Here is a 72,089-nt window from a genome sequence, read left to right on the forward strand (position 1 = left end):
AGCACATTTCTCTCTTCATTGTCATCACATTCAAAGCATTTTGGGCCTGTGTTTCAAACTTCTACCTGTTTCCTCTAAGCTTGCTGGGGGGGAACTGAATTTCGTATTGTATTTGATCGCATTCCTGAGAACTGTGTGCTCCTCTTTCCATCTCCTTCCATTTCTTACATTGCATGAGGGGGGGCGAATTGCCAGAGAAAAAGTGATTATCTTATCTGTTGCTAAAATCATATCAAGTATTTCTGTACTGCATTTTATTCCTCATTGCTTTTTCCTTGAAACCATAAAAAAGTATTTTCGCTGCCTTATCCATCCTATACCAACTCCTCATTGATTGTAAAGAAGTGTGCTATTGTCAGATTACCCATTGTTGATCAACATTATATTCATAAGTGTGATATCAATTATTAATTTATTATAAAAGTGTGATATATATCTTGTTAATTTTTCAAATAAACCTTTTAATTTGCAAAACAAACCTACTTCTTGGCTCAGTGGGGTCAGAGGGATTCTTAGAGAGGGGTGTGATATAAGGGTTGTCATCCAGAGTACTGAACTGGACATAAAAATACATCACTAAGGGTTTTCCTCAGCATCCCAGACTAGGCATTGACTTAGCTGTAGCGTTGATTGAATATCGCTTACACCCCACTGACTTACCTAAAACTGCTTTTACTGTATTTGCTAAAGAATATAACCAAGCAATCACGGCAGCCAAAGCAGAAGCTTACAACACTAGGATAGCCAAGGCAAACTCCAACTCTCCATACATTTTCAAAATTCTCAGAGAGTTAACGACTCCCTCCATGCCCCCTACCACCTTCAACAAAGACGAGACTTGATGTACTCACATACAGCATGCCATGCAATAAAAAAAAAGCTCTCTACCGCAGAAAATACAAAAGAATCTAGCCACAGTTAGCACCCTTAACCAAGCCTCCTCCACCACCAAAGTACACACTGCACCATCATTTCACTTTAGAGAAGTCTCGGAACTAGAAACAGCCAACATTCTTAAAAAAACTCAAACCATCAAGACATAAAGGGGACATATGCTGTGCCACAATCATCAACGATTGCTCTGAATCGCTAGTCCCATTTATTACGAAATTCATTAATGCCTCCTTCACCTCAAGGCTAGTCCCAGCCAGTTTAAAAGAGTCCTAGGTACTCCCACTACTGAAAAAAACCTGCTCGTCCCTCTATCTTCCAACAACTACTGCCCTATCACAACAGTACCTTTGTTGTTAAAGATTCTGGATAGGGCAGCCTACAACCAAATTCAATTATACCTCAAAACTAATCACATCCTAGGGATGCATCAATCTGATGTCCGGCCAGACCACAACACGGAAACCACATTACTAGATCTGAAGATCCAACTTGATTCATTCAGAGATGAGGGCATACCAGCAGTCCTTCTCCTTCTCGACTTATCGGCCGCCTTCGACGTACTAGACCACAAAACACTGTTCCACCACCTCACTACTTCCGCCAACTTCTCATATGAAGTGGGTGGATAGCCTCATTTCTGGAGGGTAGATCTATGAGAGTCTTATCATATACTGCAAATGCTCCCCCATACTCATCTTCTGTGGTGTCCCCCAAGACTCCTGCATCTCCCCCGCCCATTATAACATCTTTACTAAACCTTTGTATGACCTCCTGGATGACATCAGCATATTTGACACAAATTATGGAGATGACACCCAAATCCTCCTCCCCTTGTCAGGTTCATTTGATGAAGTCTCCCTCACCATCAACAACATCTATTCCACAATCCAGGCCGGGGTGGCCACTAACTAACTGATGACAATAAGACAGAGATCCTGTTGGTAGGCTCTCCTGCTATGTTGAAGAAACCCAGTCCCCAATACACTTCCTTCATGTTATATGGATCTCAGATCCCCATCCTAGCCTCAGTAAAAACTATGGGTGTCCACCTCGATACTTCCCTTTCCCTCATCAAACAAGTGGAGGCGATCACGTCCTCAGCAGCATATACTGCCAAGGTCATCAACGCAGCCAGACAATTCCTGATCCCAGACAGCTGCCTAACTATCGCCCAAGCAATCATTGGCATGATACTGGCCTACTGTAATGTCCTCTTTGGCAGGACCTCCACTCGAAACATCAAAAAACTACAAGTGATCCAAAACAATGCCCTCCTAGCAGCGCTGAACATTTGTAAAAGAGACCACATCTCATCTGCTATGAAAAAGGCCCATTGGCTGCCAATTCGGAAAGATTATTTTCAAAACCTTGTCAATCACACACAAATGCTTATCCAATACCGCCCCCCAATACCTGTGTCAGAAAATTGCGAGAACCAAGACTACCAGACCTGTGAGAACTATCCATGCTCATTGCCTGTCTCTACCAGAAGTGAAAAGAGCCAGAGGAGGTGGGGTCCGCTTCCCGACAGTGGCTGTGAACCACTGGAATGCCCTCCCCCCAGATCTAAGAGCAGAGGACTCTTATTGGTCCTTCCGAAAGGGCTTAAAAACTTGGCTATTTGCCTAAATGGGCCCGGGATGTTACTATACTCCTAACTCTCAGAACTTGTATCTGTGAATGCATCTTCTCCATGTCTGCATGTGTGAAGAAGTTTGTCCGTATAACTGGTGCGCAACAGCACCCTGACCTGTTGGCTTGGGCACTTTACAAATGTATAAATAAATAAATAAGTTAATAAACAAATAAATAAATAAATATGCATCTTTGATCTTGTGATTCACAAAAAGAAAAGGGCTTATTGTAGGGCAGTTGCCAGTATCAAAATAGCATGCCCATTGCCCCAAGCAGACAGGGATGGCCGTTCATTTCCCTCTCCAGTCAGTATAAGAATTGGCAGAAGAACCATAAATGTAGTATGAACTATGCAAATTGGAAATTTCTCTTTGCTTTGCTTAGGTGGAATGACAGTAAAATGTTCTGGTACAGCTATTGAAAATTCCTGTCAGGTAACAAAACAAAGGCGCTTAATCCGATACCTGAAACTGTTTAGGTTAGCTACATGACAGAACTTTATTTTGACCATAGCTTAGCTGTGGTCGGGCCATATCCCTATAATGAGGTTGACGATACTTTCTAAGGCTTTCAAGAGGCAGCTATACTAGAGGTCATTAAGAAGATAAAGACCTCTCGTGCCCCAGACCCGATAGTGTGGCAAGCGTTATGATAAAAGAGAACCTGAAATTCTGGGCATCTTTGTTGGGCCATTTATTTCACTGCATCATTATCCAACAAACTATTCCACTTCGTTGGCAGGAATCAATCCTAATTGCGGTGCACAAAAAGGATGAATAAGTGGATCCCATTAACTACACGATCCTAGTCATGCTGGATTCTAGTTATGTTATGCTATGTGGATTTGTACCGTGCACCGTTACCACCCAGGGGTGGTCTCCAAGTTCTCTCGTGGCTCTGCAAGAAAGACGATGTGGTTGATTAGTGAGGGTAGAGTGGTAAAATAGGTGCAGAACCAGGAGAAACTGGCGTCTGTGTGTGTTGGCTTGCAGATGGTTGACTTCATACACTGGCTTGTTATATCTGTGTTGGTAAATCCCAATGCCTGAGTTGTTTTTCTATGTAACTGTTTGTTATGTCGTGGGTGTGTCTGTGTGTTTTATTTGTGGATTGGCTGGTATTTAAGTTTGTGGTTGTGCACACAATCTTGTTGTATCCATATGGGTAAGGCCCAGTGTCTGGGATTGTTTGTTGTATGCAAGTGTTACTTATGTTGGGTGTATAGTTTGGCTAGCCCAGTTGGCATGTATATTAGTTGGGTGGAGTGTTGGAGGGCAGCAGGAGCGGGGTGGGTTAGTTCATTGGCTACCCTCTAAATTCTTCTAGGTGGCTAATCTACACAATTCTCTCTAATGTGACACATAACTAATCTTCACAATTCTATTTCTAGTAATATGCATCTAAACATTTCTATTAAAAAAATACTGAATTTTGTTAAATGTTTATGGGGATGGGGTGAGGGGTTAAAAAGGATGGGAAAGGTTTGGGGTGGGATTATAAACGAAGGGAAACAGGGTTTGGGGGGACCCCCCAAAATTTAAAAAATAAAATTCTGTATGTCTGTTGTTATAAATGTTTAGATATACATGTTGTTTGTTATTGTCTATTTGTTAAAACCACATGTAACCTCTTGGTTAATTTCACAATCTATCAAACTGTGAATCGTGGCTAATCTTCACAAATCTAAGTGTGACGGGTGGTTAATCTTTACAGGTCTATCTAAATGTGACGCATGGCTAGTCTTCACAATTCAATCTAAGTGTGACGTGTGGCTAGTTTTTGCAATTGCTAAATGCAGAATATTGCTACCTTACTCAATTAGGCCAAATGTAGAATATGGCTACCATACACAATTAGGCTACCTTACAGCATGAGGCTAAATGCAGAATATGTCTCCCATACACAATTAGGCTAAATGCAGAATATGGATACCTTACACCATAAGGCAAGATGCAGAGTATGGCTGCCTTACAGCATAAAGCAAAATGCAGTAAATGGCTACTTTACACATTTAGGCTAGATGCAGAATATGGCTACATTACAGAATTAGGCTAGATGCAGAATATGGCTACCATACACAATTACGATAGATGCAGAATATGGCTACCATACACAGTTAGGCTAAATGCAGATCATGGCTACCTCACACAATTAGGCTAAATGCAGAATATGGCTACCTTACTCCATAAGGCTAAATGCATAATATGGGTACCTTACACAATTAGGCTAAATGCAGAATATGGCAACCTTACACCATAGGGCTAAATGCAGAATATGGCTACCTTACACCATTAGACTAAATGCAGAACATGGCTACCTTACACAATTGGGCTAAATGCGGAATATTTCTACCTTACACAATTAGGCTTAATGCGGAATATGGCTACCTTACACAATTAGGCTACCTTACACAATTAGGCTAAATGCAGAATATGTCTACCTTACACCATAAGGCTGAATGCAGAAAATGGCAACCTTACACAATTAGGCTTAAGGCAGAATATTGCTACCTTACACAATTAGGCTAAATGCAGAATATGGCTACCTTACACCATAAGGCTAGATACATATTCTGGCTACCTTACACCATGCGGTTAATTGCAGAATATGGCTACTGCACACCATAAGGCTAAATGCAGAATATGGCTACCTTACACCATTAGACTAAATGCAAAACATGGCTACCTTACACCATTAGTCTAAATGCAGAACATGGCTACCTTACACAATTAGGCTAAATGCAGAATATGTTTACCTTACACAATTAGGCTAAATGCAGAATATGGCTACCTTACACAATTAGGCTAAATGCAGAATATGGCACCCTTACACAATTAGGCTAAATGCAGAATATGGCTACCTTGCGCAATTAGGCTACCTTACACCACAAGGCTAAATGTAAAATATGGCACCCTTATACAATTAGGCTAAATGCAGAATATGGCTACCTTACACAGTTAGGCTACCTTACACCATAAGGCTAAATGCAGAATATGGCACCCTTAAACAATTAGGCTAAATGAAAAATATGGCTACCTTACACTATAAGGCTAAATGCAGAATATGGCTACCCTACACCATAATGCAAAATGCATGTAGGTATATGATATTAGTTAATAAGAGTGGAGGGGTTTTACTGTAGTACAGTAATGGCTGTACTGCCCGCCCACACCACACTTACCTTATATGTCGATGTAGGTTGTCTACACCAGGCATCCCAGGTGAACACAGGCAAACACGGAGTGGAGCTGCTCAGTATGCCTCTGGCCCTTTGCCAAGGGATGCCCAGGCAATGCTGCCCTGGGGCGGTTCAAGATGAGGTGTACTTTGGGACATGTGACTCGATCACAGCCCAATCCAGAGGCTGCAGGCAAACCGGTGTGTGCAGGGGAAGGATCAGGCGCTGGGAAACAACCCAAAAATCCCAGGAAAAACAAGGGCAAAAACGGAAATGGAGGTATGGGCAACGGGAAGCAGGACATAACAGCAGGGGCACTCACCAGCGGTGTCTGGTAATGTTTCACAGGTGGAATGAAGTGGGTGAGGGGAGCACCGGCGGAGCAGTAGACTATCTGCCTGCGCTACCTGTTGGGACACGGCCCAATCCAGGGGCTGTAGGTGGATTGTGTTGTACACGGCAGAGGGCCAGGGAGGGGCTGGAAAATTACCAGAGAAAAAACAGAAAAAATTAGGAAAAAATGAAAATGGAGGCTGGGGCAACGGGAAGTGGGACAGAAGAGCATGTGCACTCACCAGCAGTGTCTGGTAGTGTTGCGCAGGTGGAATCAAGTAGGCAAGGGGAGCACCGGCGGAGCAGTAGACTATCTGCCTGCGCTACCTGTTGGGACACGGCCCAGTCCAGGGGCTGCAGGTGATTGTGTTGTACACGGTAGAGAGGCCAGGGAGGGGCCGGGAAATTACTAGAAAAAAACCCAGAAAAAATAGGACAAAATGAAAATGGAGGCTGGGGTAACAGGAAGTGGGACACAAGAGCAGGGGCACTCACCAGCAGTGTCTGGTAGTGTTGCACAGGTGTAATCAAGTGGGGAAGGGAAGCATCCACAGAGCAGTAGACTCCCTGCTCCTTGCTACCTGTTGGGACACGGACCAATCCAGGGACTGCAGGGGTACAGGTGTGTGCAGGGGGAAGGATTAGGAAGGGGTTGGGAAATGCCCTGAAAACCCCAGAAAAAACAAGCATAACACGAAAATGGAGGCTTGGTCAATGGGAAGTGGGACACAAGAGCAGAGACCCTCACCAGCAAAGTCTTGTAGTGTTGCACAGGTGGAATTAAGTAGGCGAGGGGAGCACCGGTGAAGCAGTAGACTCTCTGTGCTTCGCTACCTGTTGGGACACGGCCCAATCCAGGGGCTGTGGGTGGACTGGGTTGTGCATGGCAGAGGGTCCGGGAGGGGCTGGGAAATTACCAGAAAGAAAACCCAGAAAAAACGAGTATAAAATGAAAATGGAGGCAGGGGCAATGGGAATTGGGACACAAAAGCAGGGGCACTCACCAGCAGTGTCTGCTAGTGTTGTGCAGGTGACATCAAGTGGGTAAGGGGGGCATCCACAGAGCAGTAGACTCTCTGCTCCTCGCTACCTGTTGGGACACAGATCAATCCTGGGACTGCAGGCAGAGCAGGGTTTGCAGTGGTGGGGGGGAGCCAGGGAGGTGCTGGGAACGACCAACAAAACTGAAAAAACTAGGACAAAAACAAAATTGGAGTCAGGAGCAGTGGGAAGCAGGACACAAGAGCCCTCACCAGCAATGTTAATAAATATTATCTTCCTTAATTTTACATACATTAATTAAATAGCTGGAAGAGAATGGTTGGTTTCTTAAAAAGGTTTCAGACTGGGTTCAGGCGAGCCCATAGCACTTCTCATAACATCTGGGCCCTCCATTATGTGATGGCGGATGCTTTGGACCACCCAGACAGAAAACGGTTTCTTTGCTTTATAGATTATAATAAGGCTTTCTATTGTGTTTCGCGTCCTATACTGTGTAGCAAACTTGAACGTTGGGGGTTTAGCTCTTACTTGATTCATTTCATAAGGTTAATGTATTCTGACACAACTGTTACTGTTCGTGTCAGTCAGGACGGAATTATTACAAGTGCTATTCCCACAAATCGAGGCCTTAAACAGGGGTGCGTATTTGCTCCCCAGTTGTTTAATCTGTATGTCTCCGACATGGATGCTTCAATAAGGTCCAGCTGTAACTTCCTTCCATATATTGGGAAGGAGGCCAAACCGTGGTTGGCTCATGCTTATGACACGGTGCTACTCGCCTTCATCATACCATGGAAGTCTTGCTCACCTTTGATACCGAGAACAACATGAAAATGAATTCTTTCAAATCTAACATCATGGTCATAGAGAGCAGGTCCTGTAAAAAGTTTGCTTTTAATTGGAAATTGGCAAATACTACACTGGAAATAGTAGATAGTAATGTTTACTTGGGCTTTCCCCATTAAATCTTGCTCAGTGGTCTCCTTTAATGGAGATTGTATAATGCCTAAAGTATTTAAAACATAGCTGGTTATTAAGAGGGTTATTTCCAGAAAAGGGTGAATTAACATGGAAGTCCTCCTTACTATTTACAAAATGAGTGTGTTTCCTGATCTGTTAAATGGGCTTGAAGCGCTATCGACTCAATATGCCAAATGGTAAAATATTGGGTGTTCCTAGCACAATCCCAGTAGAGTCCCTGAGGTGTGAGCTGGGTCTCACATCTCTCAGGGTCCATTGGTTGATGCTTTAGGTCTGGTTGCTACTCATATCTATGATAGTGCCTCAACCCCACTTATATGATTGGCAAGTATCAGCATTTGCTCATTTAGCAAGTATTGGCATAACTGTAGCTCATGCCCTCTCTTTGCCTAATGTCTCTTTTGTACTGAAAAATAAAACTAGGTATTGGGACCGATTTGAAAACGTTGCCAAACTTAGTAGTAAAAAAGAGATATGTGGAATAAAGCACTCAAAGTGTTTCCCCTGGTGCCCCATCTACATATCTTAAGAAAATGTGTTCATCTAAATGTATTCACCTAAATTGAGAAGATTCATCATTTATCTTCATTTTAATATTCCGACCACTTGAGAGTAGACTGGTGGTCGGCGAATCATTTGATATTAAGAAAGACATTGCCGCCTCTTTCATCAAACGATAGAAACCAGGCGCCATGCCCTCACCTCTTGTAGCGCTTTAAGGGAGAAATATTGTAAGGGTTATTGTAATTTTATCAGTCAAGAGTAGAGTCTGCTTACAGATCAATTCTGCAGTCTCATTTATGCGGCAGAGTCATTGGTGATCAAATCTGCTGCTTTTTGTACACTTGAACTTTTTGATCCTGTATTTTAGAATTACTGCTATATTTGGTTTTATGTTGATATAATTGATCAAGGTTTTTCTGCATATTTTAATTATTGTTGGTATTTAGGACTTTATGGTTTTATGTTGCTAAAATATATATTATTAATTGCTGTAATAATGAATGTATTCCTAAGTGTAATATAATTGATTGAGGAGTGCAAAATTTTTTTTTATAACCACAAGCATTTAATTAAAAAAAGATATATCCTAATACCTTTTTCGTTTTGATATTAGTAATAAATGAATTACTTACCTTCATTATTTTCTGACCAAAATAGAAATAATAATTCTATCTCTTCTGTAGGTACATTTTTCACTTAAAAATAAAGATCATTCATCAAATGTAGTTCCTGCGGACATTAACTAACACAGAGTCTAACCTTAAGCCGACTGTACCTAATGTAATCAAATAGAAAACCCTCAATCCAAGGTGATTATGTTATATAGTATCCTTTCTCTCCTATTATTCCTATTTTAGTCACGTGTCTGCTGATTTTGACAGTTGACCAAAATATCTAAATACAAATGATACCACAGATGCAAACCAACCATCAAAAACACCTTATCATTTTGAATTGTTCGAAAGTGCTACATTTTCACACACAATATCCATACAAATGAAAATGAGATGACCATGGAGACAGGTGCACTTCATGGCAAGAGGAGAGCCTGCAATCCCTTGTTGAGATAGAAGCAAACATACACACACTCAGATGCCACTTAAACTGCCATCTTTTCTCACTCACCCAACCCACTCCAACCCAAGACCAAACCACCAAGTTTCGATTATGTTTAATCATTTAACACTTCTACAGAGGTTTTGCATATCCAACTGAGTATCTCAGTTTTAGCGACATTAAGCATGGACCATGTTCACCCATCCATTGGTGGATGTGTGGCAGGCAGAAAAACATTTTTGGGGGCGTCAATTGCTAGCATAAGGGGCAGCTGAGTACCATCAGCCTATTGTTAGTGTAGTAGTTGTGGTTATGTGGGTTGTGTTACTGGGGGCATGTAGGGACAGAGATGATCCTGGGTGGATCTCGTTAGAAGGATTTTTGAAGTTGGATCTTGGTGATCCAGTATTTACTTTTTACTGCGGTTTGTAAGCAAGCTATTGATCTATTCCAGGGTTCTTCTGCTTGATAAGGACATGGTGCTCAACTATATTGTATGTGGTAATGAATCAAGAAATATGAAGCCTGGTGGTTCGTCTTTTTCAAGGGAGATTGGGAGATATTCACGGATGTCCCCTTCCAAGCCTGTAACCGATTAGCAATTGATCAAGTTATTATGGACATCCAGTGTTCATGATAATCTTTAGTTGCCTTCTATTGCCATTATTTCTCTCAGAAAAAGATTTTGAAATTGAGGGATAGTTTTGTCTGAAGGTTAATTTCAGTTTTTCCATGGTGGTGTTAGAACTGTGTTCTGCAAAGGGTCTGCATTGCAACCCTGTGATAAAGGTGATTTCATCACCCTCACCAAATAGCTTTATTTTCCATCAAGTCATACAGTCTTTAACATCAATAATATAACATTCTGAATAAAAAATGAAAGCAAATAGCATTACTTGAGATACAAAGATATAAACAAAATGTTTAGAATACATTTGCATACTTATGTCTTCCTACCGCAACCTTACCAATGACATTTTCTACAGTAAAAGCAACATCAGGATTGCTTGTTGATTTACAAGGAGGTTCGGCAGCAGCCAAAGCTCTAACACCATGATTCGTCAATGTTCATATTCCTGTGTCTCAATTTCTTGTAAGCAAGGTATACAAAAAGAGAATGCTGCAATGTTTCTTTTGTTCCCTCATGGAATACTCGGTCAGGAGAGAATAAAGGATTCCATCTCTTCGCCACTGTAGCCAAAGACGGAATACCAAGGCACGTTTTTTAAAATAAAGGTTTCTCATTTATAAGTGACTCATGTTATCTTAGTGTGCATCATTGGAAACTGTCGTTTTGGTCTGGAAATATAACTGTGCCAAGGGGCAGTGCATTCATTTTCTACGGCAGACATCCTGGACCCTCTTTCTAGACGTCTTTCAAAATGAATGCACTGTCCTGCCCCAATGAGGCAGGATTAGCCAAAGAGTCGAAAAGGTATTCAGAGATGCCACTTCTTTCTTATGGATTTTTCAAAAAAGGTTGCAGGCGCCCGACTCCAGAATGGTATCTTTTTTGAAAAATATTTGCAAGGAACTTGGGATTGGTCACCCTGAGGTACCTGGGGGAACCCAGAGGTGGACTCCCTGCTCACTGTGCTCAGAGAGGCAGGCAGTGCTCCATCTCACTGATAAGGCCCAACAAGCCTGAAACACCTGTATGGTGTTGCTGTTGGTACTCTTGTTCAGAAAAGAATTGCCATAGCATTTTGTTGCTGGACTGCCCATGTGGGCGGGACAAAGACTAATGTGCAAATGGATATTTCCCATCTGTGAAAGGTACAGTGAGCAAAAAGCGATGGCTGCAAACCCTCAAATAGGGAAAAAAACACAGAACAGTTTATCATGCCGTGCTCTTTCTGGAGAGGGGCACCTGCTACCTTTTTTGAAACATTCTTTATTATGGAGTTCCTAATTAAATGAACTGACAGCCCTGTACCTTAACACATTTATGAGTTTTATCTAAAATGACTCAAGATTGTGTTAAAGACCCACACCACACTCAACCCACTGTTATTGACTGTAGAAGACCTGTAGGTGATGTTCAACACCCCGATGATACGATGCGGTGCTGTTTAAGGTGTATAGATGAACCAATGTTGTGAATTGTATGCTGTTTATGGTGCAGTCGTGCCGTTATTTTAATTGAAAATGAATACAAAATAAATACATTTTAAATAAATAAAAAAATATAAAAAAATAATGGGTTACTTTAAGGACGGTTCCGACAAAGAAGGAGCCTGATGTATAAGTAGTTAACTATGCTCAAATGGTTCATTTAAAATTAATACATTTTGAGTGCTGTTGGGTTGACCCAGTATTTTCTTTAAAATAGGATTCTCTGCAATACCAAACTTGGCCCCTTTTCATATCCCTTGATTTCAGCACCATTTAGGGCACAAGGAAGTGTCTGCCAAATATAAACCCGTAGTGACTAACGTATGGACCTATTTCCAACTGAATAAGTAAAACTAGCTGTAACGAAATAAGACCTTTTAAGTGGCCGCTGGCCTTTTCCCTTGTGCTGTTCCCAGTCCCTCATTCTGCAAAATCTAAAGCATAAGTAATCAAAATCGGTAACCCCTGTAATTTCCTCATTACCTATGAATAATGTAAGCTTCTGTCCCCTTTTATTTTTTAATCGACAGACCACCATTTTCATTTTATTGCTACTGGCCTCAAGACGTCTCTGTGTTCAAATTTCATTGAAATTCGTTAATTGCTACTTTTGGGCCTGCTGGGGTTTTCAAAATGTAAACCACATTGTCTACATAAAGTTAAATGCTTATATTATGGCTATTTGACTGAGGTGTATCAGGGTTGAGGCTCAAGATTACATCAATAATTTAATTTATATATAGACAATACAGCTCTTTTGAGCTTCTGTTTCTACAGCCAACTCGTGCTTTATCTTCCCCTCCTGGAATCCCATCCTATGCAGGCCATGTTCTCAGCATTCAAGTCCAAGCGAGCAACTGAAAGTTCTCACAAAACATTGCCCTAGGGATGCTGTCAAAAGCAGCTTTAAGATCCAAGAATAAGAAATATGAACGACTCTTTTGTACAAAAATCGATCTGTGAATTCATAGGTCTGAAAGCTTGATCCATAGTAGAAGTGTCTCTTTGCAAGCCCACTTGCTACAAACTTGGGATCTGAGTCTCCCTGACCCAGGATTCCAAGCTATCCATTAAGACAGTTTGTTAGATTTTGCCTTTACAATCTATCAATGATAAGGCTGTCCATGAATTAACTGAATTTCGCAAAAAACGAATAAAGAAATGACCGAATTAATTTGGTCGAAAAACCAAAATTCTTACTTGCTTTTGGCCCTTTTGACATTTTTAATAATGAGCGGGGCCTCCCATAGACCCCTTAACCTCCCTACCTTAACTAATTGTTATGCTTGAGCTAAAACATGGCGCTGGTGCGCAGTGCATTCTGGGAGCGCTCTGAGCCATGATGGATTTTTACTTCAGGCCGCAGTGAAAAGCTGCACTCACTTTGCTAAGAGCTAGATTCACGATGCTGAAGAAAACATGCTTTCCAAACCTGGTATGCAGTGAAGGACATTTCTGCTGGGAAAGCTAACTTTGTTATGTCTTGTTATGAGCTACGGGACTGTTTTCTGTGGTGCTTGTTTTTAAGAGGAGGGAGGCACTTTGCTCCTTGAGGTTACTGTCAGTTGACCCAGCTGGCAACCAACGGCGGCTCATCAATGCGCAAGTGCATTGCCAGAAGGTTCGAGAAATCGCCACCCCTTTTGAAGGGTGCATATATGCGGAACCCCTGAGCGATAGGGTGAGACTTCAGCCGGAGGGGGGACGCTTCCGTCCGGCATACCTGTGGGCTGTTGTGCTCTCGGCCTGGCTGTTATCAGGGTCTTCCAGCCGCTTCTGGTGAGATGAGGAATCCAGTTACGCTCACGGTGATGTATTTTCTTTTGAATTCTCTGTTTCTTCTGTGATTTATTTCTATGTTATCACTGGTTGCTTCTAAGCTTTGAATAAATAGCTGTATAAGTGCTCATTATTTTCTAAGAGTGTGTGGTTGCAAGTTATTGCGTCTTCCTGCATTCAAAGTATTGGCTCCGTAATTGCACTGGTGATTTTTGACTGTCCGTGCACTCTGGGAGAGCAATACATTTTGGCATCACGAACAGGATATTTGTGATGAAGTGTTCCAAATATTCAAGAATCTGTTTGAATGTAGATAGGCTTCGGTTACCTTGCAAGCGAAAGTAATTTGGCAGTGAGTGTTGAACTGTGTTAAACTGGTTTTTTTCTCCCTTTGCCGGTGTGTGCATGCTTGTGGGAGTGATTGCAGTGTGGAAAGAAAAAAATAGAGATATAAAGAGGTTTTGTTTTGTTTGCAATAATGAGTGGTTTGTTCAAGAAAAAGAGCGTTACCGCTGGCGGTGAATGTTCTGATGTTATCATTCCAGGCTGGACTAAGAGTCCATATGATAAATTGGCCCAGGCGTGGGCATGCGGCGCAGGGCTAGGTGAAACATGGGATCAGGGATTGGGAGATGCTGATCCGTCTGATGTAATGGTGTGCTTGCAACAAGTTCCAGTGGAACGTGGCAGAGAATGCGCTGCATTAGGTAGGCGAGGTTGGGTTCTTTTGCATGCTTATAGGAAAATACATCAAATGAAGGTGGAAATGAAAAATGAGGTTTTGCGATTAGAAAGAGAGCTGGCTACAGAAAGGCAGACTGCGTTAATGCAGCAGATTCAAATGAAACTTTTTAAAGATAAGGCTGACACATATAAGGCTGTGGCTGAGAGGGCAGCAGTCAGAGTAGCACAGTATAAGTATATGAAAAGACGGGGAGGGGTCAACAAAATAAAGGTGGTAGCTGTAATCACTACCGCCGGTGTGGACTGGGACCCGGATAAGTGGGATGGTGATATTTTTGACTCAACCAGTCCAGAAAGTAGTTCCGCAAATGAGTCCGACCCCAAAATGGAAATAAGTCAGAAAACATTGGCGGCTAAGCCCGTTAGAAGACGCGAGCTGGACCCAACCTGCTGAATCCTGTGGGCGGAGTGGTGGATTTAACCACGCTGAAGGATTACACCCAGCAGGAGGTTGGGGAAATCATTACCTGTTTGAGGCAAAAATCAGGGGAACCTTTATTGACATGGATGGTGAGGTTGCTAGATGGGGGCGCTGCAGGGTTGTTGGTAGATTCCATGGACTCACCGCGTTTTCTACCCTTGTCAACTGACACTAATGTACAGGAGGTCTTAAGGGCAGGGCCGCCCCTGATGAGAATGGTCACGATTCACAGGTGTCTTTGTTGCACCTAGCAGCCCAAGCATGTAACCGTAAATACCCCATTACCACAGATTGGCCTAGTGCAGAAACAAAATGGTATACTTTGAAAGAGACAATTCAAAAAGTCAGAGAGCATGCTATGAAAGAGGCAATTCACGTAGATGCTCCAGGACACATGGGGGCCATGCCGCTCTCAGTTTCAACTCGAAGCTGAATGGTGATTAGAACTGCGCCACCCGCATACAAAAGTGTCATTATGACTTTGCTCGTAGGTATGACGGGCAAACCCACTGATGAGGTAGTGGATGCCATTTGGCAACTTGCAGATTTAGGGGAGTGGGACAAGAGTGATGACAAGCCACGGAAGAGAGAGGGGCGTAGTGAGCGAAGAACTGAAGGCAGGAGGCAAGATAGTAGAGACTCCCGAGTGTCCCGAAAGGACATGTTTTTGGCTTTGTTAAAAGACGGTGTTCCACGAGAAGAAATTGATGGCATTGAAACCAGAGTAATTTATGAATTATACAAAAAAAGAGGACTTGCCACCAAAGAGCGCTATAAACAGGTTACGAAACAGGTAGTAACCAAGCTACAGGGGGACACCTCAACTTCCGCTCCTCCTGAGGAAGAACAAGAAGAAGGGTCTATGTGGCCACCTTCCCCGTACCAGCCAACATATGCTGATTTGAGGAAGGTGGTGAGTGCAATGCTAGAGGCGGAGTCAAGTCACACTCATTCAAAATTTGACTAGGGCTACGGCCAAGCTCCGGCAGCGTCAGCTCGCATAAAAGCTGATAGGCGGCCCCATGTTGATGTTAAGATTTTTTGGGGGCCAGGAAATACACAAGGGGTGCGAGCATTGATAGACACCGGGGCGGAGGCCTCTCTGATTCCAGCACGATTTAAAGGCAAACAATTTACTATTACAGGTCTCGGGGGAAATGAGACCCCCGCAGTACAAACACAAGTGGAGATGAAAATAGGCAATTTGAATAGGCAGAAATACCAAGTGTTGATTGTCCCGATACCTGAATATATAATTGGCTTTGACATTCTGGAAGGATTGACTTTGGGACTTGGAGGTAAAACGTACCAGTTTGGGGTGAGTGCATTGATCTGCACACCCATTACCGTAGGCAAATTGAAGATGCCCCCAGTGCAAGTGCCTGTGGCAACCAAGCGGGTAGCAATGAAGCAATACCACATTCCTGGGGGGCACAAGGAAATTTCAGACACCATCAAAAGTATGTGGAGGCGGGTGTGTTACGCCCTATCACCACTGCATGGAACAATCCTCTCTGGCCTATTAAAAAGGGGGATGGGGGATGGGTCGTGGAGGATGACAGTGAATTACCATGAGTTGAATAAACACAGTCCTCCCTTAGTGCCCGCGGTCCCAGATGCCATTACCTTGATTGAGAATGTCCAAAAGTTTGAGGGGACTTGGTATGCAGTGGTAGATTTAGCCAATGCATTTTTCTCTGTGCCAATTGCTGAAGAGTGTCAAGAGCAGTTTGCATTTTCTTGAAGCGGGCGTCAGTACACATTTACAAGGTTACCTATGGGGTACATACATAGCCCGACTATCTGTCACCGGCTGGTGGTAGAGCACTTAGACAAGATACCGTGTAAACCTGACATACAAATCTCTCATTACATTGATGATATTTTGATTCAGGGCAAGGATGAGCACAGTGTGCAAAGCCAGTTAAATGTCATTATGGAAGGATTGAAGAGGGAAGGGTGGGAGATTAACCCAAATAAAATTCAAGGCCCAGCTGAAACAGTGATATTCCTAGGGATTCAGTGGCATCATGGGCATCGAGAAATGGTGCCAAAAGCCTGACAGAAAATACTTGAATTCACCACTCCAATGAACAAAAAGCAAGCTCAACAGTTTATAGGGCTGTTTGGGTTTTGGAGACAGCACATTCCCCATTTAGGGCAGATATTGGCCCCCCTCTACAAAGTGACACGCAAGAAATATGAGTTTCAGTGGGGGGAAGAGCAGCAGAAAGCATTTGATTTGGCGAAAGACACCGTGCAGCAGGTGCTTGATTTATGGCCATTGAAGGAAGGCGAAGTGGAATTGAATGTGTCTGTACAAGACAATAATGCTAACTGGAGTGTGTGGCAGAAACAGGACAGGAAACATGTGCCATTGGGGTTTTGGGGTCGTAAGTTGCCCGATGCTGGTAACTCATACACTCCGTTTGAGAAGCAGTTGCTGGCATGTTATTGGGCCCTTGTTGATACCGAGCAAATGATGGTGGGCCATGATGTATTGATGAGGCCAGAAATACCAATCATGCAATGGGTACTGAGCTCTCCTAAAACACATAGAATAGGGCATGCTCAAGAAGCCAGCATAATTAAATGGAAATGGTACATTCAAGACAGAGCCAAATCAGGGAAGGGTGGAGTTGCGAAATTACATGAGCAAGTAGCCAACATGCCGCCCTCAGATTATATACCACCGGAAGTGTCTGAAAAATGCGAGTCTCCCATGAAATGGGGGGTACCTTACAGCGATTTGACTGTGGAGCAAACAGAGCATGCCTGGTTCACGGATGGCTCAGCCGATATGTGGGAACTGAGCGATACTGGAAAGCAGTGTCGTACAATCCCAAGACAAAAAAGATCTTGACAACATCAGGGAAAGGGAAGAGCAGTCTGTTTGCAGAGCTTTACGCAGTTTACCAAGCATTGAAACAAGAGACCCCTGGTCGATGTCATGTGTACACGGATTCATGGTCAGTGGCGAATGGACTGGCGGTGTGGTTGCCAACCTGGCAAAAGAATGGGTGGAAGATTCATTCAAAAGAGTTGTGGGGAAAAGAACTGTGGCAAGATATTGCAGAAATGTTATCACAAAGTGAAGTCACTGTGTATCATGTGGACGCGCATTGTGCCACAGACTCATTAGAACGTTGGTTTAATTCTGTTGCAGACGAACACACCCAGATTGCATCTGTGGATGCGGTGGCTCAGGACAACGATTTGGAGGGTTTGGCCAAGTGGGCTCACCAGAAATGTGGGCACCTTGGAGAAAAGGCTACTATCAGGTGGGCACAAGCTCGAGGAATCAGTATTCCTTTAGAGGTAGTGAAAACGATCATTTTGCAATGTCCAGTGTGCCAACACCATCAGCATAGACCTATCCCTCAGATTGTTTGGGGTACATTGTGAAGAGGAAAACTACCAGGTCAAATTTGGCAGATTGATTATATCGGTACCCTGCCAATCAGTAAAGGTTGTCCGTATGCATGCACTATTGCGGATACATACTCAGGATATATGATGGTCTTGCCGGGCAAGCGTGCAACACAACTGAACACCATCATGTTGTTAGATCAGATTGTATTACATTACGGAGTGCCTTTGCAGATTCAAAGTGACAATGGGTCACAGTTCAAAGGCAAACTAATACAGGAGTATTGTCAGGAAAAGAGCATTGAGTGGCTTTACCATGTGCCTTATTACCCTGCAGCTTCAGGGCTGATTGAACGAATGAATGGGTTGTTGAAAGAACAGCTGCGCAAATCTGGAGATGGCAATTTGGCAGGCTGGCATGATCGTGTGTTTGATGCGGTGCAAGTACTAAACAATAGGCCTGTGAATGAGCATGAAACTCCTTTTATGCGGCTAATGTCTCCTACTTTACGTATTCAACCCAATTCAGTCAGAGAAACCCTATTGTACTGGGAAATTACCCCGGGTTCTTTAGCTCCCTATCGGGCGACTCCAGAGACAGGAGGGGTAGACTTGCATTCCCATGAAGAAATCAGATTAGACCCAAGAGGGATTGTTGTAATTGAAACAGGGATTGGAGTACAAATTCCCCCAGAGCATATGGGATGGATTATCCCTGGATCTGGCCTAGCATTGAAGGGAGTTCAAGTGTTGGGAGGGGTAATTGATGCCGATTACCAAGGCGAGATCAAAGTCATCCTGATGAATAGTAGGAACCAATTGTTACCGATCCACAAGGGTGATCGGGTGGCACAATTGATTATCATTCCGGTTAAGTTATCCATGATTAAGAAGGGGGAGCCTCCTACAGTGTTAACTACCCGTGGGGATCGTGGTTGTGGCTCGTCAGACAGTATGGTACCGTGTGCGAAGGTCTGGGTGGAAAGGCCAAGTGGCCCACCAGTGCCCGCAGATGTCATTGCATCAGGCAAAGACCAAATAGTTTTAGTAATGGAGCCTGGTAGAAAGAAATGGCAATATGTGCCCTCAGACAAATGTTACCTGAGAGAGTGATGTACAACACTGATATCTCTTTTCTGGGTTTGCCTTGTAGATCCTGAGTCTGGCTGGTATAATTGTGGGACTAAATGGACTCCATTTGGGAGAGTTGAACGGCATGCTGCTACCAACGAAAAATGTCACATCTGTGCCAGTGATCAAAGGGAAACTGATAATGATGAGTAATGATGTCCAAAAGCAGCCCTATGCCGATGCCGAAGAGCCAGCCAGACCGAAGACATGGATTCGTGAAATGCGGAAAACACGTCAGGCGCAAGTGAAAACAACCTGGATGCCAGTCATGCGAGAGGCATCTTCAGGAAGGCGAAAACATTCTCCCATGATTACCCAAACAGAGAATATGTGGATATATCTGGCACAACAGGTGCTCAACATTACGCACTTTTGCCTTACTGATGTACCCAATGCTGAAGCCTTATTGACTACGTGCTTAGTGGCAGTGCCGACACCAGTTCCGGTTTTAAAGCATATTTTCGGCGTCACACACAATGATTCTTTAGTTCAAGATTCCGATATTAGGCAATCTTTTTCCGTCTATGAGTACTGCAGATTTTGCCAGGAAACCGATCGCAAATGGAGAAATTTGACACGTGTTATAACCTATAATATAACCCAAGGCGATGTGTGCTACCTTATGACATGCAATGCACAAGAAATTGGCAAATGCCAACAGCTCGATTTAACCAAACCGCAAAATCACACAGTGTTTGAGCAACGATTATGTTCGCGAGTGCCACGCACATGTACCAGTGTGAATAATACTATGTCTTGTAATCATACATTGATAGCTGCCAGTCATTTGAATCATGTGAAACTTCCAAAAGGATGGCTCTTTTCATGTGGCAACTTCACATACACTCATATTCCAGCTAACATTTCCAGAGGTCCATGTGCCTTAACTCGATTAGGACTAATGATGTTTCCTTTACACCCAGCGATAACTCGAGGCAAAAGGTCAACTTTCGAGTCTGTGGGTCTATCCCCCGATTGTGATTCACATGTGCATTTGCTATCAGAAGCTGAGGTTCTAGCATTGACCCTTTCATTAGTGGGAGTTTGAGGTTTAGCTGCTGGGGGTTATAAATCCTTGATTAAATTAGCATGTTTAGTAGTTAAAGGACTTAATCATACTTCTCAGGCATTAGAAGAGTTACTCCTTGATAGTAAAGTTATTAGAAGAGCAACTTTGAAAAACAGAGCTGCTGTTTATTAGCTATTGCTAAAGCATAATTTAGGGTGTAACGCAGTTGAAGGTATGTGTTGTTTCAATCTAAGTGACCATTCACGATCCATTGAAAGTCATATTCGAGGTTTGAGGGATCCCATTTCTTAAGTGTCCCAAGATCATACTGGGAATTGGTGGGATTGTTTATTTTCATGGATTCCTGATGTTGGGTGTACACTTGCTTGTATTTGCATTATATTAGCTATCATAATAGCTTGTTGTTGTTGTATTCAATGCATTCCCAACTTAGTTTTAATATTTCGTCAATTTCAGAGACCGGCTCCTCTGCCACTGGGCTATGGAAGATAAATATCCAAGGGTGGAATTGCTATGCTTGAGCTAAAACATGGCGCTGGTGCGCAGTGCATTCTGGGAGCGCTCGGAGCCATGATGCATATTTACTTCAGGCCTCAGTGAAAAGCTGCACTCACTTTGCTAAGAGCTAGATTCACGATGCTAAAGAAAACATGCTTTCCAAACCTGATATGCAGTGAAGGACATTTCTGCTGGGAAAGCTAACTTTGTTATGTGTTGTTATGAGCTATGGGACTGTTTTCCGTGGTGTTTGTTTTTAGAGGAGGGAGGCACTTTGCTCCTTGAGGTTACTGTCGGTTGACCCAGCTGGCAATCAACGGCGGCTCATCAATGCACAAGTGCATTGCCAGAAGGTTCGAGAAATCGCCACCCCTTTTGAAGGGTGCATATAATCGAAACCCCTGAGCGGTCAGGTGAGACTTCAGCCGGAGGGGGGACGCTTCCGTCCGGCATACCTGTGGGCTGTTGTGCTCTCGGCCTGGCTGTTATCGGGGTCTTCCAGCCGCTTCTGGCGAGATGAGGAATCCAGTTACGCTCACGGTGTTGTATTTTCTTTTGAATTCTCTGTTTCTTCTGTGATTTATTTCTATGTTATCACTGGTTGCTTCTAAGCTTTGAATAAATAGCCATATAAGTGCTCATTATTTTCTAAGAGTGTGTGGTTGCAAGTTATTGCGTCTTCCTGCGTTCAAAGTATTGGCTCCGTAATTGCACTAGTGATTTATGACTGTCCGTGCACTCTGGGAGAGCAATACACTAATACCCTTACTCCACCCCACACCTATATTTTAATTAAAATGTACCAAACTTTCGCAAAAATTGGGCAAGAAAATTCAATCATTTATTTCTCGTTTTTCTGGGATTCTGTCATTTCTACGGATACCCAATGATAAGGCCAGGTTTTTTTTTAGCTCATTGTCTTTAAATATCTTCTTGTGAAGCGGGCTAATTTAACTCATCTCCATGAGCCCATATTATTTGTGGATCTTTATGATTTAATAGTTGATGACTGATATGGAGAAAAACTGCTTATGACATTTTCTTTATATCTGCAGAGGGATACATTTGTGAGTTAGATGCTGTGAATTCTTTTGCTATTGCTTCCACTTCCGTTAGACTGATGGTTTATGGGTTGGGAAGGTCACTTGGGGTGCAATGATTGACCGGTATACATGCGTATTCAGTTTTCATTGATCTTTGCTAAAATGTTTTCAACCTTATTCAAAATTATTGTCCTTTTTTTGCCCTGCTTAGTTGATACCCTATGCATGATTTTGCATAGTCTTAATGTGTTGTTTCCTGGACTATGCTGAGCAACTATGGTGAATGGTTTAGTGCTTTCAAAGTTGTTTTTGAAATGAAGTATTCTTTGTTTTGTGTAATTGCTACGTGATACTTCTGTGGTAATTCTTGTGTCACATTGTATTTCTTCCGGTTATTGTTTCCCACCATATTTGTTTTAATCTGGCCATCTTTTTTCTCTGTTGCTAATTCTATTGTGAAATTATTTGTTTGCTCCTTGTAACCAAGGTTTTCTTCTCCCTAGATGGAGCGATTAAGCCTGGAGTAGCTGCCATGTTTTCATAAAGGGATGTCAAGCAGTCGGGTGTCAGGTTCTCTTGAGCTAAGGATACAGCATAGTGGGGGGCGTGGCTTGGACGGCCATGTAAAGGGACGTGCTCTCGTGGAGCTCCGCTGATCCTGAAATGATCCTGGAGGGGAAGTGCGTGCACGGGAACCGGCCGGCACCAAGAAATAATGTCCGTGCGTGTGAAGATGACGGCTACACTCGCTGAAACTTTGATGCGAGTGGAGGGTGAGGACACTGAGTTATACTCGTCTGCTCGCCGCGGGCCCCGAATCGGCGAGTGGAACAAAATGGCGGCAGAGACAAAGAGGACAACAGGGGTCACGAGATGTAGGTCTTGTAAAGCCCCTGCATCGAACTCCAAGACCAGCGATTAGAAGCAGACCACGGCGTTTGCCCGGAAAGCGCTGTTTCTTCACTGAGGCAGCGCACATCTGAAGGCACACGCACCCGGAGCTGGTACAACCTACGGACTGTACATTGCCGAGACTCGTCGAGCAAACTGGTAGCCGACGCTGGGCCCACGGCGTAATCGGATCGAACGCCGGCGGAACCCAGGAAGATTCATTGTGGCAGCGCACCAATAAGATGGCCGCGGATCCTGGGCCCAACGCGAACGAGCAGGCGGTGGTGGATGCAGTTTTCACAGCGCAGCGGATTAACTCTGTATACACAGGGAGATGGGAGAAATCCCATAGGGACAGACGAAACATCGTCGCAGGCCAGTTGTGGAGGCCGATGCGAGACAATTGCTGATCCCCTGACACTTAAAGCGGCCCCTCTGGGCCTGGGCATTGTGGGCCGGATGGCCTTGTGATCGCGGAAGAGGGGGAACAAAGGGAGTGCAGCGAATAGGTGAGCACACTCGAGCACTGGCCACAGAAGGAACACGACAGAGACCGGGCCACGACACCGAGAGGGTACGAGCACGTGGGAGGACACGGCCCACTCTGGGCGCGAGGGAAGAGACAAGTACATACTTGGCCTGCTGAGAGTGGTCCGTGACCACGCGGACCTTTGTGCGGAGGGAGGCACGGCAGGCCCTCGCCCAGTTAACATAGCAGGATGTCCTCTAAAGTGGTCAGACCCAGGATCCGACAGCCCATGATGGAGGCTTACGTCAGGTCGCCCCCAGAAGCGGAGGGGGGCAAGAGCAAGGAGACCCCCACGGCAACGGCGGAAACACCGGGCACGATCCAGGAGGTGCTGGCAGCGATCGCAGACTTAAAGGTGACCTGGGAGACTAAGTTGGGCCAGGCAATGAAAGAGCTGCAGGAGGGCCTGGACCCCAAGATCGGAGTGGTCCAGGAGGAGGTGAACCTGCTGAACAGGACGGGCGAACGATTGCGGAGCGCACTGGGGCCTTGGAGAAGGAGATGGCCCCGAACACAGAGGCGTGCGCCGCACATGGAAAGGAGCTCCATGCCCTCGTGCAACGGGTGGGCAATCTGGAGGACAGAGCTGAGCAAGCAGAGGGGCGCGCCCGACGCAATAACATCCGTATAGTGGGCCTGCCGGAAGGTACGGAAGGGTCAAACGGCACAGAATACGTGGAATCCATGCTTTTACAGGAGATAACAGGCGGGGTGCTGACCCAGGGGTTCGCGGTTGAAAGGGCGCACAGGGCCCTGACAAGGAGACCGCCCCCTGGAGCCCCCCCGCGGCCGCTGATCACAAAGATCCTGAACTATCGGGATCGGGAGAAGATCCTTGAATTTTTCCGGAGGGGAGGAACGATTGAAAGGGGTTCAGCAAAAATCACGGCCTACCCGGACTATACGCTGCTTGTACAGCGTAGTAGGATGAACTTTGGATTGGTGAAAAGGAGGCTGAAGGACGCAGGCCATCGCTACATGTTGCTCTACCCAGCCAAGTTGAAAGTGTTTTAAAAGAACAGATCCCTTTTTTTCGAGACGCCAACCGAGGCAATGGATTGGCTGGATATGCAGGGCCGACCTCAAGAACCGGATGTCCAGATGGGAGCTGCAGGAGATAAGTAGCAGATGGCTGTGGCACCTAGGGTGAAATGGCCAAGACATTGGGACTTGAATATAGAGTTGTATTAAGTTTGTGGGGAGTGTGTTGTAGTATCAACTGGCTGGACCCTCTGGACGCACCAATTCTAAAATAGACAACTGGGAGCTCCTAGGAGGCATCCCTTGTACCCAATAGTAATATACTTAGTTAGGTCACTGTTAGATCGGTGACGCCCCGCAGGATCCTAGTCCTCGGCGACGGGACAGGACCAGACACGGGTGGGCCTGAGATCCAGGGATGGAGCTGGGCATTTGTTGGGGTAGGGCAGGGTGGGGGGAGGGGCTGGGTGTGCAGTGGATGGGAGTTGGGGAACAGGGAGGGGGGGAAACTGTTGAGGAGGGGAAGGGGGAGAGTCGGAAAACAAACCATCAAGGGAAGCATTGAAGGGAGAGGTGGGTTGGGAACAAACCGAGTAGATGGCATCGGGTAATCTCAGAATTGTGACCTGGAATGTACAGGGCCTTAATAGCTACCTGAAACGTAATAAAGTGATGCTGTATTTAAAAAGGATGCACATTGATATAGCCCTGCTGCAGGAGACTCATCTCACAAGGGAGAAGTTGGAGGTTGTCAGGCGAAAATGGAGGGGACATGTTGTGGGGGCTACGTATTCTGCGTACGCTAGAGGGGTTATCACTTGGGTGGCGCCGCATGTGCCGCTCCAGGTGCTTAGCTCAACGGTAGACCCAGAGGGCAGAATGGTGGCGGTGACAGGACTCCTGGAGAACAGGGAAGTGCACATTATAAATCTGTACGCTCCTAACCATGATACAGCGGCTTATTTCAGGTCCCTTTACAGCAAAATTAGCCCCCTGTCTGGGGGTGCGGTGGTGTGGGGAGGGGACTTTAATTGCACCCTGAATCCCAAAATGTATAGGTCAGTCGGCAAAGCGGGGAAGCCGGCGCCGGCGGCCAAAGCACTGGGGACATTGTTAAAAGATCTAGGCCTAGAAGACGTGTGGAGAAGGTTGCATCCAATGGATAGGCAATACTCGCACTATGCAGCGCCACATGACCTGCACACGAGGCTAGATTATGTGTTCGTAGCGGCTGAGATAGCGGGAGAAATGGTGGGAGCGGAATACAAGGCCCAGGTACTATCCGACCACTCGCCTTTGGTGGTAGAGTGGCGACACCAACCCCCCAGAGCGCGGATCCCGACATGGAGACTTAGGACTGAGGCATTACAAGATGAGGGGTTCCGGGAGGATTTGAGGGAGGACACAGAGGAATATTTTGATATAAACACGGGCAGTGTGCACTCGGTTGGAACAGTATGGGAGGCGTTCAAGGTGCTGGTGCGTGGAGTAGCCATTTCGAAATCTAAAGGGCTCCAGGGGGGCATCGAAAGGGAACTTCAGGAAACAGAAAGGGAGCTGGAGGGTCTCACATGACATGAGGATACCGCCCCGGAGAACAGCGATAAGATAAAAGACCTACAGTTAACCTGCAGTGGACTCTGGGATAGGCTATGTAGACTAAATTACAAGAAATACACGGCGAGGCTACACGCAGGGGGCGATAAGCCAGGCAGATTGCTGGCCTGGCTGTATAAGAGTGAGACCCCCCGCACAGTGATCAGTGAGATTAGGGATGAGGAAGGTTGCATCTGTAATACCCAGGAGGGGGTGAACGAGGAGTTCCTCAAGTTTTACAGACACTTATATGAGGACGCAGGGGAGGATAGGGGTCAAGACATACTGGACACGTTAGAGGACATAGAGCTGCCCACCCTGGACGACCTAGAACACGCGGAATTGGACGCCCCTATCACCTCGGAAGAGCTGGAGGTGGTGATCCAACATTTGCCCACGTGTAAGGCACCCGGGACGGATGGGTTGCATAGTGAGTTTTACAAGACATACAAACAGGAACTGCTTCAGCCACTGATTGCCATGTTCAACGAGGTCTATGAGCAGGGGGAACTGCCATTGTCCCTTTGCGAGGCGATGATCATCCCACTCCTGAAACCAGGCAAGCTGGCCGTGGAGTGTGGGTCTTACAGACCCTTGTCCATGCTGAATCAGGACAGCAAAATACTTACGGCAGTGCTGGCCAATAGGCTGACGAGGGTGATCGGTAAGCTGATACACCCAGACCAGACAGGATATGTCCCCGGCAGGAACATTACAGATAACCATAGGAGGCTACATCACATCATTGACCACACTGAGGAAGATACGGGTGAGCTGGCTATCGTGTCGCTAGACGCAGTCAAAGCCTTTGACTCGGTGCGATGGCCTTGGTTGAAAGCGGCCCTGAGGGGATACGGAATGAGACCTGGATATATCAGGTGGGTCCAGTTGTTATACAGCACCCCGATGGCGAGAGTTAAAACAGGATCCATAATCTCAGATACATGGCAACTTAGCAGGGGGACCAGACAGGGATGCCCCTGGTCACCCATGCTATACATTCTGGCATTAGAGCCGATGGCAATATGTCTGAGGCAACAATACGGGGAGGTGGGGATTAGTACAGTAAGTGTTAGACACCTGGTATCGCTGTATGCAGATGACATGCTCCTTTATCTGCGCTATCCAGAGGAGAACCACCTGCAGTATGTGCTAGAGGTGATGAACCGATATGCCACCCTCTCGGGCATATCGGTGAACCCTAGGAAGTCTAGTCTTTTCCCCTTGGGTAGATATAAGAATGTCCTGTTACAGAGGCTGCCTATCCTGCCGATACCATGGCAGACTGAGACATTTAGGTATTTGGGAGTAAATATTTACCACAAGATCGAGGCGGAGCACGAACACAATACGGAGTTAAGAACAGCATGGTGTTTTGGTCTAGATTGCCCCTGACTATGATGGGGAGAGTGGCCTTGCTTAAGATGGTGGTCCTGCCTAGACGCCTGCATTTCTTTGTGAATGTCCCATTTTTGATTCCCAGGAGCCTATTTGTGAGACTTCATAGCTTGTGCAGGGGCTTCATATGGGGTAACTCCAGGAACAGAGTGGCCCTGTGGAAACTCCAGAACCCATGTGACAAGGGGGCATAGGCCTGCCAAATTTTGAACTTTATTATCTGGCGGGGCAGCTGCTGTACGTGGCCAGGTGGCTGTCGACTGAAGACTCGGCGGAAGTCAGGCTTCTGCGGGAAGACTCGGCCCCATACTTTTTGAATCAAGTGGTGTGGTTACAAAAGAACAAACTGGTGGGAAGAGGGCGGCTACTGAGGCTGGGCTGGGAGGTTTGGCGCAGAACGTGGAGAATGATGGGTGACATAGAGCCGTTCTCTCAGCAGGCCCCGCTGGTGGCACTATGCGGGAACGACTCTCAACTGTTCGAAGCGGTCCGTAGATATTGGGAACCAGTAGGCCTGGCCACCCTTGGGGACATATGGCAGGAAGGGGAGGCATTGGAATTTCAGAGGTTGCAAGAAGAGACAGGGGTGCATAAAGGCCAGTATATAACCTACGCTAGGCTCATGAAGCGGGTTAGGGAGTGATGGCCGGAGACAGTGCTAGCGGATGACCCTGAAGCCTCCCTGGAAACGATGTATGATGTTTCAGAGGGCGGGCACGAAATATCTAGAATATACAAGCTTCTAAGAGCAAAGGCAGGGAAGGAGCTGCTTCAATTGAGGCAGGACTGGGAGGAGGAAGTAGGAGGACCCATGACAGATGGGCAATGGGAGAGAGCCCAAAGGTACCATAAAAAGGTATCCCGGAATGCGAGACTCCAACAACTCCAATTGTATGTCACTCACAGGGCTTATCTGACTCCCGGGAAAATTGCAAGGTTTGGAGGCTCGGCTACTCAGAAATGTCCCAGGTGTGGGGAGGTGGAAGCGGGGCTGCTACACATGTTCTGGGCTTGCCTGGAGGTGCACAGATTTTGGGATGAGATTAAAACTAAACTGGCTGGTGGGGGAGTGGAGCTGGACGTGGGATCAGCTTAGCCATGCATGCTCGGGATTTTTCCAAGGCCACGGGATTTAAAGCACATAAGCAAAATGAAGGACTTAGCCTACATCCTGGCCAAGCGCAGGATCGCAATGGGCTGGAAGGCGGCCCACAGACCCAAGGTGGGGCTATGGTGGGCGGACTTCCTCAGATGGGCGGAGGCGGAATCTGTAGTTTGGTTTGAAGCGGTTACTAGGGGGGGAGAGGAGGAAGTAGGGCCCTTGTTGGCCTGGCGGCAATTGGTGTCCTCTATGGCAAACCCTCACCAGGACAATAACGCATTAGAGGACTCGGATGAGTGCACAAGCACTGCGATACCTGATAATGCTCCTGTAGATGACATGAGTGTGCCGGCTCTAGTTTGTGCGGTGGGAGGGGGGAGGACGGAGAATTACACTTTATAATGTGATGGTTTGATGCTGATTATGTACGTCCTAAACAGTTGTAATGTGTGTTATTTTGTTTGGTTTTATTGAAAATAAAAATATTTTTTTTTTAAAAAAATGTTGTTTGACCCATTCCAGGATGGCATATTAGAACACGAGACAAAAAGGAAACGTGCATGATTCTCTACACTGTAACCATAGAGTCAATTGGTTGAATAAATAGTCCTTCTATTGTGTTTGTCGCCCTAAACGTGAACAAGCGGTTTGTTAACGCAAAATGCGTCATTTTTTGTGTTTGTTTCTCCTGTCCTGGACATTGGATTTATTAAAGTATTAATTTTTGGCTGACATAAAAAAAAAAAAAAAAGGATACAGCATAGTGATAAGATCTAGAGCGGTCTTTAATTGACTTAGGTAAGGCCTTTAGTTTGATCCTTGTGGTAGTGTTGCCCAACCATTCATTGTGACTTGTTGGTCATTTAACCAAGACTCGGGTACAGAAATGTGCCAACCAGGAGGAAGTGGTGATATTTAAAGTTTCATTGTTGATATTTGGGAAATGTATGGGTCCAATGTATTACTCAAGTTCTGCATTTCTGCGTGGACCTTGCACATGTGGAGTGAAAACATCTTCACAATTAGGCTATTGACTTGTTTCCTTCTTTTTGTCATTTATCCATTTGTTAATGTTTCCCATGGTGATGATTCTAACATAGTATTGGAGAAATGATTTGATGTTAGATTACTGAAAGCTGGTGTCAACCTGGGGGGTGGTATATGATGACTAGAGAGTATATGAAGACTAGGGAGCCAGAGTCATTGAGATTGCTATATCTCCAAAAGAGGTGCTTTGTTTTTGTGCTATTCTTAAATATGTACACCCTGTTCTCATGATGGTGGCTGTTTCTCTGCCAGTTTCTTATTTATATTTCCAATGACGATTTTGTGTCTTAATAGCCATAAAGATGAGTCTTACTGGGTTGTAAGTTCCCACGGGCCGGTTTATTAGTCCCGATCAGAGCAAGGGCCTTTATCAAGGGCCTCGGGACGTTACCACAGGTATGTTCTGTGTACCTTGTCATTAGGGCTATGAGCACCTGCGGTGCTAATATGCTTCATATATCAACCCCAGACACTTCCAGGTGTCCTCGAACAGACTTACCTTCCTGCTCACACCCCTTATTGTTTATGTTCTCTATGGGTCAGTCCTGGGTCCACTTCTATTCACTCTCTATACCTCTGCTCTTAGCACCTTGATCTTCTCCTATGGCTTTTCCTATCAACTCTTCGCTGATGACACTCAGATATTCTTCTCCTTTCCTTTCTTATCTGATGAGCAATGGTCAAATGTTTCTAACTGTCTCTTCACATCAAATACCAGAAGACAATGCACTCACTTTTGCTCACTTCCACTAAAACTGAGGTTCTCTACTTCCAATCTAAACAGGATATCACTTCCGCTCCCCCTCTTTTATTCTTCTCTCTTTGCTACCTTCCCTACTCTACTTCTGTTTGCAAACTTGGTGTTGTTGTCTTCGGTCCATCTCACAACTTCTCGCTCTTCATTCACACTGCTGCCAGACTTAATCTCCTTAGCAGAAAAATAAGACATCTTATTCCCTTCAACACTGATAAGTATCTGATCTCCTTTCTGTAATCTCAGATCTGACTACTGTGCCAGTCTACTCTATGGCCTTCACAACTACGCAAGTCCACAACTTTGCTGTCCCAACACTCTTCAACCTTCCACACTTCACCAGCACCTCCCTAGCCCATCATCAGTTAGGCTGGTTATCTATGAGACAGAGTGAAAAGTATAAAATCATTTTCATCATCTTCTAAACTATACACAGACTTGCCCAACCCTACATATCAGCCCATCTCGCTCCATACTCCTCCCTCACTCCCTGCAATCATCCTGAGCTCAACTCTTTGTCCCCTCTCGTGCCTCCTGCGCTCTTACACATTACTGCTCTCTCCCTCTCCTCGCTCCATTACTATGGAATGCTCTTTCTTTCCCTCTCAACACTGCTCCCACTCTATCTCTATTGAAATCCAGCCTCCTACTCTCCTCCTTTCTGAAGGACTACTTGTATAGCATTCTATGCCACCACATCTCCCTGTTTTCCTCTCCACTTACCTTTCTACGACAACTCCACTGCACTTATTCTTCACCACTTTCTCCACTATCTCATTCCTATATCATGCTCCACTGTTCTTGGTTCATGTTTCTACCTCCCCTGCATCATCTGATTTTATGTCCATCTCCTCTCACCCATTGTTAAGGACTCTGTAAATCAATGTTAAAATGTTTTGTAAGCATTTTTGTGCCAAATCTGCATTGATCTACCTGTCATTTTCATGAAATAAATAAAATAGAATAAATAGAATAATAGCCATTCATTTATTTGGAAAAACTGGTCACAACGTGCGTGGGTCCGGTTCTTTCAAAGCAATACTAATCTAGCATTGCTGCAATGGAAATGAAAGCAAGGCTCCAATCGGAGCCCCTCTCATATTTCCATGTCGGCTATTGGACTTGAGAGGAGCGGCGCTGTGGTGCTGCGGTGCAGCACCCTCCTCAGGTAAGTGGAAGGGAGGGGTATGGAGAGAAGATGGATGGCGAGGGGAGAGGGGGGAAATGGTGGGCGTGTGCCAGCAGCTCAGCCGCGTTCTGAGCAACCTGATTGGCAGAGGCCGAGTGCTAATAAGGTCCTCTCATCTATAGCAATGGTGAAATCGTCAATACACCGAGTCTCTGTGAAGCTGAGAAGGTTAACCTTGATCTCTCGAATCACCTCTTTTACTTCATGAGTAGGGTTTATCTGCTTATGTGCTTACACGTGCTTATGTGGCCAATTTTCATGGTTGATTAAAGGGTCCATTTAAAGACTCTGGTTCAAGCAGCAGGCTAAAATAAGAAATATTGCCCTTTTTACCTCATGTAATGTGAAGGCAGTGGAAGCACTTTAAATCACACAAACTGGTGGGCAGTGAAGGTGTCTGGGATGCTTTAAAAACAGGAAGAGCAAGATCTTTGGCAACAGAAGAAGAGATATGTTTTGTTAATGTGTTGCATCACCGTTCAACCTCGGGAAAGACCATGCAATGTTAATTGGTCCTCTGACCTACATATTACATATTAATGATGTTTTATTTGTTGGAATAGATGAATATCACATTCAAAACATCAGCCGGTCTTAAATGTCATGGTGTACCTTGTGTGGATCTTGAAGAGCCGCCATTTTGTCTCAGCTACCTGACAAATCATGACTTCTTGTAAAGGATTGCTTTGATTGGCTTAACTAATATTGAAGTGCTTCATCAGGGATATTTTGCTTGTCATTTAAATAACTATTTTGCTGTAAATTAGGTTTGTAAAAGCATTATGTGCCTATATTTTCCAGGACAGCATCAATGAGCATCTGATCATTTAAACAGTGGCTCCACAGTGCCCCACTGCTCCCACTGCCCTTGTCTTCCTTTGCTTGTCTTCCTTTGCTTGCGGGGCCACTCCCTATTTGCTGTTTAGGCAGCCTTGAGACTTAATTTCCTCTCATCTCCACCTTTTCGCATGGCAGCGTCTTCTGTGCGGCCCAATTGGGCCAAGCTACCCATCATGCCTTTACTCACCTCAGTACGGCCTGTGCTTTTGCTTGGGAAGTTCTTTTGAGGGCAGCAGCCCAGCTTCACCGGCCACTCAAAAAACAGTGCCACGACTGGTGTTCAATCCTCTTGCTCCCAATGCTCATCAACACCTATCAGGTTTGTGGAGCATTGCAGTGTGGCTTTCACATCACACTAGCAGTTCTCGGTTGCCTTTGTAAGTGTGTGTTTTTCTTGCTCTGTACAGCATTGTGGGAAACATCGTTTTTGAGAAACGTGTTTTATGTGACAATGTTTTATGAAGTATGTTATTTCAGCCACATGTTTACTGGTTTCCCTTTATTATACATGTTCTTCTACCTTTAAGAAAATGCAAAGGAATGTGTCTTGAGAGGACTCATCCGTTCTTCTGATCATTCTTCAGGTAGTCCAGCCCTTTGTGTGCCCTTAAAAGGGAAACTAAAAATGTTGTCTAAGTCTCTGATATATAATGTATCTTTTGTCTATCGTCCGCATTCTGTCTTTCTTCTAAATAAAGCGCTTTGATGTACTAAACTGTTGGAAGATCGAGAGAGTTATGGGAGCAGAGTGTGGTAAGTGGACAAGAGGACTTGCTTAGCCAAACATTGGAGCTTGGTTGGTTTGCGGTTTCTCTCACCCACTCCTGGGGGTCTTCTCATTATCAGCCCAATGTGGGCTATGGGCCTCCTCAGCCTGGATTTGTTACGGTTTCTCTCACCCCCCTCCTGGGGCCTTCTGATTATCCGGCGAAAGCTACTGGCATGCTCGACCCTGGTTTTGTTGCGGTTTCTCTCACCCCCTTCTCGGGTACTCTGATTCTCCACCCATCGTGGGTGAGGGTGCAGCTTCAAGGCCCTCCACCCACCAAACGGTTTCTCTCTCCCACTCCTGGGGGTCTTCTCATTATCAGCCCAATGTGGGCTATGGGCCTCCTCAGCCTGGATTTGTTACGGTTTCTCTCACCCCCCTCCTGGGGCCTTCTGATTATCCCGGCGAAAGCTACTGGCATGCTCGACCCTGGTTTTGTTGCGGTTTCTCTCACCCCCTTCTCGGGTACTCTGATTCTCCACCCATCGTGGGTGAGGGTGCAGCTTCAAGGCCCTCCACCCACCAAACGTGTAATGCTGTGTACCTTCTTTCCAGCTCCGGTGCTTGGTTGTGGAGGCAGTCTCTCTGGCCAGCACAGAATGATGCATTCGTCCTGACACTGGACTGTGCAGTCGGCTTTCTTCCCTTTGGCATTGCACGCGAGTAATCTGCGGGTCGGCGGGGCTTCGACCTAGCATTCCATGTGCTGCCTTGGGTTTCCATCCACCACACCAACTCCATGGCTTTCCTGTAGGACTCATCCTGTGAGGGATAGGCTCCCTCCTCTGCACTCCTGCGCAAGTCACGTGTCTCACTCTCTGGCTGATTTTCTCCTGTTCTCTTGACGTACAGGTGTATTTAGGACCCTCCTTGGAACAGAGCAGAAGACTCCATTGGTCCTGAGTTTCACAAAGAGGCAGCAACACATATAGGCCAGAAACCAAACCATCCACCTTAAAGGGGCCCTGGACATGATAACCCTGTTCAGTTCCCATATAAGCAATGCATGCGAGGAACGTTACAGTGAGGGGAAGTGAAATTGAATCCTTATTTGGGCATTCCTTGCCCTCAGAGGGGGGTCACCCCGAGTGGGATCCCGCTTGTCCTATTCCCTAAGGAGGGTATTGCCTAGCAGGCTCGCTCCCCCTTGGGGGAAAAGAGACACATTCCCTGGATGCCTCACAAGTGCCTAGAGGCCAACAGATTCACTCAGTATGCTATGCAACTATTTTTACTGACTCGCTTTTTCGCTCAACTATTCACTCGCTCATTTCTGTATCATGACCAAACAAATCGTTGTGTAGATTACAGAAATTTGTATCCCGGTCTGGAGGAAGCTACAGAAATCGAAGACGGTTGAATTCACTAAGCAGCCCAAAGGGGGCAGGTTTTGCACTCTGCCTTGACCACGGGATACTTTCCAGGAAAGCACTCGCAGTACGACTCCCTGGTGTACTTGAAGACTGCACTATCTCCAGATGTTCTCAGTTCATTTGTTTAAGACCGCCCACGTGCCAATGTATAAATACTTCAAGTGTAAGAATGGAAAGTATTACAGAGAAGATCCAGCAAATTCTCAGCACACACCTTCCGTCATTCCATTTAATCGGGCTATTTTAATAATAGCATTACATATTTTCTTTTTTTTCACTGAGCGAGCATCCAAAACAAATCGAAAGAATGCATGCAAACAAATCCCCTGATCGGGCATAAAGTGGCCCTTTATAAAAGGTCTGGGTGTCTCTCCCTCGGTGTAATAAAATGAAAAAGAATGGCTTAGTGTCTAGAAAGTCGACCACATCAAATTAATAATGGAAAGCATCACAGGAAAGCACTCTCTGTGCTCATTAGCCTGTGGCACGTTTGGACTCATCAATAGATGTTCAACAATATTACAACTCGTTTAAATCTTGGTAAAGTAGTCTTATGCACTATTGCTATTGACTTTCTTTTTCTAATTATCACCCAAAGGTGACAGATGTTGCAACACTAATGACCCCAGTCGTTGAAAGCGACGGCAGCCTTACATCAGGACCCATTATATGTGAGGGGACATTTGCTTAGCAGCTCATGCCAGCGGCATTATGGAGATGGACACATGTAACTCAGTGACTTTGCTAAAAAGATGCAATCTTGTTTCTGGGTTAAAAAGAGAGCTTTTGAGGCAGGGTTGACTGAGGCGCCCGTGAGGTGCTTAAATAATAATGTTACAAAGGATTGCAGCGAGGATGTTATTCCCTGCAGATTGTCACGGGGCTGGCAGCCAGTAGGGAGCTGAAATGCTAGTAATTGCACTTTGTCAGCAAGGTGCTAATGCAGACGAAGGCGGAATAATGAGGTGATAACAACCCTGCTGGTTAACGTGTGTCAGCAAGGCAGCCTGTAACGTGTGCTGTGGAGGGCACATTTATAGTCTTACACTAAGGTGACAGCAGCCAGGAAAGGGCAGCCTGTAACATGCGGACACAGCAAAGTGCACATTTAATTTCACCAATTAAATAAATATGTTGCTATGCGGTAAGACTGTGACTGGGGCAGCTGCTCAGGGCCCATTTCAAAGGAAAAGGTTGAAAGGCCCTAACACTGTCACTGTTTTGAGGCCAGTTAGTGATGTGCCCCTATTAATTTACCTTATACATGTTGATTTTAGATATTTGTTCTATAGGCAAGGGCAAGACAGTTGGAGTAAAGCTCAAACCCCTACGATTTTGGCAGGTTCATTCAGGTTGAACTTTAAGAGCTTGTCTTGAAGTTTGAGCTTTGAGGTTAAAATGTGTTCCTATATAAAGGCAGGTGATTAGAAACTCTGGACACTTGGTGGTGGGCTTTCAAAGAGGCAGGGCAGTACCCTGGTGCTATGGCTAGTTAGGGGAGGGAATATGTGAAGTTCTAGAGTAGATTAGGATTTGTAATAGTGTAGGTTAGAGTAGTAATAAAATGATAATAGGCCTAAATGAGTTAATGATTTATAGTAGATTTATGTGTGGGACTTGGAGGTGGCGGAGGAGTATAGCAAACTAGGAGAATGCCAATGCAGTGTTTGGCTACATGTATATTTTGTAAGTGGGAGGAGAATGCCAAGACAGTGTTGGACACACTAACTGTGGGACTGACATGCCTTAAATTAACATGTCTGAACCTGATGCATGACCCATCACAGATTTTGGCCATAGCTTGCCTCCCTATGTGAGTTAGAGTATGCCCAGACATGGGGCCTTTCGTCGCGTGCCATAGGGAATCAAACTGCACCTCACTGATGATGTCCAATAAGGCTGGGACATGTCTTGAGTGCTTGTGTTTCCTGCGAGGAGGCGACATGGCCGAGCAGTGTGGGCTGGAATCCCTCCATTGGAAGCAGTACTAGACTGCTTGTCATGTTGCCGTCCCTCTTCTGCACTGGTGTAGACAGTCTAAGCAAGGTGGTGTTGAAGTCTCTCCAGAGCAATGACAGTGATTATGATTAATTCTGAACTTTCTCCCATTACATTTTTTTGGACGACTGGAAAGGGATTGGGGCAGTGATGTATGTAGGCATTTTGGCACTACAGTATTGGCTGTATGCATTCACTAGTACATGGGTCTGTGTGCCAGCCATGACGATCAGTCTGTAGCCACGGACCCCTTCCTCTGCAAAGAAAAGGGGCATCTGGGCCAAGAAATGTAACTGTGCAAGCACCACTGTTTCACTTGCATCAGGTGTCAGAGGAGGACGTTTGTGTGGATGAAGGAGAAGAGTAAGTTAAACCACTGTAATCCAAGGCACAAGGATTACAGGAATGGTGTTACCTCAGCGAAGAGGACAACCTACAGATGATGGACTAGACATGATTCCTGAAAATTCCCCACCGAAGTCATCCACATAGAAGATGAATACAAATATTCCCTGATTCAAGAATGGAGCATAGTCTCTGCTTGAAGATACTGCAGTTTGGGAAGGAGAAGGCAGGACATCACAGGTGGGTGTTAACACATCTATGCAATTGTCAAGCACAAGCACTGTGCACAGGAAGTAACCTCAGAGTCAGAGCCAACAAAAGAAAAAGGCCAATGTAAAAGATCAACCACCCAATGCGGGACTCGACCAATGTGAAGAAGGGTACTGGACAGTGCGCATCACGACAAACGTACAGACCGTGCAAAAATGTAAGACTGTGCAACAGATTCCCCCCACTCCACAGTTCAGATTGCAGTATACGTTAGGGTCCCATGAGAATAAAGAGGGCCCACTGCAGACCAGATGTTCAATGCCAATGTTTTCAATGCATGTCAACTAAATAGTGATGATGAGCCACTGCAGTTGTTCCTTGTCAAGTGACCAGTGTGGCCATCTCTATTGTTCAACTAGCTGTGGGGACTCTATACCGCCCCCTGGCTAGCATGCACACTGAACTGGTATGCAGTGCTGCTAGGGGTATTCTTAGACTACAGTAGATGCCTCAATGACACAAAAGCACAAAAGCTTACTTTTACCAAAAAAAGAACGAGCATCTAATCACTGACGACTAAGGTGGGACAAAAGGCCCATGACTCCGAAGACCACACAACAGATTCTTCATATTATGTTTTCCGTGCAAGCGAGCTGCAGATACATGAACAGGACATGTTGGAAGTTTTTGATGCCCTTAGCTGTGTATTACGAGTCCCATGTCAGCCACTATTGTCAAATTTAATCTGAAAGGAACTCTCTGAACTACTAGTGCAATGCTCACAGACTGGAGATTCTGTTTCAATTTGCTTGACTTTATCTAGCAGTGGAGTTTCTTCTGTTTCTGTTCTGGATTCTCGCAGTTTTCTTTGTCTCTTCTTTAACTACAATCTTGCCCAGTCGACTAGAAGAGGCTATGGTGGTGCTGGATAATGTACTTCTCCATGATATTCATCGCTGCTATGGATACGGACATCCCCGGCTGACGGATGTGATGATTCCAGTGAGATCTTCACCTCCCACAAGGAGAAGCCACCCCCTTTGGTCTAAAAGGGTTAGACAACTACACATAACACTCTCTAGGGGGCAGGGCAAGGAGGATCCTCCTGGAGGTGACTCCCCGTTAGAGGCTAGGGACTCTATGGAGGGGCTAACTCTAGCTAGGGAATAAGCCAGCCCCCTGGCATTAACACCTTTCTAGGATATGTACTGGTTGAATTTTACAATGATCATGTTCAGCCTTTACTAATGGCTGACTTGGCTTCTGACCCTAGGTATATCTTGTGAAGACTACGGAGGGACAAGTGAACCAGCCCACTGGAGGAGCGTCTCTGGAACAGCCAATCATGGAGGTGGCTGAGCAGGCCCTGCAGGGCTGAACTGCACCAAAGACGCCAAAGGAGGTGTGGTGGGAGAGAGAGAGTGCAAGTTTCAGTGGGCAGTAGTGCAACACATACCAGGAGGGTGCAGCAAATTGCAGCTAATGACGGCTAGAGCAGCCCAGAGGAGCTGCAATACGGAGGGAGAACTCCCATGGTAAGGCTGGATCGTAGCCCTGCTAAAAGGTCGAGTAAGAGACTTCACACTGACTGGGCTATGAGAAAGAAGGAGGAAAGTTCTAAAAATATGATGCAGAGCCCAGCTGAAAAGTCGCATTAGTGACTCCTCATGAGAGGAGAGCCAATAAGACTTAATGCCCCTGCCTAGGAGCACCACTCAAGGCAGTCAAGCCCGCAGAGTCTCAACTGGGGAGGTAGGCGGGCGAAAGAGAGAGAAAGGAGACACATTACCTGTTAGGTATTTCAATCAGGTGATACACCCTGGTCTCAGACTAGTATGCAGTGCACAACCAAAATGCTTATTTTATTATGTACATACATATAGGTTCAATATTTTGAGTGATACACCACGCATATCACAGCCCTTTTCAAACACCCCAGGTCATGATGGAACAGGAATCAGGCTGGTTGGTAAATGTAATATTTATTTATTTATTTATTTATTTATTTAAAATTCAAATCAAACATATACTTTTTAATAGGGAGCAGCAATCACCAATGTGGTGACAATAACAGATAAGAATGTGAACAATGCACTTAAATTAACCCTTTAGCAACACCAAATGGAAAACACCAGAGAAAATAACACTTTTGGCTTGTTTGGAAAGATAGCACTTAAGTTAGGATTTCCCCCTGCAATATTCCTCAACCCACAAATAAGCAATTCTAAAGAGATATACAGAAGCAGCAGGTAATCAGGAATATGGAATAGAAAACAGAATTCTAATCCAACCTTGGAAGATTGGAAAGATACTAGCAGTCATGAGCAATAGTTTGAGCAAAAGTAAACAATTCAAATTTAAATGGAAGGTTGAAAATAATTTAGAATAAAAATCACACATGTAAAACTTTGCACAAATGTGGATTCCCGCCTAAAATTAACCAAACGGTTTTCAATAAAAATGGGTGAAATACACTGAGGGAGATATGCAATGTAGAATGAGAGGTGTTTTTAGAAAAATTGGGTAGTGAAAACAGAAAAGAAACTAATTTTGGACAAGAAAACATTTATTGTCATTTTACTCTACACTAGAGCATGCAGGCTAGAATACCAAAGAGGGACACAGTAAGCTCTACAGTCGATTCATGACTTCAACCCCAGTTCCCCAGTGCCCACTCTGGTGGAACCAGACCGACCATTCAAGATAGGATAGATAGTTTAGGATTTACACAAGATAAAAATGACTAAAGAAATGGCGCCTAGCAAGATAAATCAAGACAGGATGGCAATAAGGATTCTGACAATGTTACAAGTTATTAAGGTAAGGATAGGATGGTTTAGAGCTTAGGATAGAACAAGACAAGGCAAGGTATGTTATGGTTTTCTATGATTACTATTCCACTTTATTTTAGGATTTTGGAACGTCAAGGGTTCTGGTCATCACACGGATCGGGTCTAACCAAGGACAGTTAGGCAAATCTGCCGGAACATGATCAGTAGGGCCGTTCTGGTCATTGGACTGCACTGGACTGGCACTTCTGGTTACTGGATACTACAGATCAGTGGGATGGTGAGTTTGGAGCAGGCATGCATCGAGTAGTAGTAAGCCAGGCTGGATCAGGATGCTTTCCTTGGGTTTTTGGGATTTTTAGAGTTTGAGGCTTAGCTGAAAAAGGGGTTCAGCAATGCATAGGCCTTGGCTTTGCAATGAAAATCTGGAATCAGGATCAAGCAGGGTGAAGAAATCAGGAACAGGACGCCACGCAGTAATTTAGGAAGAAAGTCAGGAATCAGTTTGAGCCCTGTGTGTTGTCAGGTGCCCCTATTTATCATGCCAGATGACACACTACAGTATATGGCAGGGGCAGGCTTACTACCCACACCCATAATGCTAGGATTGGGCCAGAGCATAGTTACCACCTTGCCCACAGCTGACTGGATCACAGAAAGAGGGTGTCATGTTTATGAGGTGATTTTTACAGTGTTTAGAATGCTCCCCTAGTTACTGGAACCAAAATAAATACATATTTATGCCGTTATAACCTCTGAGAAAATCAGATACACAGGATACATATTTTGGGCGTCATATTTCAATCCAAAACCCAAGTCTGTGGGACCTCAGTTTGCCTTTCTGCTACATTTTGCCAATTTTAACCCTGAAAGATTTGGCCTAAAATTCCCCAATTCTGTATACAGATGCACATTTACCCCTCGGATGAATGTACCAAATGTTATGTTTGCAACATCAACACTTTCCCCATAACCCATTATTTTTTTACAACTTCTGTTCCTTATGCAGTAATGAGTTCTGCCAAGTTTTCAAAGAAAGAGCATACAATTAGTTTTAGAGCTACACACTCTTCATATTTTCTTCATTCTTGTTGCAAAGTTAAATGTCTTTAAAAGTTCAGGTACAACATAACCTTTAAAACCAAATGTCACTTGATCAGTTTTTTTTCTTTTCTTTCAACTGCTGTCAATTGTCAATTCCTTTGAAGCAGAATGAGGGGCCTCTCTCTTGATTGAAGATTGTATTGTCCCTCACACTTGACAGGTGAGAGTCTCAGCCTGCTATTGTCCGAGCCTGGAGCAAAGACAAATGTCTGATGAGCTGGGGAAGTCCCTTGTCCTGGTGCATTCAAAATCCTCCATGCTAGCAATTAGCACTTGCCTGTGCCAGACGTTTATGAGCTGTCACCCTTTCTCAGGGCTAGCAACTGGCAGAGCAAGTTTTTTTATATAGTTTGCCAACTTTTGCATCTTGACTTAAACCTATGGAAGCAAACAGTTTATAAATGCACTTTAACCAGCAACAAATCCTTTCACATTTTTAAATAAGCAGGCCTTAAACCAACAATGTATTTTTAAATAGGCGATTTTCTCTCTTCAGTCAGAAAAGCACATTTTACTATTTCTTTAAATTTGATTTTCATCTCCAGCAAAAACACACTTTCTGCAACTATAGTTCTTTCCTTGAGTGCTGGAGTTGTTTTGCAGCATGGATACATTTAACAGGCATCTATTTAGAGTCTTTCTCTGAACAGCTGATTCTTGATACTTTTGCAAAGAAAATAGACACGTTTCCTGTGTAAAATGAGGCCTGGTTCCTCTGAGGCCTAATGAATGATCCTGGACATTGGAGGGTGTTCAGTGAGAAATTGATGGGTTTAGCGCCAAGCAGCACTTTTAAGGTTGAAATAAGTCATTTTAAAGAGGCGTTTTGGGTTTACACCAAAGTAATGATTCCTCTTTCACTTCACTCCACGTTAAATGTTGCAGAGCACACTGGCACATTCTTGCATTGAGTATTCTGTTCCACCCCACCTGAAATGTGTGTGGCAAGGTGGTGCAGCCATTTTCTGGTTGTTGCAAAAATGCAGTTTAGCGATCTTGGTGCGCACAGGAGTCAGCGTGGCCATTTTGTTGTTTCTTTCCCCAATGCATCAAAGTGATGTAGCATAACACAGCTGAGTGGGTCAAAATATCCCACAAATCCCCCTATGACTTCCTCTGTACTTCCAGTCGTGGGGGAGTTGGGCAAGTGGGATTTTTCTTTCTTGAAAAAGCAGGTTCAGTCAGGTATGAGTCCTTCTTCCATCAGCGAATGATGCAACATGCTCTCCTCGCTGCCTCTGGTTGGAATGTGGAACGATACCCCCAGCCTTCTCTCATGTATTCTTTTCTGGTGTGGAGCGACACTTCTGGATTTCCTTGGGTTTCTCCTTCCTGGGTCCCCGAGGAGGTCATCCTTGGTAAGGATGGTGCAACCAGCATTAATCTAAAAAAGAGAACACAATCCAGTTACGAAAATGTCCCACTAACTGTCCTCCAATCGGGATGACAGCAGTGGGATACACATGCATTCAGTGACAATTGAAATATTCCTATGCTTCAGATGTATCCCCCACTGGGTTTTCTGTAGACTCCTCTATTTGCTGCAAAGTGTGCCTGGGGTGGCAACTCTTTAGCTGATTAATGTGGACCCACTTCTCTTCTGTCAAGTCACCCTTGGGGATGCAGATTCTGTAGGTGACTGGTGAGATTTTGTTCACAATTTCAACAGGTCCCCACCAGCTAGGCAAAAATGTGCACTTTCTGGTCTGGTTCCTTTGGAAATTGTACAAGTAGACCCTGTCTCCTACTTGGTATTCCGTTTTGGTTGTCTTTAGATCATAGTGGATCTTCATGCAGTCTGCAGATCTTTCTAGATTCTGATGAGCGTACGCAAAAGCATGTTGAGGGTGTTTTCTCAGATTCTCAACTCATGAGTTGTGGAGGCATTTATTAGTCTCTGCTCTTGTGTTCTATAGAGCAGATGCTGGGGTAGCCCCATCCTTCGTCCAGTCATCTGCTCAAATGGAGACATCTTAGTTGTAGAAGAAGGGGTAGGTCTTATGGCCATCAGGACAAGTGGTAATCGGATGTCCCAACTTGGCCCAGAGTCTGCCACAAACTTTTGTTGTATGCTCACAATGGTTTTATTGCACCTCTCAACTTCACCACTAGAGGACATACGGTATGCAATGTGTAGTTTCCTTTTTACCCCAAGTATCTCCCACATATTTGTCATCACATCGCTGGTGAAGTGACTACCTCAGTCTGACTCAATCCTTTGGGGTAGTCCAAAACGCGAGAAGATGTGATTGATCATCTGGCCAGCCGCTGTTTCTGCCTTGCAATTTGGGGCCTGTAGACATTCCACCCATTTAGTAAACACGCATGTTACGGTTAACATGTACTTGTTCCCCCGAGAGGAGCGAATCACGGGCCCGATGAAATCTACTTGTAATTCTGACCAAGGCAGTGTCATCCCCCTCTTTTGGAAGGGAGCTCAGTCTGTGAGTGATGTTGGCTGAAATTGTGCACACACAAGACACCCCTTCAAGTATTGTTCGAGGTCCTGCACCATGTGTGGCCAGTATGCAACCTCTCGCAAGATTTCTAATGTAATAGGAAACCCCCGATGACTGGCTGTGGCCGCATCATGGCCGTGACTTAGCATCAGGCTTCGGAATGAGGTAGGGACCACCCACTGGTTACAGCCAGATATGGATCTCCTCACCAACAAACCTTCATGGATTCAGAACATTTTTGGGCATTTCATCAACACCCTGAAGTCCTCTTTCCCAATGCAATCGGTGTCTGTCAGGGGAAAGTTCTCAAGATCCTCAATGTGTTGATAAAACTTACCAATGATGGGATACCCTTTTTGAGCCGTGATTAAATCAGCATCTGGGGTCTCCTTACTCCACTGGGCAGTTGAGAGTTAATTGTGAGCATTTTTCTTGGACCTAGTGATAGCAGTTACCTGGATTTCCCCCAACAGGGACTCAGTCTCAAGGAGATCCCCTTGGATGGCTCTGGTTTTGGCCAGTTCATCTGCTCGGTCATTTCCAGTTTTGTCTGGTCCCTCTATTCTGCAATGACCCTTGATCTTTTTCCAGTAGATGGTCAACCGACTAGAGGTGACCAGATCATCAATATTTTTTATTAGCTCACCATGCTTGCGTGGTTTGTTGTTAGCACATAGCATGCCTTGGTTTTCCAATTAACCATGTGCTCCTCAAACCCGTTCCGGACATAATCTGAATCAGTGATTATGACCAGTTCGTGGAGTTGGTGTTGGACGGCAGTGGGAATGGCTTGATGAACTGCCATCAGCTCTGCCGCCTGACTTCTACGGGATGGATTTTGTACCCAGCGGAGGGTTCCGGGGCATCATTCACCCAGGCATTCCCAACGCCGGCCACCAGTTCCTTTTCCCCGTTGTTTTCAACATGGTAGGAGCACCCATCCACATTGACAGTAGGCATTCCCTCGCACTTGTCTTCTTCATAGACTTTGTGCGGGGAATTCAGGTATGCCTACATGTTGTCCTGGGTTTTAAGACTCTCATCCTTGAGACAGTTTTCTGTGGCACAATCATGCAAGTCAGCCAGACCTTTTTCCGCAAGGGGATTCTTCTTGTTTTGGCCATATCTGACCACCATAGGAAAGCCTTGCATGGACAGAATCCAGGAAGTAATTCTGGAATTAATCACATTTCCGGCCCAGATTCTGTCACTTTGGAGATATTTCAGAGGTTGATGTGGAGTCTCCACTATGATGTGTTCTCCGTGGATGAACGGGCTGTAATTTTTCAATGCCCACACCGTTGCCAGGAGTGCCTTCTCACAATCGTTGAATTTTTCCTCCACAGAGGATAAAGTCTTGCTTGCATAGGAGATGACTTTATTCACCTTGTCATGCTTTTGATATAATACTGTTGTCGAGCATGTATTTGAGAACCCTGTCACCAAGAAGAACTCCTTGTTTTTGACAGGCTAAGCTAGACAAGGCTCTTGTGATAGGCTTCTTTTGAGTTGCTTTACTGCCTCGGCTTGTTCTGGACCCCACTCCCACTTGACCCCCCCTTCAACAGATGGATCCAGGGTCTTGTGATCTCTGCATAATCTTCGACTGAACTTCCTACTGTAATTAGTCAGTCCAAGGAGGCTCCTTAGCTCACGCAGAGTTGTGGGGTCTTTTAGTTTCAGGAGTGCTTCCACTTTCTTTTCCTGGGGACAGAGACCCTCAGGAGTTATCTCATGCCCCAAGAAATTGACACGGGTTCTGCACCACTGTGCCTTTTGAAAGCATAGTTTTGCTCCGGCAACCCTCAACTGGGTACTGACATAATGGATTTCCGCTATGTGTTCCTCCACAGTTGAGCTTTTGATCAGAACATCATCTACATAGGCCATGTTACCCCTTTCACTGAAGTCGGGCATGGCATTGTGTAAGAATATGTTAAATTTGTTGCCGGAGTTGATGTATCCGAAGGGAGTCTGGGTCCATGTGTACTGCTGCCCCCGAAGATAAAGGCCAGCTTATATTGGTCCTCCCTACTGACAGGTATGGTCCAGTACCCATTGGTCAGGTCAGTGGCGGTGTATACCTTTGACCCCTGGATCTGGGCCAGCCCTTGGTCAATGTAGGGGAGAGGCCATCAGGACATGTTGACCCGTTTGTTCAGCTCCCTCAGGTCAGCACAGAGTCTCCACTGGCCATTTGTTTTTAAAATCCCCAGCACCGGATTATTAAAGGTGCTGTGGACTGGACAAATTATCCCTCAGGACTCAAGGTTTTTGATCATTTCATCAGGGACTCCATGGATACGAGAGGCAAGCGGTATTGCTTCACAGACACTGGAGTCATACCAGGGTCTGTGGGAATTGTTGTTGTATGGATTTCAGTGTAACCACAGTCATATGAGTGCACCACAAAGAGATCTTGAAAATCTAAGAAAACTTGCTTCAACTTTTGATTTTACTCCAGAGTCTCCATCTTCAACCATTTGCCTGAAGCCCGGAAAGACTTCTGGTTTGGTAATTTCAGCGGCCTCCTCCAGCTGGGTTGAGAGGTTCCTGGTTAAAGTATTGACCTGGACAGAGGGTTTCAGGCAGGGAAGGCAGTCCTTGTGGACCTGGAAGATCGCCTCATTCCGCCTGATATCACAGGTCACCTCTTCCTCACCATAAGGGCAGCAAAAGTACACCAGGAAATTCCCCTCTCTCATGGTGAAGATCCTGTCCGGTGTTATGTAATTGTCGCTGTCATTGTCAAAACAGTCATTGGGGATTGGTCCTACCAGTTCATTACCTAAATTGATGGAAAAATGTCGGTCATCAACCGCCATTCCAATAATGGTGCCAGCGCCCAGAGTGATATTCCTAAGGTTGCTGTTATCCATCAACATTGGAATGGTGTTGTGTTCTACATTGACTAATGGTGTTGGGTTTAACCCCAACCCTTGCTGTTGGAGATGGGCGTTGAGGTGAACACATGCGTCAGGATTTTGCAGTTTCTGTCCTCTTTCAATTTTTAATTGAAGTGGGTATAGTCGTGTCTGTCCAGGGATGGTGACCTCCTCTCCAATTTGAACTTCAACTGCATACGGCAGCAGTTGGGCTGACCAGAATTCTTTTTGTGAATCATCAAAGTCCATGGGATTTCCCCATAGTCGGGACCAGGCTTTGTAGTTTATCAGGTCCAAATTAATGGCAAAGCGATTGAAAATGTCACTGCCTAAATAGAATGCAGCAGGGACAGCTCTCACAACCCAACAATTATGTACTATGCTTTTGTTGCCTATAGACATTTTGAGTATACACCTGCTAGGCAGCAGATGATTGGAATTGGGAGTTTCCAGATCCATTTCCCATTTATCAATCAATTTAAATGTGGGACTGGCTGGATCTTTTGGGAGTTTTCGGAACATGGCTTCGCTGATGAAGCTCTTACCATTGTTCACGCACACTCGGGCGAGAACAGATTCCTTCCCCTCATTTAACTGAATAGGGATGAACAACTGCTCTCTAATTTTCTGAACGTCAGCTAAACTTTGAGCTGTTTTCTCATCACTCTTGACTATATAGTTGGGCTTTTCCGATTGCGAATTAGTATAGAATTGAATAGAATAGAGTATTTCCTTGCAGTGTGGAATGCCACTTGAAACTGGAAAGAAGGTTGATTTGATAAATGGAGAGGAGTTCCCATCACCAGTTTGTTGTCCTACAGCAATTACTATCATGTCAGGGGTTTGGTTGTTCTGAAAACGGAACTCAGTATGATCATGTTTTTGTTCAACCATGTGTCATGTGCCATTTAAACTAACATGGTTGACACTATGTTTCAGTTTTATCTGCTAGTTAGTTTGGGTCGAGAGGACCTTGTTCACACAGTCTATTTGGGGGGACAACCTACGCAGGATGTCATTCCCCAGTAGACAGGGTGTGCCCTCCGGAGTCACGACTATGAACGGGTATTTCACCTTGTGTCGCTCAATTTTAATTTCCAGATCCACAGTCCCCTTGACAGGAATTTCATTCCCATTGAAGTTCTGAAGTTGTCCAGGAAGAGGGGTGAGAGGGATCTGGTATCTCCCCCCCATCCTGAATCCAGCTGATCAAAGGCCTTTTTTGACAGAAAAGTTGCTTGGGATCCAGTGTCCACCAGTGCTGACACTGTACACTGCCCTTGTACTTGGACCGGGGCATAAAATCTTCCCTCCTCCTCAAGGGGGCAAAGATAATGTGCATTTTGGGCAAATTGGTTGGGCAATTTCCTGATTCTTGACTCCGACACAGGGGAAGTTTGGGCATGATTCTGTGTGGGAGCTTGGGTATCGGAAAGAGAAATGTGACAGTTGGATATTTGGGGAGTTTTCGGCTCCCCCTTTTCTGATTTTGGGCCACCCCCGGACCCCCCTTTTTGGAGGCAGTTACCAGAATAGGTTTGGGCAGTGTGGTTTTCTTGTTTATCATTCTGGTGTTCAATGATGGGCGATTCTAATTCAGTCCCGATATCCCCCTAGTCTCCATTAGGAATTCTTGGGACCCATTTTTCTTTGGGAGGATTTCCTCCGTCCCTGAAGGAGAAGATTTTTTTTCCAGAATCCTCTGAGGATCCCTCTCCTTCAATTTGGAGGACACTAATCTCCTCCACAAAATGGGCCTTTTTGAGTTCTTTATTTCTCCTACCCCGCTCTGTTCCCTGGGTTGCAGACTTTCGGGGGCAGGAGATTTTATTTCTGTTTCCCGTGTTTCCAGGGGCTTTTCATGAGCGAGGAAGGAAGCTTCCCCTAAGGCTTTACACCTCCCTTCCCTCCGTGCCTCCTCCCCTGGACCCGGTGAGTTGTCGGGGTGCTCCCCCCGTCATTGTTCTGGAGTATCAGACCCTTGGTTTGTGGGGTTCTGAGCTGCCATGTTCATCTGAGGGTTCTGTTGAGCCCTCAACATGCGACCCAGATCCTGGGACAGTGTCGTAAAGCCAAGAGCAAGCCCCCAGGGAAAGCGCAAGTGTAACGTAGTTGCTGGCACAGTGGGGGGTAGTTCACTAAGTAGATGCCATCTCTGCCCGTTTTGTAGGTGTGCTTGGTGTGGCAGCAAGAGGCTCACAAGAGGCAAAACCCGGGTAAAACCACGTTTCCCAGCAGCCTCATGTCAAAGAACTACAGCCCCAGCAGCCTGGAGTCTTTTTTGGAAGGAATCAGGCACACAGGGCCTGCAAACGACCCGGACGACGCTCAGGCCAACGCTCGAAGCAACGCGCATGCGCGAGGCTCAAACGCTTGTTCGCGCTCCATACTTCTGCCGTGTGGACGCATTCTGAAGAGCTCCAGCAAAGCCTTACACGGGGCCTGCCCTCGCTGCTAGAAGATCACCCTCTGGCTCTGCGATACCTACAGATAAGTGATCTACTTTAAACTAGCATTACGGAGCATGTTATGATACTTACCAGAATGACAAACTCGCATGGGAGGCTCCGGTTGACTGCTTGACAGCTGTGAGAGCCGCAAAAGCGCATTGGGGAAGACTATGAGGATAAATGAATACTAATATACTGCATGCCGAATTACGCTTGCCAGTTGCGGGCGCATTTAAGTTGTCTTGGATAAAACGATGCATCCACAGGACACGTAAAGAGTATACACTAATTGTTTCCTTTCTTGTCAGGGGCACCCACCTACAAACCCTCCTTGGTTGCCTCGGGCCCACAGACTACAACGGCGGCTGGCAGAACGAAACACAGTGGGAAGCCAGAGCTAAGTGCTTTCTTATATTATGCTTGATGCATTGCAAGCTAGGTGTTTGTGTTTACATACTGCATGGTGTACTCGCTGAGTATCCACATCTCAATACTAAGAGGTGCTTTTGTATAATTGTTTGTGTACTGTGTACCACGCTGCCATTTTCAGTGGACTCATGTTGCAGCACAGAAGTCTGCTATAGTTTATGTACCTTGCTTATCATTCCCAACTATAGCTAAAGAGGCATAACTCAGTGCTAATACCAAACTAAGTGCTGCACTTCACCAAGTGTAACGCATGCATGAGACATGAATGTATGTATGGGTGAATGTGTGTAATTGCTGGAGTTCAAGAATAGCTTCAGCATAATGGCAAACAGAACAGGCTCACTGATTTCGGAGCCAAGGAGCATGCCTTCCCTAGAAACCCCTTGCCTATCCATAACCTCTTCCTAATCCTCAACATGGTTTCCCTACAACCGCAAGCTATCCAATCCATGGACCTTAGCCCTCTTTCCCTGTGGGGGTCGCGGTGACCTGTGTTCATCTAATCCAGGTGCCAAGTCCACCAAGGGGAGGTAGGAGTTTGGGCTGCTTCTGCACTGGATCGGAACTTGCCTTGACAGTAGCGTGAACCCATGTATTTTCTTAGCGCCCAGGTAGCACAAACTCGATAGTCATGGAAGACATAGCCCGCGTCCTACACGAGTTAAAGGCTGCACTGGAGGCCACTGGACAGGACTATGCAACATTGGCCACTCGGGTGCAGGAACTCACAGCTCAAGGAAGCCCACTTCCAGATGGGGCCCCTCCGGCTCTGGTGCAAGTCCAGGTAACCACCGAACCACCCATGTCCTTAGCCGCCCCAGAAAGATATGGGGGGATCCACAAAAGTATTCTATTTATGACACTATGCAAGTTGCACTTTCTAACCAAACCTATCATTTTTCGTTCAGACCAGTCTCGCACTGCTTTTGTTATCTCTTATCTCACACGAGACGCTGCAGCATGGGCTACCCCTTTATTACAGAAAGATGATGCAATGCTATATAATTGGGCGGACTTTCAGGATGAATTTGGGAAGATATTTAACTGAAGAGCAGCCTCTTTGATACGGGATCGAGAACTACTTACATTACGACAAGGGAGGAAGGATTTGATCGCCTATGTGACCACTTTCAATCGTTTGGTGGTAGAAGCTGAATGGCCTCACGAGAAAAGAATGGCTCTTTTTTACCAAGGACTTAGGGAGGAACTAAAGGACCTAATAGCGCAGGTAGATCCCCAACCAAGCACCTGCATGGGAATGATAGACTTGGCCTTACACTTGGATCATCGACAAGGCAAGAGGAGACAAGACAGAAGAAGGTGGGAAGGTAGACAGAACCTGGCGAGACTGGATTACCCAAGGACTCTAACCAGCTCAGGTAAAATGGAAAAGACCCCAGAAACCGAACCCATGCAAATAGGGACAATTTGAAGGCTGATCTCCAAGGAGGAATGGGATAAGTGGAGACGGGAGAAGCTCTGTATGTATTGCGGCAAATCTGGGAACTTCGTAAGGGAGTGTGGGGCAAAGCCTAAGAACATTCCATCTCTAGGAAACGCCAGCACTCGTCAGTGAGTAGGATGGATCTGCCGAGCCAAAGCCATCACAACGCCCCTATATATATGTTGGGTAACGGGACACATGTTCACAAAACCCACATTACCATCACAGGCATCTTACAGACATGCCAAAATGATCAGTCCGTCACCCTTATGGTAGACCCGGGAGCTACTGGTAACTTTGTGGATGTCAATTGTGCCCAAAAGTTAGGCTTACCCGTAAACTCCAAGGACACTCAGGAGGCGGTCTGTTCCGTCAATGGATCCCCATTGAAGTCAGGACCTGTGACGCAACAAACAGGGGAGATGGTACTGAACATCCAAGGCCACAAAGAACTTATCCGATTTTCTGTCATTGCGGCCCCCCAATTCGGGTTTAACCTTGGCCTGCCTTGGCTCGTGTTGCACAATCCAGTTATTGATTGGGCGTGTATCACGGTTCGCTTCTCCTCAAGCTATTGTAGTACTCATTGCACTATGGGATTAGAACACATTGTGCAGGTCCTGGGGGCCACGCAGAACACTGAAACAGGACAACTTGAGGGTCTTCCCCAAGAATACGAAGACTTTCGTGATGTCTTCAGCAAAGCAGCTGCAGAAACATTACCACTGCACCGGTCGTTTGACTGTCAGATAGATCTGGAGCCGGGAGCCATGTTACCATGCAGCAGGATTTTTGTGCTGACGGAAGCAGAGAACCAGCACCTCAAAGAATACATTGACACCAACCTGCAAAATGGTTTCATCCGCCACTCCACTTCACCCGTTTCCTCGCCACTATTTTTTGTCCCGAAGAAGACAGAGACCTCAGAACTTGTATTGACTACCGTGCGAATAGTACACAGAGCCACTATCTATACAAAACTAGACCTGCGGGGAGCCTACCATCTGGTGCGTGTGCGTGAAGGAGACAAATGGAAGACTGCCTTCAGGACGAAATTTGGATTCTACGAGTATCAAGTCATGCCATTCGGCCTCTGCAACGCACTCGCCGCCTTTCAGAACTTTCTGGACGAGGTTCTTTGAGGATTCCTGGACATTTTCGTCGTGGTCTACATTGACGATATCCTGATTTATTCCCACAACAAAGTTAAGCACGTGCAGCATGTTTGATCCGTTTTGCAATGCCTGCGTGAACATCATCATTCGCCAAATTGGAAAAATTTGCATTTCACTGCACCACAGTTGAGTTCCTCGGGTTTATTCTATCACCCGATGGGGTTAGAATGGACACACATAAAGTACAGGCTATCTTGGAGTGGCCAGCCCCATGAAACATCAAAGAAGTACAATCAGTGCTAGGCTTCGCAAACTTCTACCGAAGGTTTATTCAGGGGTTCGCTCAGAAGAGCCTAGCCATCACCCGACTATTAAAAAAGGAAAACCATTTGTGTGGGACTCCGAGGTGGAGCATAGCTTTAACCAGTTGAAGGAGGCCTTTACCTCGGCACCAGTTCTTTTGCATCCGGATCCTACATTACCGTTCCTAATAGAAACAGACCCTTCAAGTTACGCGCTGGGGGCGATTCTAACTCAGCTGGATTAGTCAGGACACAGTTACATCCAGTAGGCTACTACTCAAGGAAGCTCAACCCCGCAGAACAAAGCTACACCATTTTGGACCGCGAACTGCTTGCCAACAAAGCCGCCTTTGCAGAATGGAGACACTATTTACTAGGAGCAAGACACACCATAACAGTACTAACTGATCACCTCAATCTCCATTTCTTGAAACCCACACGTGCTCTCACTCCACGGAAATTACGATGGGCCATGTATTTTGCTGACTTTGATTTTGTGGTGACATATCGTCCAGGGCAAGAAAACAAGAAAGCAGACATACTCTCCAGATATCCAGAGCCACTCTTGCCCAGTGTAGAAGAGACAGCAAAACCCATAGTACCTCCAGCCAAGATCATAGGAAGTGTGACCAATACACTGCAAGAACAAATAGGGGATGCTATGACAGCCCAGGAGTTACTCCAGTGGGAAAATCCAGACCAAGAGTGTCGCCTGCTAAATGGTATACCATATCAAGGAAAAGTTGTGTATTTGCCTACCAAAACCCTGCGGACGCAAGCTCTCAAGTGGTGCCATGATTCGCCATTGGCTGGACATCCGGGCATCAACAAAACTCAAGGATTAATCCAGCGGCATTATTGGCGGCCTAACCTCCATAAGGAAGTCCAGGAATACGTAGCACAGTGTGAAATATGTGCCCAAAACAACAAAGACCACAAAAAGCCAATGGGTCTACTTAGACCCTTGCCAACACCATCTCAGCCTTGGCATACCGTGTCACTAGATTTTATCATGGAGTTACCTCCAGACCAAGGCTACACCACAATACTAGTGGTACTAGACTCATTCTCTAAACTCGCCCACTTTGTGCCCAGTCGAGGCTTACCAACGGCTGGTGAATTCGTGGATCTGTTCTTGCGAAACATAGTTCGTTTGCATGGAGTACCACAACACATAATCTCAGATCGTTGCTCCCAGTTCACATCCAAATTTTGGCACCTCTTCTGTGAAAAAATTGGTATACAACTACAAATGTCCAGCAGTTACCAACCCGAAACAGACGGACAGATGGAACGGTTGAATCAGACACTCGAACAGTACCTTTGTTGTTTTACACACAGTGCTGAAGAGGGATGGGTGGAACTCCTGTAGCTTGCAGAACTAGCATACAATAACTCTCAGCATACCTCCACAGGATACTCCCCGTTTTTTGTAACTTACGGATACGGTCCACATGTGCAACCATCCACTGTGTGCATTCCGAATGCACTACCTTCAGTGCAAACAAGAGTGGATCTATTAATGCAAACCTGGAAGAAAACTCACCAGAACTTGATTGCAGCCAAAGACAAGAATAAAAAATATGCTGATAGAAAGCGTCATGCCAACCGGGACTACAAAGTGAGAGACAAGGTCTGGCTCTCAACGCGACATCTGCATTTACCTGGGTGTCAAAAACTAAAACCCTGCTTCCACGGCCAATTCCGCATCACGCAAGTCATAAACCCAGTGGCCATGTGACTTCACCTCCCTTCCCATATGAAATTCCATCCAGTTTTCCACGTGGCTCTTCTAAAACCTGCAGCCCCTCATACACGGATGGAAAGACCAACACCCATATTAGTAGAAGGGTACCCTGAATATGAAGTTCAGGCCGTACTCAATTCATGGGTGAGGGGAGGTCAGTTGTACTATTTTATTGACTGGGTGGGATTCGGCCCCGAGGACAGATCATGGGAACCCGCCTCTAATGTGCATGCTCCTCGGCTCTTTCGCCTGTTCCATTGTAATCCCCCCACAAAACCAGGCCCTTCTGTGGGGAGTGTGTGTACTGTTGTAAAGCCAAGAGCAAGCCCCCAGGGAAAGCGCAAGTGTAAGCTAGTTGCTGGCACAGTGGGGTGGGGGGGTAGTTCACTAAGTAGATGCCATCTCTGCCCTTTTTGTAGGTGTGCTTGGTGTGGCAGCAAGAGGCTCACAAGAGGCAAAACCCAGGAAAAACCATGTTTCCGAGCAGCCTCATATCAAAGAACAACAGCCCCAGCAGCCCAGACTTTTTTTGGAAGGAATCTGGACACGGGGCCTGCAAACGACCCAGGCAACGCCCACGCAATAGGCCGAAGCAACGCACATGCGCGAGGTGACTAACGCGCATGCGCGAGCCTCCAACGCTTGTTTGCGCTCAATACTTCTGCTGAGCGGACGCATTCTGAAGAGCTCCAGCAAAGCCTTACGCGGGGCCCGCCCTCGCTGCTAGAAGATCACCCACTGGCTCCGCGATACCTAGAGATAAGTGATCTACTTTAAAATAGCATTACGGAGCATGTTATGATAATTACCAGATTGACTAACTCGCATTGGAGGCTCCGGTTGACTGCTTGACAGCTGTGAGAGCCGCAAAAGCACATTGGGGGAAGACTACGAGGATAACTGAATACTAATATACTGCATGCTGAGTTACGTTAGCCAGTTGCAGGCGCATTTGAGTTGTCTTGGATAAAACCATGTATCCACAGGACACGTAAAGAGTATACACTAATTGTTTTGTTTCTTGTCAGGGGCACCCTGCCTACAAAATCATCTTGGTTGCCGCGGGCCCACAGACTGCAAAGGCGGCCGGCGGAACGAAACACAGTGGGAAGCCAGAGCTAAGTGCTTTCTTATATTATACTTGATGCATTGCAAGCTAGGTGTTTGTGTTTACATACTGCGGCAGAGTATTCGCTGGTTATCTACATCGCAGTACTAAGAAGTGCTTTTTTATAATGTTTTGTGTACCACGCTGCTGTTTTCAGTGGACTCATGTTGCAGCACAGAAGTCTGCTATAGTTTATGTACCTTGCTGATCATTCCCAACTATACCTAAAGAGTCATAACTCAGTGCTAATATCAAACTGAGTGCTGCGCTTCACCAAGGGTAACACATGCATGAGACATGAATGTATGTATGGGTGAATGTGTGTAATTGCTGGGGTTCAAGAAGAGCTTCAGCATAACGGCCAACAGAACAGGCTCACTGATGTTGGAGCTAGGGAGCATGCCTTCCCTAGAAACCCCTTGCCTATTCATAACCTCTTCCTAATCCTCAACCCGGTTTCCCTACAACTCCATCCTATCCAATCCGTGGACCCTGACCCTCTTTCCCTGTGGGGGTCGCAGTGACCTGTGTTCATCTAATCCAGGTGCCAAGACCACCAAGGGGAGGTAGGAGTTCGTGCAGCTTCTGTGCTGGATCGGAACTCGCCTTGACAGACAGTTTCTGGACCTGGCGCTCCAGTTGGGACACCCGTTCCGGCTGGGCAGGGGTCTCTGGTCAACCCTGGTTAAGTCACAGGAAGGGTAACTACGCCTTCTCCCATAGTATCTTGGGTTTGGATAATTTGGGTAGCCCTCCACCCTTGGCCTCCCTTCTCCCGGATTTGGCTGTCTGGGCTCTGGAATGTGGGCAAAGAAAAGAGGGTTGTTCTTTAGGTTGGGGTTTTGAGGGTACCGGGGAAAGAAACTCAACCTGGCATTTGGGGGATTACTGCGCTCCTGGGGAATGTTAGGAGGGAACTTTCCTGGGATGGTACCTACCTGGTTGAATTCCCCCCCTTGGGCTGGGGGAGTCCACACATACCCCAGGATGGGTTTGTTACCCTTGTATCGGGGCTTGATGTAATCAGGGGAGTTAGGGGTCCCATTTGGGGGATTATCTCCCTGACTACTGCCTGTCTGGGATTGGCCAGAGGGCGTTCTGGTTCTTTGATTGGATGGATTTTGTACAGGTATATTTTTAGGCCCTCCCATCTCCAGATCTAAATAGGGGGCAACCTTCACCTCCGCCACCTTAGCAGCAGCAGGGGTGTTGGTTGGTTTGGGGTTTTTGTTTGTGTTTTTGTTATCTGCCGGTTTTTGCACCTCATAAATGCGGGTCGCCTGTTCTGTGACACAGTCCAGTGATCTCTTCTCATGAAAGTCCCTCACCAACTGGGTCATTATATATTAAGGGAGTGCATGAAAGAAGGTGGTGATGAACTCCCCACTATCCGTGCGCACCCTCCTGGTGGTCTGCACAAAGGCGCCTTTCAGCTCCTGCACAAATTCTTGTGGGGCGTGATCTTCCCTGTACTGCAGATTGTAAGCCGCCTTGCGGGCCTCTTGGGGGTTTCTGTGTGCAGAGAAATGTTTTAAGATGGCCGCTCTGTAGGTGGACCGTCTTGAGTGGTTCTGATCCTCCAGTCCCGCAAGGAAACTTCAGCATTCAGGCAAGAAGGTCCATTTCACATACTGTATGCAATTCTGGCTGTCCTTCAGATGAAAAATGTCCATCATTTGTTCATATAGTTCTAGATGTTCCCAGACAGAATATGCTCCCAGGATTGGCAAAGTACACCCCCACTGCCTTAACTGTGTAGAGGTCTTCAGGATACTGTTTTTGGGCTTTACCTCCTGGAGTTCCCCACCAAATTTCACAAACTGATCTTTTGGAAGGCAGTATTTTTGTGGATCCCATTCCCTGGCTCTCCCCTCATAGGAGTCTTCCTGGTCAGAGATATCAGCCCTAACATTTTGGGATCTGTACAGGGACGCCTGTCCATCGGTTTCTGGGGGGTGCTGATCTGTCAGTCCCATCTTACCAACCCTATTGAATTCTGCCATCCCCGTGGCCCACGGTTCATATGAGCCAGTAGACATGAAGCTGGCAGTGTTCATGGTATTGAAGGGGTTTGAGTCCCTGAGTACAGTGTTCCTTAGGTAAAGATCAGGGGTTGCTCTGTCCGTCCCTACCTTTTCTTTTTCAGCCCCTATTTCCTGGTGATAAGCAAAAATCTGAGACTTTTGTTCCTCTATCAAGGCCTTACTGGTTCCAATGATTTGCTCTTGTATTGCTACTTGTTGGTGGAGCCCATCATTCTTCTCACAGAGAGCCTCATTGTCTCTCTGCACTTCCTGCATGGTCTGGGAATACTGGGACAATTTCTGCTGCAGGAGACTCACCTCCTGAGTTTTAGCATCTTTGGTCTGGGTGTTCTCTTCCAGAGCATCCTCCACCCGTCAGGTGTGCCCCAGTAGCTTCCCATACTCTGTCTTTAATTCATTGTGCTCCTGGAGGGCCAGCTTTCTTCCCTCTAACTCAGTTTTTAATTGGCTTACTTCCTGGCCTAAGGCGTCTCTCTCCTGACTTAGGGTGCCCCTCTGTTCAGCCAAGTCTTCCCTTTGTTTTTTGATGGCATTAGATTTCTGGCGCTCCTCATCAAATTCTGTTTGAGAATGTAGGTCTCTCATAATTAATGTATTTTTCTCTTTCAAGGTTTCTATCTGGTTTTGCAGGGTAACTATCTGTTCTGCGTAGGCTCTATTATAATTTAATTGTTGAGAGTCAACCTTTTCCTGACACTCCTCTTTTAGTGTCTGTAATTGGGTGTTTTGCTCTGCTCTCTTTCTGTAGGAGAGTTAGATCTTCTTTTTTGTGACATAATGTTTAGATTCTGCCTCTAATTCTTGGCTCTTCTATAGCATTTGTCGTGCAGAGTCTAGATCATTCTGGATTCTCTCTAGTGGTTCAATTCGATTCTGTGCCAGAACTATGTTTTCAGTGTTCTTTTCCCATATCACTCCTATGTGGAGGTATAGGTAGGCCGCAATTCTGTCAATTTTGCTTTGCTCCTCTTGGGGCCATGTACAATAAACTAAGAGATTGGTGTAATGGGCCCTTGTCCTCCCATGTATCCAGGTCCATGGCAGTGACCTGTTCTGTGATTTCCTGCAGCCAGACATGTTTATTCTGTTCTGGCCACTCACCCCTGACAAAAAGCTTGAGCAGGAGGTGCTCCCTAGCCATCATGATTTCCACTGGGATCGCCATTTAGAGAATGTTCTTTGTTTATTAATTATTTCGGGGTTGATTTACTTTTACTTTTACAGAGTGGTTTTGGAGCATTTGTTTTAGGAGGGGCTTGTTCAGTGTAGCACAGTACACCAACCAAGCAAAGTGTCTCTACCCTGCAGGTTAGTCTGCTGTGCCAGAATGTCACGGGTGGTAATCAAACTCAACATCAGGGCACAAGCCCCCAAATATGTTAAGTATTTCAATCAGGCGATACACCCTGGTCTCAGCCTAGTATTCAGTGCACAATCAAAATGCTTATTTTATTATATATATATAGGTTCACCACTCATATCACACCCCTTTTCAAACACCACAGGTCACAATAGACCAGGAATCAGGCTGGTTGGTAAAGGTAATATGTATTTATTTATTTAAAATTCAAATCAAAGATATACTTTTTAATAGGGAGCAGCAATCACCAATGTGCTGACAATAACAGATAAGAATGTGAACAATGCACTTAAAATTAACCCTTTAGCAACACCACATGGAAAACACCAGAGAAAACAACACTTCTGTTTGGAAAGATAGCACTTAAGTTAGGATTTCCCCTTGCAATATTCCTCAACCCACAAATAAGCAATTCTAAAGAGATATAAGGAAGCAGCAGGTAATCAGGAATAAGGAATAGAAAACAGAATTCGAATCCAACCTTCCCTCCCAAAGTTAGAGAGAAAAACGGATTTGAAACCCTACTGTTTAAATAACATTTTGGAAATGGCTGAGTAAAACACTGAAAATGTGCAAAAATCCCTAAAACAGTACAAATTTCTATGGGAGCAACATAGGAAAGATAATAGCGGCAATGAGCAATAGTTTGAGCAAAAGTAAACAATTTGAATTTGAATAGAAGGTTGAAATAAATTTAGAATAATAATCACACATGTAAAACTTTGCACAAATGTGGATTCCCACCTAAAATGAACGGTTTTCAATAGAAATGGGTGAAATACATTTTGGGCCTCATTACGAGGCTGGCGGTAAGGGGTTAATGGTAGGGTAAGGATGCCGTTGCCGGTAACCCCTTACCGCTGCATTCCGAGGTCCCTTAGCGGGTTCACTGAGGCTGGCTGGTTTTCGCTATGGGACAGAGGGCTATTTGCGGGCCCGTTATTAGCTCCTTCCCCATTCCCATTGAGCCCTATGGGGGCTCGAATGGGAATGGGGAATGGTTTTCAGAATGGGGGCTTACCGGGTCCTCCAAGGTTGGAATGAACCGGTAAGACCCCATTCCGAGAACCCGGACACGAGTTTGGAGCAGCCATGGCGCTAATAGCACCATGGCTATCTCCAAACTCCTAATGACCCCTTTGAGTGCGGTTTTTGGGTTGGGATGTAGCTTTAGGTCTTAGGTATAATCCAGAGTTGAAATGAGGTCACTAGCTATTATACTGAGGGAGATATGCAATGTAGAATGAGAGGCGTTTTTAGAAAAATCGGGTAGTGAAAACAGAATAGAATCTCAGCTTGGACAAGAAAATATTCACTATAGTTTTACTTTGTACCAGAGCATGCAGGCTAGAATACCAAAGAGGGACACAGTAAGCTCTAGAGTTGATTTATGACTTCAACCCCAGATCCCCAGCGCCCGCGCCGGCGGAACCAGACCGACCACTCCAAATAGGATTTATAGGTTAGGATTTACACAAGATAAAAATTACTAAAGAAATGGCACTTAGCAAGATAAATGAAGACAGGGTGGCAATAAGGATTCTGACAATGTTACAAGTTATTAAGGTAAGGATAGGATGGTTTAGAGATTGGGATAGGACAAGGCAAGGCAATGTATGCAATGGTTTTCTATAATTCCTATTAATACTTACAGTCCACCTTAATTTAGGATTTTAGACCGTCAAGGGTTCTGGTCATCACACGGATCTGGTCTAACCAAGGACATCTGTGCAAATCTGGCAGAACAGGATCAGTTGGGCCGTTCTGGTCAGCGGACTGCACTGGACTGGCGCTTCTGGTTACTGGATACTACAGATCAGTGGGATGGCAAATTTGGAGCAGGCATGCATCTAGTTGTAGCAAGCCACACTGGATCAGGATGCTTCCCTTGGGGTTTTGGGATTTTTAGAGTTTGAGGCCTAGCTGAAAAAGGGGTTCAGCAATGCATAGGCCTTGGCTTTGCAATGGAAATCTGGAATCAGGATCAAGCAGGATGAAGCAATCAGGAACAGGACGCCATGCAGTAATTCAGGAAGAAAGTCAGGAATCAGTTTGTACCCTGTGTGTTGTCAGGTGCCCTTATTTATCATGCCAGATGACATCACTACAGTATATGGCAGGGGCAGGCTTACTACCCACACCCATAATGCTAGGATTGGGCCAGAGCATAGTTTCCACCTTACCCACAGCTGATTGGATCACAGAAAATGGGTGTCATGCTTATGAGGTGATTTTTACAGTGTTTAGAATCCTCCCCTAGCTACTGGAACCAAAATCAAATTTTGCCATAAATACATATTTATGCAGTCATAACCTCTGAGAAAATCAGATACACAGGTTACATATTTTGTGCATCATATTTCAATCCAAACGCCAAGTCTGTGGGACCTAGGTTTTCCTTTCTGCTACATTTTGGCAATTTTAACCTTGAAAGATTTGGCCTAAAATTCCCAATTTTGTACACAGATGCGCATTTACCCCTTCAATGAGTGTACCAAATGCTATGTTCACAACATCAATACTTTCCCCGTAATCCGTCATTTTTTTATAACTTCGGTTCCTTATGCAGTAATGAGTTCTACCAAGTTTTCAAAGAAAGAGCATGAAATTAGATTTAGAGCTAAAAACTTTTCATATGTTTCCTCATTCTTGCTGCAAAGTTAAATGTCTTTAAAAGTTCAGTTACAACATAACCTTTAAAACCAAATGTCACTTGATCATTATTTTTTCTTTTCTTTCAACTGCTGTCAATTGTCAATTCCCTTGAAGCAGGATGAGGGGCATCTCTCTTGATTGAAGATTTTATTGTCCCTCACACTTGACAGGTGAGAGTCTCAGTCTGCTATTGTCCCAGCATGGAGCAAACACGAATGTCTGATAAGTTGGGGAAGTCCCTTGTCCTGGTGCATTCAAAGTCCTCCAAGCTAGCAATTAGCACTTGCCTGTGCCAGAAGTGTATGAGGTGTCACCCTTTCTCAGGGCTAGAAACTGGCAGAGCAAGTTTTTTTATAAAGTTTGCCAACTTGCATTTTACATCTTGACTCATACCTATGGAAGCAAAACAGTTTATAAATGCACTTTTACCAGCATCAAATCCTTTAAAATTTCTAAATAAGTGGGCTTTTACACAACAATGTACTTTTAAATAAGCGATTTTCTCTCTTCAGTCAGAAAAAGCACATTTTACTATTTCTTTAAATTCGATTTTCATCTCCAGCAAATACACTCTTTCTGCAGCAATAGTTCTTTCCTTGAGCACTGGAGTTGTTTTGCAGCATTGATTCAATTAACAGGCATCTATTTAGAGTCTTTCTCTGAACAGCTGATTCTTGATACTTTTGCAAAGAAAATAGATGTGTTTCCCGTGTAAAATGAAAACAAAGCCTCTGGTTTGTTCTTCAAAGATACTTTTGACAGAAGCTGTCATTCAAATGAGGCCCGGTTCCTCTGAGGCCTAATGAGTGATCCTGGACATTGCAGGGCCTTTTTAACCACAGTGGTTCATGAGAAATTGATGGATTTAGCACCAAGCAGCACTTTTAAAGTTGAAAGATGTCATTTTAAAGAGGCGTTTTAGGTTTACAGCAAAGTAATGCTAGCCTCTTTCACTTCACTCCATGTTAAATGTTGCAGAGCACACTGGCACATTCCTGCAGTGAGTACTCTGTTCCAACCCACCTGAAATGTGTGTGGAAGGGTGGTACAGCCATTTTCTAGTTGTTGCAAAAACACAGTTTAGAGATCTTGGTGCGCACAGGAGCAGCGTGGCCATTTTGCTGTTTCTTGCCCCAGTGCAGCAAAGTGATGTAGCATAGCACAGCTGAGTAGGTCAAAATATCCCACATCCCTGAACAGAGGTTTGAGATGGGAAAGAGCCCCGGAGCACACCAAGACTGAACAAGCCCTACAGTGAGGAGTGCGAGTAAGAGGAGCCCTACAGTGAGGATAGCCTGGGAACACCCCAGATTGGGGGATGTGAGTAAGCAGAGCCTCAGGTATGGGAGTACCAGGGACCACCCCAGAGTGGTGAGTGAGAGTAAGAAGATCCCCAGAGTGGGATAATTTTAGAATGCACCAGAGTGGGTAGTGAGAGTAAGAAGAGCCCCAGTGAGGGAATCGGCTGAGACCACCCCAGAGTGGGGAGTGAGAAGTAGAAAATCCCTGAGTGGGGAGAGCCTAAGACGACCCCAGAGTTGGGATTGGAGACTGAGAGAACCCCGGAGTGGGGAGGATGAAAGATTAAAAGAATTCTAGAGGGGATAAAGACTGAAAGAATCCCAGAGTGGAAAGTGAACTAGGCTGGGAAACCTGGGTATCCTTCCAACATACTAAGAAGTGTCTTTCTTGAACCTGAACTATGGGGAAAGGCCTTTACTAAGAAGGGACAGTGTCAGATTCAGAAGCCAGCAGCCATCCCTTCCAAAGTTCCACAAAGGTTTTCTTTGTTTTGTTTGTTGTTTTTTTTGGAAGATGGGGAAAGTGGTTAGGTTAGAATAGGATTCCAGACAGAGGACCTTTATTACTTTTGGCTTTCCCCAAAACACATTGCATGTATTGGACAATGTGGGGGTTAAACAGGGATGCACACTCGCACCACTACTATATAGCTTGTATACGGCAGATCTCACACTCATTTTCAACCAGACTACTGCTTGCTGCCCGAAAGTGGGGGATCATACCGTGTCATGCAGTGGAGCCAAGGCCATGTTTGAGAAACTGGTTGAGTATACTAAGATAAATGACTTGGTGATACACATGGACAAGATCAAGGTTATGGTTGTTGCACCCAAATCTATAAAATGTCCTGCTTTTAATACCAGTCTTGGTGCCGTAGAAAGGGTGGACAAATACCCATATTTGGGTCTGGAAATGAGCCCCTCAAGATCGTACTGCTATATAAAAGAAACCAAGGGTATTAAAGCCAAAAGATTAACAAATTTGATATATAGATTTGTGAATCAGACAGCGGGATATTCCCTGCAAGGAGTTCTGACACTATATACTGAATGTTTATGCACGATGGTACTATATGGCTTGGATACTCTGGCCATGGTAGACCTGCGTTGGCTGGATATCATTGAAGGACATTTTTGGAGAAGGATCCTTAGTCTGTCGCAGTCAACACCCATTGGGTATATTAGGTTGGAGCTTGGCCTGGTGTCGTTAAGAAGCCAGGTGAGAATAAGACAGGGCACGTTGTATCTGAACATTAATATGAACCCTAGATGTCAACTTCTAGCACTGATGGCCACTTATGGTTTAGTTTATAAAAAGTATAAAGGGAACGACCTTACGAACCTTATGACAAAATGTTTTGCAAATTCTGGTTGGGTACCTGAGTTTAATCGTGGTACTAGTTTTACTATCCTGAAACGACTATTCAAAAATAAAATGTGGCAATGGGACTAGACATTGAACTATGTTAATCTCTCTAGTTTAAGGTCTCATACTGATGTGGCTAATGTTATTCATACATATTACAAGGCACAAGGGTACATATTTCCCAAGCCCTGCGGTTAGGACATTTCTGATGAAATTGAGGATCAATCAATTACCCTTGTTGATAACCTATGGTGCTAGGTATAATATTCCATGCCAGGAACGCACATGTCATATTTGTAAGAGTGATGTTTTGCTGGAGACAGTGAAACATCTATTCACTTAGTGCTCAGGTTTATGAACAGCAATAATGACTACTCTTGGAGGTTTAGTATACAGTTATGAGTCTATCAAAACAGACTCTTCTGGACCTATTGTTTAAACACTAACAATAGAAGGGTACACCTAGCTCTGTTTAGATTATGGGGAAATATAAGCATATTGCTGCCTAAACTCATGGTACTGTAGACCTGGGTGATGATAATGAATAAATTCATTTTAATTAAGTTAGGTAGAATGACTATTTGTTCCCAGATAATAGGTGTATAATTTGTTTTTTTCTTAATATGCTGGTCTGGTTGATCTGCATTTGTACTATTTATAATATTATGTTTTCTATTAATTTTTCAAATTTTAAATTATATGGACATTTTATTTTATGCCGGAGGAGACCGAAGTGCTTATGTTGCACTGATTCATGATTTCTGTACGAATGGTATATGTGTTACGATCTATGTTCAGTACCATGATTTGGACTGTGTATTGCAAAATTGGCTTGGTACTTTAATCTTAATAATGTTTAACATGTAGAAAATATAATAATTGCTGTGATTATCTTGGAGTGTATTGTGTAACTGTTTTAACTGTATTAATATGAAACTGGCAATGGGTTATTTCTTATATGTGTTTTTAAAATAATTCTATTTTTGAATGTTTGTAAAAGTTTAATAACTAATTGCAAATACATATAAATATAAAAAAATATAAAATTGCATGTATTTTATGGAAGTCCTTTATAGCCCAAGAGGAACAACCCAAGTACAAGAGAACATTTGATGCATTGGATCTGAATGACGGGAATTGGAAAATCATGAAAATTGAGCACCTTGTCCTCTTTTCTATACATTGTTTTGTTTTTAGTATTTTTGAAAAATTTCCTAAAGAAAGGAAACCTACATGGTCCATCTCAGTCTTTGCATATTTGCTTTATCTTTTCAGCTGACTCAAGCATCTTCCCCAGTGTCCTTGGCTAGCTGGACATGCTGTCAGGCCTGTTTTGTATTTCTCAGAAAAGTCAGTATATCAGGCTTTAGGCCTGTGCTTTCATCTTTCCCAATTATTTTCAATGCACTTTTCCGGTGGCAGCAAGCAGTTCATGTGTGTTGTTTTGCACCTGGCTAATGGGTGTGTTCAGCCATGTCGCTTTTTCATGATTGCTTTGGTAATGTCATTAGGGTATGGTCTGTGGGGCTGTTTTAGTGGGTGGTATTCGTCATCTTGGGGTATTCTGGGGGGGTTGAGACCCCCTCAACAAACTAATAGAATTAGAAACCGTAAAAGAGGTGGCCATTAATAAAGGAATTAGAAACAATTACTTTCAGAAATTGGATTGGAATTTTGATAAAATTCTCATAACCGTTCTTGCGTACTTGAGCATGGAAAAATGCAGATTTTTACAAAAAATTGTGGTAATGGGTGCTGTTTCTTTGTTACTGGTTCAAAGAGTAATTCTTTAATGATGAATGTGCTGTATTTGTTGTACTAATTTTGAAATGTGAGATCTTTCCAAACTTAGTTATATCTGAAACGCAGTAATTCTCCTTGAGAAAAAGGAGTCTGTGCCACCTAACGGTTTCTTTGTTCCCACCCGTTTGGAACTCCACAAATGTTTTTTTTTTTTTAAGTTTTAATTTTACTAATCATCCACATATTTGCTTTCAGAGTTTTGATAGTCAGTCTTATCAGAAAACCATTCAATTAAATGTGGATGTTAAGAATGTTTTCATTGAAAATTGTATGAAATGTTTATTGGTTTGTTTTGTTTGTTTTCTGAAAAAGGTTTGGATGTGAGATATGTGGATCACAATCTTGCAGAGAGAATAACCCTGAAGAAGGAGAGTCTTACCACAAAAAACAATTTAATAAAAGGATACAATAAGAGGATTCAGAATATGTGATTTAGCCACATTTAGATTGTGGTGAAAAAAGGGAATAGGATTAAAAAATTGGAGTACTATGTTTTACTGTATTTCATAGTCAAGAAGATGGTGCGAGAGGAACACGCTCAACATGCAATGATGCCGTGTGCCTTGGGATTGATACCCCATTCTGACTGACTCAGCACTTCACTAGACTTACAGGTCAATAAATTGAGTACCACGAGTGGGTAATAATAGTAACATTATTACAGTGCATAGAAGCTGGAGAAATCTAGCATTAAGTGCTACATAAATCACAAAATTAATATTATTATAGTCAGAAGTTGCACTTTATAGTATATATGTTCGATTGTCTGTAATACTGGGACAGAGTGTATTTGAATGAGGGGAGAGAAATTGTTTCTGCTTTGTTTTATGTAATTGCAATAGATGGGTGTTGATTTCACAAGCATAGTTTTGTGTTAAAAATGTTCTTCTAAACAATAAATTAAAATGTATTTTTGTACATCTTTCTTAGTAGATTTAATGCTGCAGTAGCTTTGTGTGGTTGGCATTTTATAGTTAAATGGTGTGGTACAATAAGCTATACCCCCACATTAAATAGAAATATATATATATATTTTTTAAATTCCTTATGGGATGAACTCTAGGTTCTAAATATATGAATATTACACCAGGTTCCTCGGAGGGGTGAGTTGGGATGTCTTGCCCTAATTTGTCACAATATGTTTGCAGTACAAACTGATTGTAAGAGTTTTAGTTCAAAACCAAGTGATTGTTCTGAGATTGATAAATTCTCTCTGTGCTTTGTATATTTTGTGTTAACTATGATGTATTTGGGAGTATCTTGCAGAGTGAGACAGAGACCGTGGCAGAAGCAGACACCCTCTGACTTAATGAGGACCAATTACAAGCAGTAATAAGCACAGCATCATTATTCAATCAAGTAAGTGGAAAAATACATGTGGAGTGTCAAATCGTTGGTAATTGTCTGCTTACATTGAAAAGGAAAGCTCAGGAAACTACATGGCTATTTATATAAGGAATAACGTGATGCTAACACAGTCTCAATTGGGTTAAAACTCATCATTGAATCTCAAAGGTTCTTGAATGACGAGGAATAGAAGGTTGGCTTTAGGCAAAATAGCCAGTGAATGCAGCAAGGACCTGATGGTTCACACAATTAATGTAGCAATAAGTATAAGCGTGGAAATTGGTGAATACAAATGGAAACAATGGAGAATACATGTCTAATGAATGCCCCAATTTAAGAAGTGATACACTTTCTGAAATTAATTTAAAAAAGTAGAAAAAAATATAAATAAAATTATCAAGAGACATTCTAAATGTGAAAAGGAAATAATGGTGTGTCCTTATCTAGCTGATGGTTTCATTCCCAATCCCAGATCCCAAGAGAATTTAAGAGTAGAAGGCAATAATCAGAGAGAACAAAACAGGACATGGAGGACCTTTTACTTATCTTACAGAAGCATTGATTTTGGTAATGAATGCAAAATGTCCAAATAGCATTAACATAATCTGGGACCATTTTTAGATAGGGACCAACCCTGGGAAGCCAGAAATTTCACCCACAGGGATCATTCCTGAATAAATGCTGTTCAGCAATCTTACAACAGATATTTACTATTATTTATTGTAACTAATCCTCAACTGAATGCACCTGAAGTTAATTTATATATGAAGGGTTTATCATCCCAGCCAGGAGGTACATTTTCAGAAGGATGTGACTGCGATACGCACATTTTTACAGAAGATTAGACTAATGACTTACTTTGCAGAACATCACTAGGATGACTAAGTTAATGTGACAATAATGGAAAACACATCTGTCTTTCTACCATCAGACAATGCTATGCCTCTAACGATACCCTGCTTTGAGAAGATGGTAGTAGGAGGACTAGACGTGATGCACCTATATACCAATCTACTAATCTCATAAACACTGAGTGATATTCTCTAAGGAATTTTTAAAAATGACTCTCTTGTTATTATTAAACTGCTGATAAGATATGGAGATAACTATCATGGGTGACCCCCAATATTATTAAATGGTATTCTTTTTTTAATTTTATTTTTTATTATTGTGCACTTGGTTAAAGAAAAACCTTTCTAGCACAAAATGTAATGTTAGTAATACATACAAAATACACATATAAAAAGACTAATACAAACTAATGTATTGCTCATCTAAGACACATATCAACATTTCATGATAAAAACCAAAGAAACAAGGTTCAAGTCACAATACAACTGTTGATTTGTTATAAGCATATCTAAACCACATGTCAGATTTCATGATAAAACAAAGCATCATAATTCAGATCACATAAAAACTGTCATTATGTTAAAATAAAAGATGTCATAATAAAGAGGGATTGTTATAAATAACATAAAGGAGCGTAAATGCCATTGTCAGATGCCTCATATTGTTACAATACCATCACTCTTAGTTTACATTTAAAACACACACACAAGCGATATAGTCAGGGGAAGTAATATATCTCTCTAATGTTAAGTAGACTGCTTGGGAAATTTATAAAAACAACCCAACTAAGGGTAGTTAGCACAGAATGTCTAAAGGTATTTCACTATAACATATGCTAATTAGTCATGAATTAAGAGATTCTGAGCTTCCTTCCAAACATAAAAAGCTGCCATGGTAATCCCTATGGACTCTGCTCCATAAACATTACCCCAAAACTGATTGGTCTCAATAAAATCAGAGGTGGAGGTGAATTCAGAATATCCCTTCAAAACCGGCATGACCTAGCACTGTACAGTGTTTTAGTTCATCTCCCTGTATGCTCTTGTGATGGCAAAATATTAAAACGTAAGTACGTGATGAACCTTCTTAATTGCACAGAACATAATTTAATTACACAAGTAGATGGTAATTGAGGTCTAAAGCTGTGAGTACTGAATGTGCAATTATTGTTTTTGATAGAAATTTTGTACACAATGTATTATCCATTTCCCACGCTATGGTATTCTTTTTCAAAACCGTATCCGCATTGCGCAAGTTCACAAGATGCACTACAGAAAGTCTCAAATCGTTCAAGTAGTTTATAACAGTAAATGGTATTCCCCATCATCAATAACAAGGAGAATTATAAAACTATTGCATTTGATCACAAAATAGAGTTAGGGGTTTTATTCTGGTAATTATGTCGAGAGCTTGGATGACAGAATGATTTGAAGTTACAAGTATGGTTACCGTAATATGTCAACTCCCCGGGAGCCTGCCTTTTATGCATATCCAAAAGGTGCATAAGAATATTGCTAATCAGACAGTCCAGGATATTGTTGCACAAAAAAGCAAATTTTGCGGCAGACAAATGAATTTATTGTGGCATTTTTAGCACTTTCAATTGCATGGGTGGTGATTATTGTGGGGTGTCACTTCCTCTATTTCTCAGGTTCATTGTGTTGGGTGAGTAGTGGTGCTGCTGAGGCCATAGGTGGTGGTGGAGAAGACAATGGTGATGGGGTTGGTTGCACTCTCAGCAAGGCTTTGGTTGGTAATACTGGTGGTGAGGTTGGTTGTACTGGTGGTGATGTTAGTCCTGTAGCCGGTGCTGGCCCTCAGGGGTGGTGATTTTGGTGGGGATAGTGATGCAGCTGAGGTCATAGGTGATGGTGCTGGCTGCACTCCCAGCAATGCATCCAGTGTTGGTGGTGTTGGTTGTGGGGTTGGTGCTCCTCTATAGAACAAGAAGGTGGTGTTGGTGGAGGTAGCACTCAGGGCATGAGTGGCAGTGATTTTGGGAGTGACGTTTCAGCTGAGAGGATGATTAGTGAGTGTGGTGCTGCCTCTGCAGTCCAGGGCGTTGAAGGTGGTTGGGCCAGTGTTACTGTTGAGAGAATGGTGTGTGATGGTGGCACTGCCATTGGGGAAGAAAAGGGTGTCTTAATCTATATGGAAAACAGCCAATAATGACATCAGCGCTCAGGTCACCTCATAATTTTAAGGAATTCGAAAAAAGTTTTTTTAACATTTATGACAAAACTCAAGTGTGCAATGCAAAAGTCCAATATTAACTTTGGGACTAAAATCGTATAGCTCAACACGTTTCTGGGATTAACGTTCTTGAGGAGAAAAAAAGTAATCTGTAAAGATAGTATATACAAAACAGATTTTTAAGACATCCTATTGAAAATGGTTTCTGAAAACAAGTTACAAGTGAAGTATTGGTTTTAGTCACCTAAGGGTTGTACCAGTAAATTAAGTATCCAAAAAGGTAGGCCCACTTAGGAAATTAATAAAGCTTCTCCCCAAAAATCAGAAAAATAAGTGTAAACAGTAACGCTATTGAATCATAAAGTGTTTCAATGAATGTGATGAAAAACAACAAAAATATGAGGTGACTTGAGCCCTAATGTAATTATTCACTGTTTTCCTGCATTTTGTTGTGCGGGGGACGCGCATGTCTTTTAGATTAAGACACTGTTTCCTTCCTCCTTATGCAGTCCAAGTGCCAGGACTGATTGTACCTCCTCTGCGCCCTATTACGTATTCATAAGTCTACATTAGTGTATTTACTGCCTTCACTCTTTTACATTTTATTTTTTTATAATTAGGTGTGTACCCTGTTTCTTCTTTTTGGCACGATTGGTGAGAGTAATTCTGCCTGTAGGGCCATGGGTGGTGGTGTTTGCTGCACTGGGCCCCTAGGTGGTGATTGCTTTGTGGCCTTAGGGGCCAGTGCGTTCGCAACGGTACAGGGTGGAGGTGCTGCTTCTTCAGCCCTGGATGGTGGGTTTGATGGGGACAATTCTGACAATGTAGGCCAGAATACGTGCGACAGGGAGGGGGTGTGTATGATGGTGCGATGTACCGTGTGCGAGAGGGTTGGTGAGTCTGCATGTGATGATGAGAGAGAAAAGGTATGCGCCAGGATGTGAGTGTGAGAAAATGAATGCGACTCATCTGGAACAAGAGACTGCATGCAAGTGTATGAGAGCGAGAGTGTGCATGCAAGGTTGTGAGAGATTGTGAGTGCAAGGGGGAGAGAGCGTGCATACTGAGCCAGTGTGAGAGTGCTGCGTTTGCAAGTGTACATGATGGAGGAGACACAAGAGCCCAAAATAAACACAGGGGAAAGCAGGCAGATGGGGGTTCAGACTGGCAAGGGAGAGTATAGAGAAAGGGTGACAAAAATATCAAAGAGGCAGCAAGAGGAATATGGGACAGTGAAAAGAGAAAGGAGGTGTTAAGTTCCGCCCTGCGTCCCGCTACGCGGTGACGCAGGGCGTCCTAAATAAAAGCCCCGCCCCCGCGTTCGGGAGGCAGTTCCGGGGCCGACCAGCAACCGGTGTGGGTGTGCAATCCTTCGGCTCCCGCTGGAGCTGCGCAACAGGCCGTGCGGCCTACCAGCACTCTGCCAGCCCCCGCGCGCGCAGGCCGAGGGCTCACAACTTAACAATGGCGACGAGGCGAGATGAACTCCACTACACGCTCGGTGCTTTGAAGGCACCCTAACGCCATACAGCCATCGCGGCGAAATTTTTGGACACCCGGTGGGGGTGGAATCACACACGTGACCCCCCACCCCAAAAAAAAAAAAAGAAAAACATTTTTTTTTTTTCCCTCGATTCCTTCTCTCTGCCACTCCGTTTTTCGCCACATCCACCATGACCAAAGCTCTTCCTCTGGGCACTGGAGAACCCGGTGGCATCTGGCATCCAACACCAGAGGGCAGCAACACAGTGTGACGGGAGCGCCAGGCCCTGAACTGTAACACAGCGCCTGGGAACGGCAGCACCTCCAAGGTAGGCCCGACGTCGCGGCGCTGGTAGCCGTCGGAAGAACTCACGAAAACACTAATCAGATCCACGCCAACATGGCGGCCGGCACATCCACGCCTGGGCCCACCACGCCGTCCAGAATTGCGGCGAACCTATCCATGACGTCACCTCCACCTCGCACACATGGGGTTTCGTCGACACTGGTCCAGCCGTTTGACCCATTCACGGATCCATCATCAAGCGGACCCAGATGGCAGCTGTGGATTCAGAAATTTGAGATGGCGATGGAGTGCAAAGAGATTACGGCGCCCAGGAAACTGAAGGCACACCTACTACTCAGCGTGGGTGACGAGGTACTGCGCATTTTCAACTCCCTGAACGTTGATGATGGCCAGGATGCATACCGAAGCGCGAAAGATGCCCTCACGGATCATTTTCTCCCTCAACTAAACCCAGACTATGAGACGTTTCTCTTCTGCACCACCTTACAGGCATCGGAGGAAACCCTTGATGCATACCACACCCGTCTGAGAAAGCTAGCCATGTCCTGCGAGTTCACGAACGTGGAGAGGGAGATCAGGAGGCAAATCATCAACGGGATACACTCGGAAAAGTTAAGGCGCCTGATACTTAGCGAAAAGGGTATTCCCCTACAGCGGATCCTTGAACTAGGACGTCAGAGGGAACTGGCCCACACCAGAGCGGCCAACATGGAGGCCACGCTACACAGGCTGCAACCTGCTCTCAACACAGCTATGGTGGCCCGGATCACCAACAGACAATCCTCGAGAGACGACAACGGTGGAGGTTACG

The sequence above is a fragment of the Ambystoma mexicanum genome, chromosome 11 (assembly GCF_040938575.1).
Source record: "Ambystoma mexicanum isolate Mex_15411 chromosome 11, UKY_AmexF1_1, whole genome shotgun sequence".
NCBI lineage: Eukaryota > Metazoa > Chordata > Amphibia > Caudata > Ambystomatidae > Ambystoma > Ambystoma mexicanum.